This window comes from Populus alba, chromosome 14 (genome assembly GCF_005239225.2).
Source record: "Populus alba chromosome 14, ASM523922v2, whole genome shotgun sequence".
Classification (NCBI taxonomy): domain Eukaryota; kingdom Viridiplantae; phylum Streptophyta; class Magnoliopsida; order Malpighiales; family Salicaceae; genus Populus; species Populus alba.
The window spans coordinates 15,843,246-15,915,076 of NC_133297.1; the positions used below are offsets into that span (position 1 = coordinate 15,843,246).

Here is a 71,831-nt window from a genome sequence, read left to right on the forward strand (position 1 = left end):
CAACTCATTAAGCAACCCAACCATTTCATCCAAATCATTATCTGGGTTTAAGAAAGAATTGATGCCAGATCAACTGATCAAGAACTGCAAGTTCAAAAAAGAGACAGAGAATAAAGAAAAGAGAGAGAGTGAAAGAAAGAGAGTCATGAAGATAAACATGCAACATCAACTTCATCTAACCTTATTTGCAGATTTGAACTGGTATGACTTGCCTTGACGTCTTCTACTCCTCTGCTCTTCTTCGCGAATCACAACTGAAATGGCTTTTTAGATTTATGAGATTAGGTAATTTAGATTTTCTCCTTGTTGTCTTCAATGTTTTGACCTTTTATTGTCAAACTGTTTGACAATAAAAGGTAAAAACAACGTCGTTATGTTCGCAGATTTGAACTGGTATGACTTGCCTTGACGTCTTCTATTCCTTTGCTCTTCGCGAATCACAACTGAAATGGTTTTTTTAGAATTATGAGATTAGGTAATTTAGGTTTTCTCCTTTTTGTCTTCAATGTTTTAACCTTTTATTGTCAAACTGTTTGACAATAAAAGGTAAAAACGACGCAGTTATGTGTGCGTGTAGGGTCTCAGCTTGGTTTATCCAAGTCGATCAGGTTTTGTTAGGCTAAATTTCCGACTGGGTTTTACTTAGACCAAGCCCGATCCCAGGTTCGGGACGACCAGACCGGGATTTTAAACAATGATTTATATGTGCATGTCATCAGCCTTGGGGCATGATAATCCAAATTTTAAACCTAATGTATGCGCATTTATTTTAACAGTAAAACAATAATTTATAGAGTGTAAGGCAACCCTAAATGTCAACTAGTAAATGCAGACCTAATTAACTGCTCAATTAACCAATATTGACTTTGAGTAATTGATCAAGTGATGAAAGAACTGGAATTAGTGGCGTATAAAATGCAGCGTGTAGTTTGTCATTCCATACATGCAAGGTAATAAAGACACATCAGCTATCAGAAAATAGAAAAAGAAGAATCATAACCATAGTTGTGTGTAAAGGTGGTATTTAGCATTTTATGATACATTATTTCTCATCTCTTCAGTTGTTTATGGTTAAATTTCATATAAAGTGTCCTGCAGGTTGTGCTTGTGTTTCCATGGAAGGAACGGGAAAACATGGAGGTGACCAGCTTTCAATTAGGAAGTCAGAACTCGTTCTAATAGAACCTGAAACAAGGACTCATAGTGGGTTTTTTTTCTTATCCAATCTTGATAAAGTGATCACTAATTTCGTGCATATAGTATACTTGTACAAGGCAAAGAAAGGGGGAGGTGGTCTTAACACCCTCAGTGACATATTTAAACAATCTATGGCTAAGATTCTAGTGCATTATTACCCTCTCGCAGGGAGATTAAGATTAGGATCTGATGGGAAGTATAATGTGGAGTGTACCAATGAAGGGGTGTTGTTTGTGGAAGCAAGAGCAAATTATACAGGTGCATTTTTTTGTCACTAAGGGTGTCATGACCACCTCCCCCTTTCTTTGCCTTGTACAAGTACACAAGTCAACAAGCAAGTTTGAGAAATTAAAACAAAATGAGCAGGAGGATAAATATTCTAGGAGACATGGATAGTTACTTCATGTGGAAGAAGTGCAGAATGAAATAAAAATGGTGAATGAGGAGTTTGCTAGGTCATGGATTGATTACTTTGAAGTGAAGAGAGCAAAGGACTTTCGTTTACCCATTTTATAGTTACTTCATGGACTAGACTTCCAATTGAGTGTGCAGACTTTGGATGGGGAGAGCCTGCACAGTTTGGTTGCGCAAACTTGCCTAAAGATTCAGGTTTTCTCCTACCAGATGGAAAAGAAAAAAAGGGCATTAATTTGATTTTGGATTTGCTAGTTACTGCCATGAGCACCTTCCAGGAGCTAATGCTTCTGTAATGCAATCTGATGGAAAATTAATTATAGATTGATTATCCATCTTCGGTACTTAATATAATTTCCTCATCCTTTTCTGTTATTGGAAATAAATATTACTATGGTAATGGAATCAATCTCCAAATAATATTATGTGTTTTTCTCTCTTTTTCGTGTATTTTCAAAAACTTTCTCTCTCATCTCTTTAACATAGAACTTGAAAAATGAACAACATAAATTTTTGATTCACAATAAAAATTATTGTGAATTTAGGGTAAGCCATGTATTTTCTCCTCCTCTTAATTTGGAGCTTAATTTCATATAATCAAAGTGTAAAATGATGTAATTGAAAGCAAAAAAAAAAAAAAAAATAGAATTAAAAAAAAAACTGGGAGGAGGTCCACTATTTTAGGTGACATTTTTTAAAAATAAATATTGAGAAGATGACATATTAGATCGACCTGATTTAACCTGCCAAACCACGATCTGAGTAATGAGATTGTGATAACACTTTAAAAAACAAACTAGAACAAATTAATCCTATAGAAACCAAACCAAAACATATAATGAAGATCAACTCCAAATAATTCAAATGCTTTAAAAAAACAGATAATTCAAGATGGCATCTGTTTTTTTAAAAAATATTGAGATGAAAATATTGAATTAACCTTGGCTATGCAACTTAAATAGCAAAACTCGTGATTTATGCCATAAAATCAACTACTTTAATAACTTTATTTTTTTAAAATTATATGATAACAAAAAGAAAAAAAGAAAAGAAGTTAAAAAGATGTAATTGATATGAAAAAAAATTGAACAAAGTTTACCCAAAAAAAAAACTTGAAACAAACAAAAAAGATAAAAGATAAAAATAAAGTTTGCCAAAAGAATGAACAAAGCAAGATTCGAGACTTGGTGGCAAACCTTAGGAACGCGTATTAGTCACTCCGCCAAGAAAACATTTTATTTACGTCTACCACCACCATTGCACTCTCCTTGTTGAATGGATATCGTTGACATCAAATTCAATTTTTTTTTGTTAGAATTGCGACAACCAACCATTTTCTCTTCTTTTCACAGTTTTTCAACAACTTTTTCTCTTATTTCTCTAACATAAGAATTGAAAAATGAACAAAATAAGCTTTTGAGCCAAAATAAAAATTAACATGAATTTAGGGTGAGCCATGTATTTTTTCCTGATTTTAATTTGGAGTTTAATTTCATATAATCAAAGCGTAAAATAATGCACTTGAAAGAAAAAAAAAGTTTGAGAAATAAAAACAAAATGGGTAGGAGGATAACTATTCTAGGAGACATTTTTAAAAAATAAATATTGAGATGATGATATATTAAATCGACCTGAGTTAACATGCCAAACCACAATCCAGATAATAAGATTATGATAGCACTTTAAAAAAACAAATTAAAACCAATTAATCATACAAAAACCAAACCGAAAAAACAAATTAGAATAAATTAATCATACAGAAACCAAACCGAAACATATTATAAAGATCAACTCCAAATAAATCAAATGCTTTAAAACAAGATAATTCAAGATTGTCTTTTTTAAATATTGAGATGAGAATATTGAATCAACTTGGGTTACACAGCTTAAATTGTAAAACTCGTGATTTATGCCATTAAATCAACTAGTTTAATAACTTTATTTATTAAATTATATAATAACAGAAAAAAAGAAGTTAAAAGGATGTAATCGGTAAGAAAAAAGATATAACAAAGTTTACCCAAAAAAAACTTGAAACAAAAAAAAAAAAATAAAAGATCAAAATAAAGTTTGTTAAAAGAATGAACAAAACCAGGTTGGAAGCTTGGTGGCAAACCTTAGGAACGTGTACTAGCCACTCAGCCAAGAAAACATTTTCCTTACACCAAATTGAGCTCTTTTTAGCATTTCAAAAATGTTTTTTTAAAAAGTTAAATTTTTTAATTATTATAATATAATATCATCAAAAATAATTTTTAAAAAAATAAAAAAAAAATCTTATTTTAATATATTTTAAAACAAAAATACTTTAAAAAATATTTTAAAACTCTTGTTGTGGCCCTTATATTGGCCAACAATTATATCTTCAAGCTGTAGTGGTTTCATTGACCTTAAAACTTTTACCTGAATAAGGCCATACTTATTCAGTTAGTAGATCACAATCAACTCGTAATAATTGCACAAGAAAGATCTCTCAACTCTGAGTAACTTCTCATTCTTAACGTCCTCGGCATCTAAGCTAATAGGCGTTTCCATGGCAAATAGTGCTAGTATTTGCAGAAGATGATTTTGCATTATGTCTCGTATGATGCCATAGTTATCAAAATAACTGATCATAAGAAAGAATACAATTAAGAAAAATTCCATTCTTGAAAGAACAATATTAATAAAGATAGTGCAATCATGATCACATCAGGTAGCATATGTCTCTCACCCTCCACAACTTTGTGTGCCAAAATCTTCAGAAAATATCAATTGCATGTTGCGGATGTAGTCCCTTAATCATTAAGGCTTAAAAATAAGATTTGAGAAATAAAGCACTAATAGATTCTCAACAAGCTCCTTTCCCAAGTAATGATAAATCCTGCCAAACTTAAAACATAAGCAGACTTATCCCTCCAATATTATGGATATTTCTATTTCAAAAGCAATTAATGAACCTGAATATTTGATCTTCAGTTAGAAACTGCTTCAAACATCTGGTTAACTCGCTAGAGGACTCTGAGTCACGGCCAAATGGCTTCTCAACAATGACCCTGTCCACCTATTCAATGAAGAAGCTCTAAGGCTGGTACTTCTTACTTTTGGTGGGAGAAACCATTGGTGGTGGCTTTGGAACACTTAGAGGGGATAAAACACATGGTTTTATTTCAAAACAACAAGCTTATAAAATACAAACAAAAACTCTTAATATACACCCTATCTTTCTCTCTAGTGTATCTCTCTTGTCTTTCCCACACTCAATAGCATAAACTTAGCTGCCTATTTATACACAAATTAAAAGTAAGAAAATTCAAATTTCAAGTGGTGGTTGGGTGGTTGATAGTTGGTAGCTGCAGGTGGTGGTTGGGTGGTTGATAGTTGGTGGTTGGTGGTTGATTGAGTTTACCACAATAAATTCCCCCTTTAAACTCAATCGAGGGATGTCATGCCAAGCATGAACTTCAATCTAATAAATATTTCTCCCTTCAATGGCTTTGTAAAAATATCTGCAACTTGATCATTTGTTTTGCAGGATATCGGTTCAACTTCTTTGTTCTTCACATGCTCTCGGATAAAATGATGATGTGTATCGATGTGTTTACTTCTTTCATGATATACTAGATTCTTGGCTAATGCAATCGCTAATCGATTATCAATATAAATCTTTGTAGGACTTTCTTGAGGAAATCCCAAAAACTTTAACATACTCCTTAACCATATTAAATGACATATAGTTGAGTTGGCAACAACATACTCAGCTTCACAGCTTGATAACGTTACTATCGATTGCTTCTTGGATGACCATGTGAAAGATTTATCTCCCATGAAAAAGACAAATCCAGTTGTGCTTTTCCTTTCATCCAGATCTCTACCCCAATCAGTATCCGAGTAGCCAACAAGATTGAAGTTTTTACTTGAGGTATAAAACATACCTTCATTTATTGTTCCTTTGATGTAGCGAAGAATTTCTCTTAGCTGCATTCAAGTGAGACTAGTCTAGTGTCTCCATATATCCTGCTGATAAGTCCAACTCCATAGAGTATATCCGGTCTGGTACATGTCAAGTAACTTAAACTTCCTACTAAGCTTTTGAAGTTGGATCAACATTTCCAACTTTACTCTTCCTCAATTCTACTCCATTCTCAACTGGAGTTGATATCGGATTGCAGCTTTCCATCTTGAACCTTTTAAGAATATCTTTGGCGTAATCGCTTTGGGATACAAAAATCCCTTCTTCTTTCTGTGTTACTTCCAAGCCAAGAAAATATGCCATTAGACCAATGTCTATCATCTTAAACTCTTGTACCATGCTTTTCTTGAAGTCTTCAAACATGGTAGGATTGTTGCCGATGAATATCAAGTCATCAACATATAAACATGTAAATAATATGTTGTCATTTGCTTATTTCTTCACATATATTGCGTGTTCATATGAACATTTTTCAAATCCATTGTCTTGAAAATACCTGCCAATACTGGTATTCCAAACAGGCGAAGCTTGCTTCAAACCGTAGAGGGCTTTCTTCAACTTGTATACTTTTCCTTCATTTTCAGCTTCAATGTATCCAAGTGGTTGTTCAACATAGATCTCTTCTTTTAGGAAGCTATTTAGAAATGCTGACTTCACATCGAGTTGATAGATCTTCCATCTATGTTGTGCAGCTAGTGAGATCATCAATCCGATTGTTTCTAGCCGGGCTACTGGAGCAAATACTTCTCCATAGTCAATTCCTTCTCTCTGTTTTTAGCCTTTTACCACTAATCTTGCTTTGTATCTTTGTACTTCTCCTTTTGCATTCTTCTTTGTTTTATAGACCCATTTAACACCTCTTGCTTTCTTTTTTTCTAGTGGATTAGTCAACTTCTATGTATCATTCTTCTCAATGGCATGTATTTCTTCATCCATTGCTTTTATCCACTTCTCTTCTATGATAGCTTCATTAAAGCTAAATGGGTCACTATCTGCGAAGAAACAAAATAGAGTTGTATCTTCCATGACTTGAGTGTCATAGTACAACTCTTCTAGATTTCTCATCCTTCTTGGTCCTTCTAATGAGGATGCTGATGGTGGTGTTGATGATGATTCTAGTGTGTTTCTCATATTGAATACAAGGAATCTGTATACCGGACTTTGTGGCTCATCTACTGGTAACATCGAACCTTCTGCAAGTACTGTTGGTACTTCCACTTCGTCTTCAAGGATCAAATCAATACTGATCCATTTTACTTCTTCTTGATCATCATTCCACTAACAAGATTTATCTTCTTCAAAGATAACATCTCTACTCATGATTACCTTCTTTGTGATGGGATTATACAGCTTGTATCCCATCCTTTTATCACTATATCCGATAAAGATGCATTTCTCGCTTTTATCATCGAGTTTAATCCTTCTTGCATCTGGAATCTTTGCATATGCCACACAACCAAAGACTCAAAGATGAGTAACACTTGGTTTGTGTCCGCTCCATGCTTCTTCTAGAGTGACAACTTGTAAACTTCTGGTTGGGCAGCGATTCAATAGATACACTGCACATGATACAACTTTAGCCAAGTATTGTTTGGGCAACTTTTTTGATTTGAGTAGACTTCTTGCCATGTCAAGAATCGTTTAGTTCTTTCTCTCACCTACACCATTTAGCTGTGTGTAAGCTGGTGTTTTCTGATGTCTGATGCCTTGTTGTGTACAAAAGGCTTCAAAGTCATTTACTATATATTCTTCACCTTGATCAGATCTCACGGTTATGATCTTATAGCCACTTTGCTTCTCAACAATTGCTTTAAAATCTTTAAAATAATTGAATACTTCTGACTTCCTCTTCAGAAAGTATACACATGTCTTTCTGCTAAAATCATCAATGAAAGTAAGGAAGTACCTATTTTGTCTAGTTGGCATAGGCTTTATGGGACCACACACATCTATGTGCATTAACTCTAGTGGCTTATTTGCTTTCCAGTTGACTTTTTTGGAAAAACTGGATCTGTGATGTTTGCTGAGGACACAACTCTCACAGACTTCATCTGGATGATCAATGTGGGGCATACCTTTGACCATCTTCTTGCTTGCTAGCATCTTCAAACTTGTGAAATTCAGATATCCAAGCCTTAGGTGCCAGAGTCACTCTTCATTGTTGGTGATGGCACTCAAACACTTTGCGGCATCATATTGGATGTTTAAAGGAAACATCTTATTCTTAGACATCTTCACATAGGCAATTAATCTCCCATTGTAATCTTTGACTATTAGATGACAATTCTTCGTGTAAAGAGTATAACATTTCCCCATAAGTTGACCTATATTCAGCATGTAACAATCTCAAAAAAAATCAATCAATATATATTTATTTAACTCCTACATAAGGGGTAAATGGAGCAATTTTTTTTTTAATTCACCGGAATTTCTAACAAAATTTCGGTAGAGTCTCCCCTATACCGGGAGATCCGAAGTTATCGATAATTTATCCTGCACACAATTATAATCACATCCCACCCATAATCACATCCATGATTGGTACATTCAATCATTTTATTCATTTGAGAATATATTTAGGACAATTCTTCATTCTTCATTAAAAACAACTAAAATACAAACAATTCACGGAAGAAAATTTATATAGCACATCTACCTACTTAAGTCATATGCAATTTCAATACACCACCACCATCCCTTTTTGAGGATTATCCAATCTATTTCCTTTAACTACTTCTCCCCACCTTAGGAAGACTATACCGACACTAACGACTTACATTAGTGTCTTTAGTTGTCCATCCTGGGGTCAACTAATCAGATTCTTGACATCATTAGCTTTCACCTCGAAAAGCTAATCAAGTCTATAAGTTTTGCCGATATCGACGACACCCGCCGATATCATTAACTATTCAGAATCCGAATAGTTAATCAAGTCTATAAATTTTGTCGATATCGACGTCACCCGCCAATATCATTAACTATTCTGAACCTGAATAGTTAATCAAGTCTATAAATTTTACCGATATCGACGTCACCCATCGATATCATTAACTATTCTGAACCCGAATAGTTAATCAAGTTTCATATTTCTCCCCCCATGTACCGGTAATGCCGATGTTAACCAGCTTGGCTAACATCATTAGCCTCCCATATCAGGGACAAGCTAATCAATTTCGAGAAACAATCATTATCGAAATTCGTTGTCACGGTTCATTTCCTCCAAAAGGAACCATAATTTAAATTTAGTCCTCCATTTCTATTTTCCCGTCATTTAACCTTTCCTTTCCCCCCTTTTCTTTTCCTCATCAATATGCACCAAGTTTATATATATACAGTTCAATAATTAGCTACAACAATTATTAACAAGAGGAGATATAGGTACCGAGTACCTACCTGCTGTAGACGCTCAACTTGCGTTTCCCTGTTGTTGTTGTACTCCTCCCGCGGTTCCTCCTGAAACCACAAACACCCATCATTATTCCATATTAGTCCACATATCACAACACAGCAACAAAAATGGCAATAATATTCATTTCTCTTTTATCAATCTTTTCTTTCTCACTTTCATTCCTCATTATTATCCTTTTACATTTTCGACCCATTTGTGTGGACATCATAAATTCAATTTTGATCATAGTTTTATTCTTCTTCTTCTTCTTCTTCTTCTTCTTCTTCTTCTTCTTCTTCTTTTTTGAAGATCAAGACACACTTTATGAAGGAAGAGAAAACAAATTTTACCCTTAATACGGCTAAATTTTGCCGTTTTATCAACTTGGCCGAAACTGCCAACCGGGGTGGCAGCTTGACCTCTCCTCAGATTTTTATTTGTATCCGGAGTTCCAGGACTCCAAATTAGGCGGGGTCGAACTCCTTGGAAAGCTAACACTCCCAGCTACAACTTCTATGATGGACCCTCCCTAAATTCTATCATCTTCAGGTCCAGATTCCCTCAAGAACTAGGGAAATGAACCTGCCATGTTCTGTCAATAGAGAAGGTGCCTACAATTTTTATCTCCAATCCTACTTCCCATCAATTTTAGCCATGTTTTCCTTACCTGGAACGTAGGTTCCTCTCCCTTATAAGTTACAATTTGTAACTACACTACATCAACACACTTAATTAATTAACAGGGGAGTCATACGTTCACCTCCCCTGTTTTGTTTTTCCTTCCCCTCTAGTGACTGGTCCTTAAATCAATTCCTTTTCTCTTTTTTTTTTTGTACACACACACACTCAATCACCACATTTTCTTATTATTCACCTCCTGAAATCTGTTTTAATTTTTGCAATAAGGAAAACAACGCAAATTATCAAAATTTCCTTTCTTTTCTTACAATCCCATGGTCGGCCACTATTTCCCCCATAATCTTTGATTTTGTTGAAATCTTCTTTGCATAATTCCATCCTTTTTAGGCAACCTATGCTGCTCAACTCATTTAATTCCAATCAATTCCACATTTCCCCAAATTTTACTTAAGGACCCTAATCTTTCAAACTTCAAATTAATGCACAATTATTGCATGAATTTAATTTATCTTTCCCAATTGGTTTAGAACTTCATACCTGGAGCAAAATTTAGGTTTGATTTCTGATTTGATTAAAGTTTCATAACCCCTTTCTTCTCTACAAGAAGTCGGCCTCCCAGCCCCTCTTTTCTTAGAAATTATGTCACTTTTCTTCTTGCAAATATCCTGCCCAAGTTTGTCTTCCCACGTAGAAATTCTAAGGTTTGTGTTGGTATAGAAATTTAGGTGTCTTCTTCTAGGCTTGGTGAAGGAAAATCTGAAAAATTTCCCTCCCCTTTTCTTTTTGTTACCTCCCCGGTCATGAATGAGAGAAGAGATGGGTATTTATAGTCCCATCTCTTCTTAATTCATTTTGGTCCCATCTTTCTCCCTTTTTCTTATTTTAGCCCCTTCTATTATATATATATATATAACAACACTTTTAAATTATTATAAACTCCCCCCCTTTTTTGTATACTTTATTCTCAGGCTTCACACAACATGTTGTGCTTTATAGCTGGAACATAGTAAACATCTGCAATGTAGCTATGATCGACATTTCTTCAACTTGAATGGGATGTTGACTTTACCTTTTACTGGAACTTTTGAGGTATCTCCAAATATGACTAAACCTTGTATGGTCTCATCTAGATCACCAAATAGATCTCGTTGGCCATACATGTGATTGTTGGCTCCAGAATCTAGATACCAAATATTCTCATGATTCTCACTTAATCCTTGTTGGACTAATAATGCAGCTGGTCCTTTGATGATGGCATTCTCCTCTGTATAGTTGGCTTGTTCACATACCTCTAATGGAGCTTTCCTTCGACATTCAGTGCTATGGTGCCCAAATTGATTACAACTATAACATTGGATATTTCTCTTGTCACGGTTATTGTAATCGTCTCCTCTTCCTCTAGGAGTAAATGCTTATTGTCCCCGGCCCCCTCTAGTGGTGTTTCTACCTCCTCTTTCACTGAATCCTGTATTCCAAGATCTTCTTCCTTGAAATTGTTGAAATCCTCCTCGTCTTTGTTGACTCCTTCCTTGAGTGGTATATCCATTTGTTGAAATCTCCCTGCCCTCCTTGAGAGACAACTTTGATTGTAAGGATGCTCAATTGCCTTATCTCCATTTCTTTTCATAATTTTTTGCTCATGAGCTTGCAAAGAACTTATAAGCTTATCCACTGTCAACTTGTCCACTTCTTTGGATTCTTCAATAGAAACAATAACAAAATCAAATTTTGGATCTAGGGATCTCAAAATTTTCTTAGTAATTCGAGCATCTGAGACGACTTCTCCATTTCTTCTCATCTGATTGACTATCAGCATAATTCTTGTGTGATAATCAAAAATAGATTTTGATGACTTCATTTGCACTAATTCAAATTCACCTTGCAAAGATTGAAGACGAATCTTCTTGATTCTGTCAGCACCTTTGTAATTTTATTTTAATAGTAAAACAGTAATTTATAGAGTGTAAGGCAACCCTAAATGTCAACTAGTAAATGCAGACCTAATTAACTGCTCAATTAACCAATATTGACTTTGAGTAATTGATCAACTGATGAATGAACTGGAATTAGTGGCGTATAAAATGCAAAGTGTAGTTTGTCATTCCATACATGCAAGGTAATAAAGACACATCAGTTATCAGAAAATAGAAAAAAAGAAGAATCATAACCATAGTTGTGTGTAAAGGTGGTATTTAGCATTTCTATGATACATTCTATCTCCATTATTTCTCATCTCTTCAGTTGTTTATGGTTAAATTTCATATAAAGTGTCCTGCAGGTTGTGCTTGTGTTTCCATAGAAGGAACGGGAAAACATGGAGGTGACCAGCTTTCAATTAAGAAGTCAGAACCCGTTCTAATAGAACCTGAAGCAAGGACTCATAGTGGGTTTTTTTTCTTATCCAATCTTGATCAAGTGCTCACTCATTTCTGGGACACAATGTACTTGTACAAATCAAAGAAAGGGGAAGACAGTCGTGACACCCTCAGTGACATATTTAAACAATCTATGGCCAAGATTCTGGTGCATTATTACCCTCTCATAGGGAGATTAAGAATAGGATTTGATAGGAAGCATATTATGGAGTGTACCAATGAAGGGGTGTTGTTTGTGGAAGCAAGAGCAAATTGTAACATGGATCAAGTTGGCGTTAAAGTAATTCTTGATGATCATTCTGAAATAGCAAGGAAGCTTGTCTACAGATCTCTAACCTGAGAGCATACTGGAAATGCCTCTAATGACTACATAGGTGCATGACACGACCAAAAGCTTGATGTCTTCTCCCAAGTGCAGGAGTATCGAAGTAATAAATAACCCGACAAGAACGGGGTCGAACCACAGAGAGGTTAATTGTATAAATTATAAATAACAAGACAACAACAACAACAATAATAGTAATAATAATAACAATAACAATAACAATAACAATAACAATACTCAGTATGTGGCGTTGTTATATCTGAGAATGATCTAAAAGATCGGGTCACAGGTTTCCAACCTATATACTGAGTTTATGAAAAGATCAAAGAGATATATTATATAATATAAACAGAATGTAAATAATAATAATAATAATAATAATAATAAAAGAAGAAGAAGATGAAGAAATTAATGAGAACTTTGAAATGAAATATTAATGTAAGGATTAAACAACGATAAAAACAAATGTCAAGGTTAGAGGATCCACTAATGGTACTTCAAACAAGTATAATATAAACTCTTATTACTCAATTGGAAACCACACATAAAGGAGGTTCCAATCAGATTATAAATTGTTAACATGATTACATTAGTTATCTTATTCGAATAAAGCTAATACTTGTAAATGTTAGCAGGCGTTCATGATTATAACTTATGTTAACAACAAATCAAGTACCTTTCATAGCTCAGGTGTCGGTTATACCATACAGTATGGGCTATGAAAGTACCAAGTATTTGTTGTACCAAGTGTTATACAACATAAATCTAGATTAACCATTTAACAAGCAAAGTATTAAAAGTGAACAAGATAACAAATATAAAACATGTTAGTATCCAACGTTAAGGTCCATGTTAAGTTTATATTATACTTATTCTTACACCATTAGTGTACCCTTTTCACCTTGACATAATTAACTTAGCTAAACATAATGAAAGAAAGAAACATAAATGAACAAAATAAGAACATAAATGAGAAAGAAGTTAACTAAGTAAAGGAAAGGAAATGAAGTGCATAAACTTGATATTAATGAAAGTAAAACATAAGCAATACAAAGAGAGAAAGCAAGAGCATGATCTTGATCTGGAAACCAAGATGCCTCAATACATGGTAAGTGCCTCCTTTTATAGGCCAAAATTTGGAACTATTGATTTGTTAATTAATTGATGAGTGGGTGGCCACATCTTGACTTGGTGACAATCCTTATCTTCTTGTCTGAACAAGACGTCATTGCTAACATCATAATTTGCCCAGAATCCTTAGGAATGTTCTAGGAAATTGTCTCAGCTTTCCAACAAAAAAAAGATGAGGTCATTTGGACTTCTAGAACTCAAGATATGGGCTGAACACTAAATAGTGTCTGGGCTGCAGGACAGCTTCGGACTTCTTCATTGTTTCTTCAGTTTGGACTTCAAAACGGCCTTTTTAAATCTTGGGCTCCTCATGAAAGTTGTAGACCTTTGTCTTACCTTTCCATCCATATAAAATGGACCTAAATCCGAGATCTAGAGCTCCAGATATGATCCAATTACCGAGCAATGTTCCGGTTTGGACTGCACCGGCATCTCTTTTCTAAGTTTGGTCATCTCTTTGTCCTTTCACTTTTAATACTTAAACTCATCAATCAATCCTTTTATTTATGTGATAGGCCTGCATTTAAGATGAGCATTTACCATAAATTAAGGTATCTTATAGTATCAAACTTGTTATTATAAAACATGCTTTAGTTAAGGAGTTATTGATACTTCAAGTGCAAAATGATGATATAAAACCTTGATAAACATGCACTTTTAAGTACTAATCACCCCCCCAAACAGCTTATTACTAGTCCCTAGTAATCTAAAGCGTTAAAATAGAGAAACAATTTGCAAGTTTCACAAAGCAAGGCATTCATCATTCAACTTCCATTAATCTATCCAGATAAACAAACTCTCATTAAATTTATGTTACTGCTTCATACTTCTTAAACAAGATATTAATAAACCTTCTTTTTATGTGCTCAATATATGAAAACATAAATGATGGGGCTTTTGTTGGAAGAAAACAATATTATGTTCAAATGTTTAAGGTAAACTTCCTTGGGTTTGGATTATTATTATTATTACTTTTTTTTTCTTTTTTTTTTTTATTTATATACACATACAACTTAAAACACAATGTATCTTTAACTCATGTAACGAGTTTTAGGCTAATGACTCCCAGACCAGTTGGTCTTAGGGCATTAGGTGTTGAGACACCCCTACGAGCTTAACAACTCGGGTTGCAGATACTGATATGTAGATAGTGCAATGTTTGATTCCCTTAAGCTTTTCTCCTTAACCCATGTAACAAGCTTTGGGCCAATAGCTCCCAAGTTAGTTGACTTTAGGGTATTAGGTGTTAAAACACCCCTTCGGGCTTAATTGCTTAGGTTAGGGAGGCTACGAAACCAAACTTATCTACGTTTTTATTTTCATCAATATTATCAATAATTTTTTTTTTTTTTGCAAATTATATACTATCCCTTCCCCTTAGTTGTTACCTTCAACAAAAGAATATAAATAATATAATAATCCAATGTGCAACCCACAATCATATGTTAAAGTGTGTGTGTGAAAATGAAGGTTTAATAATACTTGTTAAATGAGTATATGAGCAGAATTAAGTGATAACAATGCGAGAGTTTGTAAACCTGAATATTTCAAGAAGTATTCTAATAGGCCTTGTTATGAATATTGCAAATAACCATTAGAAATTTTTTACTAAGATGCGTCTCAAGAATAATTCCTCTTTACTCTGCCATCCTAGTAATAACAATTTTGCCAAATGGTTTTTTAAAAAAACAAAAACAGTTAGTTGGTTAGTTTTTTTTTTTTTAAACTACTACCCTCTCCCCTCAACCAAAACGAGACATTGTCCTCAATGTCCTAAGGTAGAAAGATAGAGTATAGAAGACATCACCTGAAACACACTTAAACAAATATAAGAAGTAACAAAACAAAATAATATGCTATTAATAAAACCAAAAGACACAAGGTTTCACAGATGAAGGCTCAAATCTAATCTAAGCTTTTTATGACTTTCCTTAGCTGACCAATCTAGGCGACTCATGTAAGGATCAATGACAGGGATGAAAGATTGTAGTTGGTCAATCAATTGTTCAGCAATAGCAACAAAGATTATGATTTGTCGTGCTGAAGATGTTAGAAATTCCTGTTCCACAGCTTGATCAAGGAAAGATAGCAACTTATCATAAAAACCATTAACATTTAACAAACCTATAGGTTTATAGTGAATGTGCAGTTGGGCCCAAGATGAAATATGAAAGATCTCTTCCAATGTGCCCAGACCACCTGGTAAGGCAATGAAGGCATCAGCATGGCTAAACATGGCATTTAGTTAATCAGACATTGTTGGGACCTGTAATTCCTCTCCAATTATTTTTTCAATGATGTCCCCATTTGTCAAAGCTTTGGGGACAACCCCCAAAACTTGACTGCCTTCTAAAAATACAACCATTGAAACACCTCTCATTAACCCAAGGCTGCCTCCCCCATACACTAAATGAATCTTTCTCTCAGCTAGTACTTGACCAAGATGATTTGCTGATTCTAAAAACTCTTTTTCTTTCTCGGGGCTGGATCCACCGAAAACACAAATATTTCTTATGTGATGACTTGAGGAACCTGCCATTTCTACACACTTCTATATTTGATGAATGTATGTGATGAGTAGAAATGAAGGGAAGGAAGAGAAGAATTTATAGATGAAAAAGTGAAAATGCAATCATACCACCTATATGTAGGTCAGCTGTAGTCTCACACTCTCTCTCTTTATTTATTTATTTTGAAAAAGCATGTATGTACAGGTAGTTGTGATTGTGGCTCACATCTTCCCTTCGTTTTACGTCCAAGAACGGCTTAAACGCCCTCTATGGGTCGGGGATAGGCTTCCCATCCAGTTTTCTTAAAAACTGGCAAACAGGGTCTTTTTTAGTCAGATTCCCAAGACTAAGTCGATCATGTTCTTTATGGAATTGTGGCCATAAATCATCAATTACACGATGCACATCTCCACTAGGATGCGTCTCAAGGGTCAACAAAAGATTATCTAAAGACCCCTTACTCAGGCCATCCTTAATGAATTGTATTTTATCTTCACAGTTTACAGATATCATTCCTAAAAAACGACATGTCGCATTACAAGTCCATCTGGCACATCTGTGACAGACTTTCAGTCGTTTTGCACGACGTTTCTTTGCAAAAGTGCTTTTACCTATTCCAGGCATGTGTGAAATGAAAGAATTGGAGGACTCACCTGATAATCGGACCTTTGCTTCAATCAGCCAACGAATATCTTCAGGAATTCCATGGTTCATTAACAACCTCAATCTTTCACACCTAGCACGGTAAATTTTTGTAATCACATTCTGAGGCAGAGCGGGAAAATACTTTTTCAATTTTTCAAGAGTGGTGTCCATTTTCAAATGAGAATTGGATGAGAGATTCAAAGAAAGAAGAAAGAGTAGAGAATTGCACAATTATATACACAGATATCAGTTATCATGGGAAACTGAAAGAACCGACTTAAGAGTCACAGAGTACCGTTATCCGCCATTTAACCGGGGTGAGAGAAACTAGCAAAAGAAAAGATACACCAAAACAAACACAAAACAATGTGAGAAAAAGAATCAATCTTTATATACAGGATCACTCAATTTAGTAGAGTCATTTTCAACTGAAAAATTGTCAAAATAAACTTTCAACCGATGCACATTTACCTTGAAAACATTGTCATTCTTTGGATTCTCGATATCACAGGCCCCATATGGATACACATGTTTCACAATAAAAGGACCGCTCCATCTTGATCTTAGTTTTTCAGGAAATAAATGGAGTCGAGAATTATAAAGCAAGACTTTTTAACCAACATTGAATGTTTTTCTCAGTATTTTCTTGTTATGAAACTCTTTGATTCTTGCTTTATGAATTCTTGAATTGTCATATGCATCATTTCTAATTTCCTCAAGCTCATTTATTTGTAATTTTCGCAGCTAACTAGCATCATCAATGTTTGAATTGAAAGCTTTAATAGCCCAATAAGCTTTATGTTCAATTTCCACAGGCAAGTGACAAGGTTTTCCATAGACTAGTCTATAAGGTGACATACCTAATGATGTTTTATATGCAGTTCGATAAGCCCAAAGTGCATCATTAAGTCTTAAAGACCAGTCTTTCCGATTAGGGTTCACCGTTTTCTCCAAGATATGTTTGATCTCCCTATTAGCAAGCTCTACTTGTCCACTTGTCTGAGGGTGATAAAGGGTGAAAACTTTGTGTGTGATTCCATATTTCTTCATTAAAGAAGCAAATGGCTTGTTGCAGAAATGTGTTCCACCATCACTTATTATGGCTCGAGGGATTCCAAATCAACTCAGAATATTGTCTTTCAAAAACTTTATCACTATTTTGTGATCATTGTTTCGACTTGGAATTGCCTCTATCCATTTTGAAACATAATCTACTGTGACTAATATGTACACGAAACCAAATGATGGAGGAAATGGACCCATGAAATCTATACCCCAACAGTCAAAGATCTCAATGACAAGAATAGGATTTAAAGGCATCATGTGACGTTTTGAAATAGATCCCAACTTTTGACAATTTTCACAAGTCTTGTAGAATGCATGTGAGTCTTTGAACATGGTGGGCCAATAAAATCCACTTTGTAAGATTTTTGCAGTTGTCTTTCTTGATGAGAAATGACCCCCACATGCCTCAGAATGACAAAATTTAATGACACTACTTACCTCATTATCAGGAATGCATCTTCGAAATATTTGATCAGGATAATATTTGAATAAATAAGGGTCATCCCAAGAAAAGTTCTTCACTTCGTTCAAGAACTTTCTTTCTTTTCACAAGTCTTGCAGAATGCATGTGAGTCTTTGAACATGGTGGGCCAATAAAATCCACTTTGTAAGATTTTTACAGTTGTCTTTCTTGATGAGAAATGACCCCCACATGCCTCAGAATGAAAAAATTTAATGACACTACTTACCTCATTGTCAGGAATGCATCTTCGAAATATTTGATCAGGATAATATTTGAATAAATAAGGGTCATCCCAAGAAAAGTTCTTCACTTCGTTCAAGAACTTTCTTTTGTCTTGGGTACTCCAATGAGCTGGCAATTGTCCTGAAACAAGAAAATTAACAATATTAGCAAACCAAGGCATCATACAAACAGAAAGTAAAGATTCATCGGGAAAATAGTCATCGATTGATGTGATGTCAGATTTCGAATCTATTGTCAATCTTGACAAATGATCTGCAACAACATTTTTGGTGCCTTTCTTGTCTTTGATTGTGATATCAAATTCTTGAAGTAACAAAATCCACCGCACCAATCTAGCCTTAGAATCTTCCTTAGAAAGAAGATGTTTCAATGCTGCATGATCACTAAAAACAACAACAGGTGAGCCAACCAGATAAGACCTGAATTTATCACAAGCAAATACTACTGCAAGTAATTCTTTTTCAGTGGTGGTGTAATTCATTTGAGCACTATTTAAAGCTTTACTTGCATAGTAAATCACATAAGGTTTCTTATCTTTTCTTTGTCCTAAGACAGCACCCACGGCATAATCACTAGCATCACACATTATTTCAAAAGGTAATGACCAATCAGGAGGTTGAATGACAGGAGCAGAAGTAAGCAAGTTTTTAAGTTTAACAAAGGCTTCTTCACAATGTTCAGTCCATTCAAAAATATTATCCTTTGTTAGAAGGTTACTCAAGGGCTTAGATATTACACTAAAATCTTTGATGAACCTTCTGTAAAAACCAGCATGTCCTAAGAATGATCTAACATCTTTAACAGATTTTGGTGTTGGTAAGTTGGCAATTAACTCAATTTTAGATTTGTCAACCTCAATTCCTTTCGATGAAACAATGTGACCAAGTACAATGCCATTTTTCCCAATTGAGTACAAGATTCTTTTCTTCACACCTGCTCAAAACCTTTTCTAAGTTAGTCAAACAATCATCAAATGAATCACCAAAAACAGAAAAATCATCCATAAAAATCTCAAGAAAACATTCAACCATATCATTGAATATGCTAAGCATGCATCTTTGAAACGTGGCTGGTGCATTACATAATCCAAAAGGCATCCTTCGATATGCAAAAGTACCAAATGGACATGTGAAAGTAGTCTTCTCTTGATCTTCCAATGCAATTTCAATTTGATTGTAACCTGAATATCCATCTAGGAAACAATAAAATCCATGACCTGCAACTTTTTCTAGGATTTGATCCATGAAAGGTAAAGGGAAATGATCTTTTCTAGTCATAGAATTAAGTTTCCTATAGTCAATGCACATGCGCCAACCAGTAACAGTCCTAGTTGGAATTAACTTATTTTTCTCATTCGTTATCACAGTGACTCCAGACTTTTTGGGTACAACTTGGGTAGGACTTACCCATTTACTGTCAGGAATAGGATAAATGATTCCATTATCTAGAAGCTTAATGACTTCATTTTTCACTACTTCTTTCATATTAGGATTAAGCCTTCGTTGCATTTCTCTAGAGGGTTTAGCATTTTCCTCCAAATAAATCATGTGTGTGCAAATCAAAGGGCCAATTCCTTTTATGTCAGCTATGGTCCATCCTAATACATTTTTGTGCATTTTCAGAGTCTGTAATAACTTACCTTCTTGATATGCATTAAGTTTGGAAGAGATTATTACCGGAAAAGTTTTATTTTCTCCTAAAAATGAGTATTTGAGATTAAATGGTAACGGCTTCAATTCAGGTTTTGGTGGTTGAACACTTGAAGGTATGGGCTCAATTGATCGTGGTGGCAATTCTTCAATTTGTGGTCTCCAATTGCATGCCTTTGATTCCTAAAAGTAGACCATTTGCAAATCATCAGATTCATCAATCTCAGTTTCATTGGAAGTGGTTTGAAATTGATCATGAACTAATTTTTCAATAAAGTCCACTTCCTGTAAATCATTATCATCTTCAGGTTGCTTGTAAATGTTGAAAATATTCATCTCCAATGTCATGTTTCCAAATGATAGCTTTATCAGTCCATTCCTACAATTAATCAATGCATTAGAAGTGGCAAGAAATGGACGTCCTAAAATGACAGGAATTGAATTACATGCTTCAACAGGTTGTGTATCCAAGACAACAAAATCTACAGGGTAAATGAATTTATCAACTTGTACTAACACATCCTCAACTATTCCTCTAGGCACTTTTACAAATCTATCGGCAAGTAAAAGAGTTATAGAGGTTGGTTTTAACTCACCTAGATTGAGACTTTGAAAGACTGAATATGGAAGTAAATTCACACTAACTCCAAGATCAAGTAAGGCTCTTTCAATTTTATGTTCTCCAATAAAGCAAGAAATTGTAGGACAACCAGGGTCTTTATATTTTAAAGCATTATTGTTTTGAAGAATGGCACTTGTTCGGCTAAAAAGGCTTTCTTTTTCACATTCAGTTTTCTCTTCACAGTGCATAGATCTTTCAAATATTTAGCATAGGAAGGAACATGTTTAATAGCATCCAACAAACGTATATTGATCCTTACCTGTTTGAAAGTTTCAAAGATTTCAGAGTTGTGATTGACTTTCCTTTGTTTGGTCATGGCATGAGGAAATGGAAGTACTGGCGGGGAATCAGCCTTTTCTTTACAATGTTCAGGTTCAACCCCTTCCTTACCCTCAGAGATAAACTCATCATCTTTCTCACAAGGTTCAATAATGGGTTTTTCAATAACCTTACCACTACGGAGAGTGATGACTGATTTGACTTGATCCATGTGTTGGCTTCCAGAACTACTCGCATTTGCATTGTATTGCCTTTTTGAATTTTGCTGTGGTTGAGATAGAAACTTACCTTTCTCTTGGAAACTGAGAGCAGATGTTAATTTTGCCAGAGCATCTTTAAAATCCGTCATGCTTTGAGCAAGTTGAGTGTTGATTGTCTCCTGCTTTTCAATGAATGCATTCAATGTTTCCTCAAGATTTCTTCTAGGAGGTGGAGCATAAGGAAGTGCATATCCATGAGAATTTTGAAAATTATGGTGTGCTTGAAACGATGGCTGTGAAGTTTGTGCATTGTTGCTATCACTCTTCCAACTGAAATTTGGGTGATTTCTCCAACTAGGGTTATACGTTTGTGAGTATGGGTTATGGTTGGGTCTTTGGAAACTGTTTAAAGCATGAGCTTGTTCATGGAGGCATTCCCTAAAAGAAGGCAAAGTTGGACAATCATTTGTTGAGTGTTCCTTGGTTTCACAGATTTGACACACAATGTCTTGAACAGATTTTAATTGACCACTCTTTTTCAATTCAAGTGCTTCGACTTTTCTAGCTAAAGATGCAAACTTGGCTTGGAGGTCATGATCTTCCCTAAGGTTGTGCATACCTCCACTAGATGTATGAGGCTGAGTTTTACTTGGTGCCTCATAAGTACCTATGGTGTCCCAATTTTGAGCATTTTCGGCTAGCAAGTCTAGGGACTCCATTGCTTCATTAGGGTATTTATCTTCGAAAGTTCCATTGCACATCAATTCAACCATTTGCCTATCTCTAGGTGTTAAACCTTCATAAAAATGTGAAACCAATCTCCATGTTTCAAAACCATGATGAGGGCAAGTATTAAGCAAATCTCGATACCTATCCCAACATTGGTAAAATGTTTCTCCTGGTTTTTGAGTGAAAGTGATGATTTGTCTTTTGAAAGAGTTTGTTTTGTGAGACGGAAAAAAATTCTTTAAAAATTGTTGTTGCATTTCATCCCAAGCACGAATGGATCCTGGCCTCAAATTTTGTAGCCATGTTTTAGCTTTATCTTTTAATGAAAAAGGAAAAAGCTTTAATCGAATGGTGTTCATGCTACAATTTGAGTCATTATAGGTATTACAGACCTTCTCAAATTCCCTTAAATGCAAGTATGCATTTTCTAGGTCTAAACCATGAAAAGAAGGTAAAAGTTGAATAATGTCTGGCTTAAAATTAAAATGAGATGCATCAGGAGGGAAAACTATGCATGAGGGTGCACTTGTTCTTGTGGGATTCATGTGGTCTCTAAGTGTTCTCATACGGTTATTCTCATTATTCTCATTATGAAGCGATTGATTATCTTCTTCAGCCATATTTTCTAAAAATGATGAGGATACCCTACAAAGTCGACCACTTAATGTACGTGACCAAACTCTCATGCACGTGTAAGAAGACAATAAAAGGAAGAAAAGAGAATAGAAGAAAAAGAAACAAAACAAAACAAAGAAAACAAAAGTTAGATAAAATGAAAAGTGAAAAGAGAAAATAAATTAAATATTATAATTTATACAAGAATTTACCTCCCCGACAACGGCGCCAAAAACTTGACACGACCAAAAGCTTGATGTCTTCTCCCAAGTGCAGGAGTGTCGAAGTAATAAATAACCCGGCAAGACCGGGATCGAACCACAGAGAGGTTAATTGTATAAATTATAAAATAACAAGACAACAACAACAACAACAACAACAACAACAACAACAATAACAACAATAATAGTAATAATAATAATAATATTAATATTAATAATAATAACAACAACAATACTCAGTACGTGGCGTTGTTATACCTGAGAATGATCTAAAAGATCGGGTCACAGGTTTCCAGCCTATATACTGAGTTTATGAAAAGATCAAAGAGATATATTATATAATATAAACAGAATGTAAATAATAATAATAATAATAATAATAATAAAAGAAGATGAAGATGAAGAAATTAATGAGAACTTTGAAATGAAAGATTAATATAATGATTAAACAACGATAAAAACAAATGTCAAGGTTAAAGGATCCACTAATGGTACTTCAAACAAGTATAATATAAACTCTTATTACTCAATTGGAAACCACACATAAAGGAGGTTCCAATCAGATTATAAATTGTTAACATGATTACATTAGTTATCTTATTCGAATAAAGTTAATACTTGTAAATGTTAGCAGGCGTTCATGATTATAACTTATGTTAACAACAAATCAAGTACCTTTCATAGCTCAGGTGTCGGTTATACCATACAGTATGGGCTATGAAAGTACCAAGTATTTGTTGTACCAAGTGTTATACAACATAAATCTAGATTAACCATTTAACAAGCAAAGTATTAAAAGTGAACAAGATAACAAATATAAAACATGTTAGTATCCAACGTTAAGGTCCATGTTAAGTTTATATTATACTTATTCTTACACCATTAGTGTACCCTTTTCACCTTGACATAATTAACTTAGCTAAACATAATGAAAGAAAGAAACATAAATGAACAAAATAAGAACATAAATGAGAAAGAAGTTAACTAAGTAAAGGAAAGGAAATGAAGTGCATAAACTTGATATTAATGAAAGTAAAATATAAGCAATACAAAGAGAGAAAGCAAGAGCATGATCTTGATCTGAAAACCAAGATGCCTCAATACATGGTAAGTGCCTCCTTTTATAGGCCAAAATTTGGAACTATTGATTTGTTAATTAATTGATGAGTGGGTGGCCACATCTTGACTTGGTGACAATCCTTATCTTCTTGTCTGAACAAGACGTCATTGCTAACATCATAATTTGCCCAGAATCCTCAGGAATGTTCTAGGAAATTGTCTCGGCTTTCCAACAAAAAAAAGATGAGGTCATTTGGACTTCTAGAACTCAAGATATGGGCTGAACACTAAATAGTGTCTGGGCTGCAGGACAGCTTCGGACTTCTTCATTGTTCCTTCAGTTTGGACTTCAAAACGGCCTTTTTAAATCTTGGGCTCCCATGAAAGTTGTAGGCCTTTGTCTTACCTTTCCATCCATATAAAATGGACCTAAATCCGAGATCTAGAGCTCCATATATGATCCAATTACCGAGCAATGTTCCGGTTTGGACTGCACCGGCATCTCTTTTCTAAGTTTAGCCATCTCTTTGTCCTTTCACTTTCAATACTTAAACTCATCAATCAATCCTTTTATTTATGTGATAGGCCTGCATTTAAAATGAGCATTTACCATAAATTAAGGTATCTTATAGTATCAAACTTATTATTATAAAACATGCTTTAGTTAAGGAGTTATTGATACTTCAAGTGCAAAATGATGATATAAAACCTTGATAAACATGCACTTTTAAGTACTAATCAGTGCACTTTTTTGTTCTTTTTTTCATTTTTTCTGTCTGAGAATTAATGTGCTAGTTAAATATTTGTCAAGTTCTCCTTTACAAGTTACAAGGTTCAAGTGTGGAGATTTTGCTTTGGGAATGTCAATTAACCACTGCATGGTTGATGGGATATCAGCAATGGAGTTTATCAAATCATGGGCTGAAACAGCCAGAGGGATGCCGTTAATCACCAAACCAGTTCTTGATAGATCAATTTTGAGGTCTAGACAACCTCCTAAAATTGATTTTCCTTTCGGCCAGTACGCTCCCGTAGTAACCAGTAACTTATCAAACATATCAAATCCATTTCAAGGAGAGCAGATTTTGAAGAAATGCTTCCTGTTTGATTCCAACAAGTTTGTAATACTGAAGAACATGGCAATGAAGGACGGAACCATCAAAACCTGCTCAGACTTCACAGCTCTCACAGCTTTTGTGTGGCGTGCTCGCAGCAAGGCACTGCAAATGAATCCTGATCAAACAACTCAACTTCTATTTATGGTCGACGTTCGATCCAAGCTTAATCCACCACTTCCCAAAGGATACTTTAGCAACGAAATTGTCATAAGCACTTGCCTTGGCAGGTCAGGAGAATTGATTAAAAACCCACTATCTTTTGCAGTGGAAGAAGTGCAGAATGGAATAAAAATGGTGAATGAAGAGTTTGTCAGATCGTGGATTGATTGCTTTGAAGAGATGAGAGCAAAGGACGTTCCTTTACTCTCCCATTTTATAGTTTCTTCATGGATTAGACTTCCAACTGAGTGTGCAGACTTTGGATGGGGAGAGCTTACATAGTTTGGTTGCGCAAATTTGCCTAAAGATTCAATTTTTTTTCCTACCAGAGGGAAAAGAAAAAAAAGGGCATTAATTTGATTTTGGATTTGCCAGTTACTACCATGAGCACCTTCCAGGAGCTAATGCTTCTGTAATGTAATCTGATGGAAAATTAATTATAGATTGATTATCCATCATTGGTACTCGGTATAATTTCCTCATCCTTTCCTGTTATCAAAAATAAATATTACTATTATTGCTATGCTAATGGAAGCAATCTCCAGTTAAAAGTTTTTAATTAAGGGAAGGTGAAAGTGCAATAATTTTCATCAGCCAAGTTTTCAAAGTTTTTAATTAAGGGAAGGTAAAGTCCGGGTTTTCAAATAAATCATATAAGGGTTATCTTAATATAACACGGTCAACTTGGCAAATTCAAAAATAAAAAAAATAACATAAAAAACAAAGACAACACACACATGCTTAGAGGCAATTTGGACAAATGTTAAAAAAAGGGTTTGACTTTTAAAAAAATATTTGAAGCTCACATCGTTTTTCTTAACATCAAAATGATGATGTATTGGATCGATTGCGGTTAATCTAGGTTAACTATCGAGGACTTGGGTTACGGATTCAAATGAGTTCGATAATATTTTTTTAATTTTAATTATATGATAAAAAAAAAAAAGACCAATTCAAAATCAAATTAATATTAAAAAAAAACAATAAAAAAATCTTCAAACACTCAATGCTAAAGTTTTTTATACACAAACAAATCAAGCTACACACGCGGACCTGAGTGGCCAAACATATAAGGGCCTTAAAAAAAGCCATCACCATCACACTCCCCTTGTTAAATAGACCTCATCAACATCAAGTTTGACTTTTTTTTGTTGTAAGCATTGTGACGACGAATCATCTTCTCTCTTTCACATATTTTCAACAACTTTCTCTCTCATCTCTCTGACATAGGAATTGAAAAATGAACAAAATAAACTTTAGCGTCATAATAAAAATTATGGTGAATGTAAGGTAAGCCATGTATTTTTTCCTCGTTTTAATTTGGAGCTTAACTTCATATAATCAAAGCATAAAATGATATAATTGAAAGGAAAAAAAAAGTTTGAGAATTAAAAAAAAAAAAAAAAAAACTAGGTAAGAGGTTCACTATTTTAGGTGACATTTTTACAAAATAAATATTGAAATGGTGACATAATAGATCGACCTGAGTTAACCTGCCAAACCACATTTCGGGTAATGAGATTGTGATAACACTTTAAAAAACAAATTAGAACAAATTAATCCTACAAAAACCAAACCGAAACATATTATAAAGATCAACTCCAAATAAATCAAATGCTTTAAAAAACAGATAATTCAAGATGGCATCTTTTTTTTTTTTTTTTTTAATATTGAGATGATAATATTGAATCAATCTGGGTTATGCAACTTAAATAGCAAAACTCGTGATTTATGCCATGAAATCAACTACTTTAATAACTTTATTTTTAAAAAATATATGATAACAAAAGGAAAAAAAAAAAAAGAAGAAGTTAAAAGGATGTAATTGGTAGGATAAAAAAATAGAACAAAGTTTACCCCCAAAAAACTTGAAACAAACAAAAAAGATAAAAATAAAGTTTGCCAAAAGAATGAACAAAGCTAGATTTGAAACTTGGTGGCAAACCTTAGGAACGGGTATTAGCCACTCCGCCAAGAAAACATTTTCTTTACATCTACCACCACCATTACACTCTTCTTATTGAATGGATGTCGTAGACGTCAAATTCTTTTTTTTTTTTTTGTTAGAATCCCGACAACCAACCATTTTCTCTTCTTTTTACAATTTTTCAACAACTTTTTCTCTCATTTCTTTAACATAGAAAAGAAAAATGAGCAAAATAAACTTTTGAGCCAAAATAAAAGTTATCATGAATTTAGGGTGAGCCATGTATGTTCCCCTCATTTTAATTTGGATTTTATTTTTTTATAATCAAAGTTTAAAATGATGCACTTTAAAGAAAAAAAAAGTTTGAGAAATAAAAAGAAAAAATGAGTAGGAGGATAACTATTCTAGGTGACATTTTTAAAAACTAAATATTGAGATGGTGATATATTAGATCGACTTGAGTTAACCTGTCAAACCACCATCCATGTAATAAGATTATGATAACACTTTAAAAAAAACAAATTAGAACAAATTAATCATATAGAAACCAAACCAAAACATATTATGAAGATCAACTCCAAATAAATCAAATGCTTAAAAAAAAAAAATTCAAGATGACATCTGGTTTTTTTAAATATTGAGATGACAATATTGAATCAACCCAGGTTATGCAGCTTAATTTGTAAAACTCATTATTAATGCCATGAAATCAACTAATTTAATAAATTTATTTTTTTAAATTATATGATAACCAAAAAAAAAAAGTTAAAAGGATGTAATCGGTAAGAAAAAAAATAGAACAAAGTTTATCAAAAAAAAACTTGAAACAAACAAAAAAAAAAAAAAAGGATAAAAGATAAAAAATAAAGTTTGCTAGAAGAATGAACAAATTGAGGTTCAAAACTTGGTGGCAAACCTAAGGAATGCGTCCTAGCCACTCAGCAAAGAAAACATTTCCCTTGCACCCAATTAAGCTCTTTTTAGCATTTCAAAAATGTTTTTTTTTTTTAAATTAATATTTTTTAATTATTTTAATATACTATCATCAAACCAAAATTTAAAAAATAAAAAATATATATTCTTTTAATATATTTTTAAATAAAAAAATACTTTAAAAAATATTCATTACTCTCAAAACAACATGCAATATCGCACTACTGACTGCCCTCGCACTGCAGGAGAATTGACTAAGAACCCATTATCGTCTTTTGTGGTCGAGAGGGTGCAAAATGCAATTCAAATAGTCAGTGAGGACTTCATCAATTCATGGATTGACTATTTTGGAGCGAATACAACAAGACCTTGTTTAGATTCCTCGTTCTGTATTCCTTTATTAACTATTTAATTTGTGCTATATCATGGATTATAATTTTTTACAGTCACGTAGATTGATAAAAGCTTATGACCTGAATTTTAATTGTTCTGTCACTCAAAATGCTATCCTTTCATTGTCGATGAATTCACAGAAGCTCACCTGTTACTTTACCATACCATGTTCTTAAGAGAAAAACTTCCAGAGGCTCAGTAAACCTGCCATGAGCATGCAAAATCATCAAATAGAGCTCTTGGCTGCTCATGAGTCATCACTACTGAGATCTCCCCATCGAACATTGTATTTCGCAGCAAGATAATGTGCTCCAACTGGACCTCTGCTTCCATGGGGGTACAGCTCTGGAACTATTTTCTTCTGCTCCAGCTCCTTCAACATCGGTGTGAATAGTGCCCAAGCAGCATCTAGCTCATCACTTCTGATAAACAACCTTCTCTCTCCTGCTATGGCATCTAAAAGTAGCCTCTCATATGCATCTGGTATTTCTCTTGGATACCTTCGAATTGAAACATAAGCCTTAATAATCTCACTGATAAGGTATTCTAAGATGTCACTTTCAATTATTTTCTTGATCTTAACATGTTTTTATTTTTAATCACATTTGTAAGTGGTTGAGTTTTGGTACTATTTCTAATCAAGGAACTCAAACAATGTACCTTGCACTGTAAAGCAAATTAAGATCACTGCGATCCAATCTCATTCCAAGACCAGGAACTTTGTTGTTTATCTTCAGATATATAGCTTCATCAGGCTGTACACGTAGAACTAGCTCGTTTGTAGCCTTATCTAAATCAGTTCCAAAGTTCCGCTTGTACAAGTTACCTGGGACATGTCTGAACTGCACTCGGACCTCTGCTCTGGAATGTCATAGGACATGTTAGAATATTTGGACAGAGAGAGGGGGGAGGGGACAAGTGGTGAGGGCAAGAATATTTTTACTACCGCCTGGTATGAAGAGCTTTGCCTGCTTTCATCAGAAAAGGAACTCCATCCCATCTGGCATTATTGATGAAAAGGGCTGCAGCTGCAAATGTTGGAGTACGGCTATCCTTTGGCACAGTTGGATCATCTGTGTAAGCAGGGTACGATCTACCACTCTTGCTGTGGCCCTTGTATTGGCCAACAATTACATCTTCAAGTTGCAGTGGTTTCATTGACCTTAAAACTTTTACCTGATCAAGACCATGCTTATTCAGTTAGTAGATCACAATCAACTCGTAATTGCACAAGAAAGATCTCTCAACTCTGAGTACCTTCTCGTTCCTAACGTCCTCGGCATCCAAGCTAACAGGCGTTTCCATGGCGAATAGTGCTAGTATTTGCAGAAGATGATTTTGCATTATGTCTCGTATGATGCCATAGTTATCAAAATAGCTGATCACAAGAAAGAATACAGTTAAGAAAAATTCCATTCTTGAAAGAACAACATTAATAAAGATGGTGCAATCATGATTGCATCAGGTAGCATATGTCTCTCACCCTCCACGACCTTCTGTGCCAAAATCTTCAGAAAATATCAACTGCACGTTGCGGATGTAGTCCCTTGACCATAAAGGCTCAAAAACAAGATTTGAGAAACGAAGCACTGACAGATTCTCAACAAGCTCCTTTCCCAAGTAATGATCAATCCTGCCAAGCTTAAAACATAAGCAGAGTTATCTCTCCAATATTATGGATATTTCTATTTCAAAAGCAATTAATGAACCTGAATATTTGATCTTCAGTTAGATACTGCTTCAAACATCTGGTTAACTCGCCAGAGGACTCTGAGTCACGGCCAAATGGCTTCTCAACAATGACCCTTGTCCACCCATTCAATGAAGAAGCTCTAAGGCTGGCACTCCTTACCACATCCACAAATATGTTTGGAGGGATTGACAAGTAAAACAGCCTATTTGATACTTTTCCAGCCTGAAAAGAGCATTTCATTTTTCAAAAAATAGGTACTTAATAATCAACTATCTAACATTCCAAACATAATGTTAAATCAACAGTCGTGCCCACTGTTATTATAAAAAAAAACTGAAAATTCAACAAAGAACAAGTCTGTCAACCATACAATTCCAAGGGGTTCCCATCAAATCAGAAATAATACTAATTTGGATCCTTAAATTGTATTGGAGACTTGCAACAATCATCCTGCTTTAGTTTCAGCGGACATGAAACTTCAGGTAATTGTTATCCTACTAGTAGGTTGAAATGAAGTCGATTTTCATTTCTTGTTCCACAACTGTACATATGCAACACCGTCGCAATTAGCAGCTCGAAGTTCTTGAGATATGATGGGTTCCCAGTGTGAGGGTTGTAATGAGAATTGGACACCTCCTTGCAATTTTCATATGGTGCAGCAGGATTTTAAATACATGGTACTGAGATCATATCACCAACCAGAATAACTAAATAGACTACGTAATAGTTTGTGCAGCATTTTGTACTAGTAAATATATGATGATTTTGCTGTCACATGTCTCAATCCCCATTGCTGGTCATTCAATCTAGTATCAAAGCTTATGACATCATTCTGAATCCTCTAATTGAAACCTATCGCTGGTGTGATGTCCAGAAACACTTTCTGTGCGTAATGCAACAGGTGATGTGAAACATACAAGACACTATCAATTGAGATCCTGCATAAAAGGAAAATAACCTCTTTCTCTTTCAGCTTGCTGTCCAATTCTGAGAAATCTCCCTCTGAGTCATACTGACCCGCGTGGTAAAAGCATCTTTTCAAGAACTGGTCCATTTTGTCTTCACAATTTTCCCTGCAAGTGCTCCTAGGTGTTAACATTTAAATCGAAAAGAATTAGAAAACTAAGGTCTGGCAAGGTAGAAAACCTCTGGTCAATTCTGCAAGTCAATGTTCCGCTAATCATGTTCCTGAGCTCCTCATCAGTCAGTTTTGTACGAGCATAACCAAATACTGTAAAGTTCTTCATAAGAAAAATTAAGTGAAAGATAGATTAGAAATTGCCGACCACCATTCTGCCATTGGAAAAAAAAAAAAAGAGTTCTAATCTGAAAAAAAAAGAGTTCTAATCAAAGCAAAACGTGAAACCTAATAACGAAATGAAAATAGAACCTCGGGAAGCCAATCTTCATAAAAAAGAGCAAAAAGTGCAGGAAAAATCTTCTTCTTTGCAAGGTCCCCTGAAGCTCCAACAACAGTAATGCTGAGAGTAGACTCTTCTTTCTCTGCTTCTGAGATTGGAATGGCCGACTTCTCTTTCCCTTCAGACTTGTCATTTTCTTTGGCTGTAGGACTTCCATCTAAACCTATTCCAAAATCTCTCCTAAGCATCAGAATGAATGATTGAGCAGAGAACAGAAGGGAAATGTAGACATTTGACGTACAATCAACATGCACAACTTTTTGGAAGGTCATAACTATATGATCTCTTAGCTACAATAAGATAGGAACCATATACTTTGCAATGCGCATGATTAGATTAGGTTACTCAATCAATGTCAAAAGCTCTTCAATTTTTTCATGTTGACAGTAAACTAGTTACTTTAGACAATGTGTAGTTTATTTTGACCCTAGTTTTTCACAATCAGTCTTTTCAAACTCTTGCACATACGAAGTTCTTCGCGCACAGCTGAAAGAAATTCTTCAGACAAGCTCATTTCTCCTACAACTAGCAAGATCATTAAAGTCTGTCATAGCTAAAAACTACTCTCATTTCAAAGTGAATTTAAGGTGGGAAATAGCATCCTAACTCTCGCTACTTCAAAAAAAAATGTAACTAACAAGCAAACAATAAGATAGGAGAATCAAAGACAGCTACATTAAGCAGTGGGGATCAACAACTGACCATCATGCAAGGAGACAGCATTCAGAGGATGCCCATTTGAGGATTTGATATGGAAATGATTTCTACCTTGGATTCTTGAATGAATCTGAGTTACCCAGGTGGATTTTCTTGGTACAGTAACAGCAAATCTACTAAACAATACTGTTGTCTCATTCTTGAAACAAGAGGATGGTAAGAAGTTTGTTGAAGAAGATGAACAAGGACTAAAATGTGTTGCCATTCAAGTTTTGATTAGGCCCTTCAAGCAAAATGAAGTTTAGCTTAAGCAAACAATAATGGGAATTATATTTGGTATCCGTCTGAGTATATCCATTTTTTCTTTTGCGTATAAATCATCTCTTGGTTGTTGAAGAGGCCATGAGTTGCAACTACTTTTTGATTCGTTGATCCTGGATATGAGGTCCAGGATTTTCTTTTCTTTTTTTAATTATCTCCTTTGACGACGTGTGTTTCTAAATTAATAATTATTGGGCAAACTCTAAAAATGATCTCGAACTATATCGGTAGTGTCAATTTTATCCTCCAAGAATTTCTTATACCAATTTTACACTAAATTATCTCAATTAAGAACTTGCATCAATTTTTAAAGCTTTTCATCTAAAATATGTTTTTTTATATAATAAAATAAGGAACTTAATATAATTTTTTATCAAGTAATTCTAAAGGAAGTCGGTTATAAGAAATCAAAATATTTTAAGAGTAAAATTGATATAAAATAATTTGAAATAAAATTAATAATATCCAAATAGTTTGAAGATATATATATATATATATATATATATATATAATTTTCTCCTAATTGTTTCTCAAGATCGTTTATGAATGGTAAAAAGGAGGTGTGGTGAAATAAACTAAAAAATAAAAATCCATGTTGAGGTTTGGTGAAGTAAAAAAATAATAATCATATTTCTCTCTCTTCTCTTTAGCAAATAGTAAATTTGTACTTGAAAAATATTTAAAAATAATAGTAAAAGTTGTTTTTTTTAATTTTTTTTGTTTAAAAATATATGAAAAATTAATATTTTTTAAAATTTATTTTTGACATCAAACATATTAATTAATCTAAAAAAATACAAAAAAAATTATAAAAAAAAAAAAACCATCCAATCGTATAGCCAAATACCAAGTGTGTATTGGTAAGATAGGTTGGTGGGTGCCTAAACAATGGTAGAACTATTTGGACGAAATACAAAAGATAAAAGAAAAAAAACATGGAGCCTATTAATTATAACTTAGTCCTTTTAGTTTAGCAAAAATAGTTTATTAACCCTTGAAAAAGTGTATATAGTCCTTACGTTTTTAAATCTATTTTTGAAATTCTTTTGAATGTATTTATTGAAATTTCAAATGCAATTCAAATTATAAAAGATGAATGAAATCAAATCAAGAGGGACCTTTGAATGTGCTATAATAATCAAATAAAAAGTATCAAATCTTAAAAAATAGTTTAATTGATTAAGTTTTAAGTTTGTTTTTTAATAATTATTAATTTAAGTCCTTTCAAGATTATTATAAATTTATCTAGTTATTAATTTTAAGCTCTTGTAAAATTAATGAAGGTGTACGTAAATTAACTCTAATATTTATAGTTATATATAAAAAAATCATTTCAAAAATACTCCTTTTTCTTTCTAGCAAAACTTTTTATGGGCGGCAAAGATGCTAACTTGTGAATTGTTTTTCCTCAACATCACACAGATTGGAATTAATAGGGAAGTAGAACAGTTGATGGCAAACAAGGATCTTTTATCATGTAGCTGTGAAACGAGGCATCGACGGCGTTTCCATTTTCGGTGTCCTTGCAGTTCTTGATCGTATCCATGGCGAAATAACAAGGTCGTGCTGATCAAGAAGGTGTCCAAACGAAGCTATTTTTTTTTTAGTTTAACGTGGGTGTCCGGGCCAGCCTGCGCGCACCTCGACTAATCCCACAGGCCCTGAAGTTAACGACCATGTAAACCTCTAGTGGCCATCATATGAGCAACCTATGGCTCGAACCTGAGACCACAGAGGAAGCAAACCTCTTGATCTCAGGCTCTTACCACTAGGCCACCACCTAGATGGTTAAACGAAGCTATTTTTAGTGTAGTTGGAAGTGTAATAGCGATTGTTTTTTAAAATATTTTTTATTTTAAAATATATTAAAACAATATTTATTTATATTTTTAAAAAATTATTTTTAATATCACCGTATCAAAATAATCTGAAAATATAAAAAAAAATTAATTTAAATTTAAATTAAAATTAAATTTAAAAAAAAAAAACATTTTCAAAACACTTTGTAAGCAGATCATTGCAAAACCACCATGGTTATGAAAAAAGCTTGGAAGATTCCTCTGCGAATATGATGGCCATCATTCCTAGGATGCTTGTATTGATCAACTATGAGCAACATAAGCTAAAAATTGCACACAGAAGGACGTAGGTCCCTCCATCTTCCTCTTTTGGCGAGACGTAAAAATAGCACAGAAGGGTATATATTTCTTTTGACGTGCAAAACTCTACATCCAGGATACTTACCATAGTTTCACTGAAATGATCTTTCATAAAATAATTTACGGATTTTATTTTTATATTAACAAAAGAATGTTTTTTTTGGCTAAAAAAATAATTTCTGAATTAAAAGTAAAATTACTAATTTAATTCAATTTCACAAGTATTACAAACAATATAATTTAATAATAATTGTAATAGGTTATCAATTAAATTAAATCTAAATTATAATCTTAACACCAACTTTAGCTTTTCAGCATCAATTTGAAGCCCATATAGCAACTTGCTGTTTGGGCAATTACCTAAATACTCAAAAATAAACTTGACTTTGTTTTTTAACAATAAATTATCTTAATATATTTTTTAATCATTTTATACTAATACAGGAACATAATTAGAGTGATTAGCATACAAAACAAAACTAACATCACGAGTTTAAATCCTACTAAAAACATGCATATTTGCTAAATTATGATATATGGCCTGTCGCTTATCACTTTTTTATTTGTAATCATAGATATCTAGCCCAGTTTACACGTATCTTGATTAATTCCCTGAATCCTTGAAATTAACAACAATGTAAGTGTTCAGTGACCATAGAAATCGAACTGTTGACTTCTAAAAAGTAAACCTAGAACCTAACTAATTAAGCTATACCCCTCAGAATTACTTGTCATTTATTTTGAAATTAGGGGTGGACATAGAAAAAAAAACAAACAAAAAAAAACAAGGTTAAGAAAAAGGAGTTGGCCTCTAGGCCCACACAACCATGAATTGTTATTGATAGGCCTAGCACTTTGCTTTTTTTTTTTTTCTTTAATTTTTTCAATACTAAAAAAAATACTAGATTTAATTACTCTACAGTTTTAATAAGGTTTTTAAATTATATTATAAATTTTTATTTTTATTTGAATTCTAATATTTGTTTTTAAATAATAATAGTAATAATAAATCTTTCATGAACATTCAATTGAAATCAATGTTTTATTATTAAAATTTCCAAATAAATTTTTAACATGATTTTATCACATTCATGATTTTCTAACTTTCAATAACACGCAATATAGACATGTTATTTTGAGAGTGTTTGTTAACTTGCTTTAACAATCATATTTTTATTTTTAAAAAGAAATAATAATTTCAATTAAAAACATTATGTTGGTTAAGATAAATAAAAGATACGTTAATAAAAAAATTTATCTTGATAGAAATTTTTTCTTAAAATTACTTTATTTTTTAGTTTAATAACAATACTAAAAAAAATTCTTCAAACTAATATTTTTTTTATATTCTAAAAAAATTAGATCCCCTAACACGAACTTACAAACTAATTATTATTATAATGGTAAGGTTAAATAAAAATTAAGACTTTTTATTTTCAGTGGTATCAAATATTTAAAGCCCAATTAACAGGCTCATCATACATTGAATTGCAATGTAGTAATAGTAGCAGCTAGTAACTTGAATTGATAGTTAATCAAGTAGTTTAACATTAGAATCATTAGAACACCCTTTTCTTTTTTACTATTCATGTTTCCTTTTAAAAATGTCTTAGAATATGTTTTCTTCTCTCTTTAAATAAAGCATTTGAAAAAAAAAAGTTTTTTCAAATATCATCCTTAATCATTTAATAAATTACAACCCGTTTTAAAACATATGGGGTTATACAGTTTCTAAACACAAAGATAAATTTGAGATTATACACATCATAAATATACAAAATGATGATACTTTAAAATTTAAAAAACAATCCTAGCCATTTAGGTCAAATGAGCAATTCTCCACTTTTTCATTAAATGTCACACACTCGCCTCTCTAAAAGTTATGTCTCTGCCAAACAAAAATCAAACAACTATGATAGATTTACAAACCCAAGAGAGCACATATATAACCTACAAAACATCTTAGAGCTTGTTAGACAAAATAGTAATATTGTGTGCAAAGTCCTTTAAACAACATTTAATTGAAGTTTGACTCTAACCTTAACTTGAATTATTTTATAGCAAAACTCATTTTCCACTTCAGAATAAGCATATCAGCTAAAAAATAATATCACTAAGCTCTTCACCTTCACATTACAAAAGGATGAAAACACCAACACATATCTTTAAAAGGTTTAATAAGAAGATGCTGAACTTGAAATACTCGAATCCATTGTCACTGAAACCTTGATTAGTGAGGTCTCCAACTATTCTCTATGGAAACTCACCTCAACATGAAATAAGTAATGAAAAATCACATTTGAGTAGAAGAAGTGAGTATGATTGGATAAGACACCCTTATTTTTAGCAACAAAAAGCAAAATCTCTCGAGTACCAATCTCCTTGTAGTCACAAGGCATCTAAAAGGAACATTAAGGGATCCATTCATAACCAATTGAAGTTTCCTAAGCTATCACATGTGCTGAGGTATTGGCTTCCATTAAGAAAAAGAATTTGTGTAAAACTTACCTTCTATGAAGAGCAATATGAACACAAGGAACTTAACAATTTTTTTATTTTTTTTTACCAAGACCATGATCATGATACTAAGGAATGTCATGTTCTAAAAACGGTGATAAAAAAAAATTGATAGTTAGAGGGTCATATTTAAAAATTTACAAGGAAAACGATGCAACTCGAAAAATTAAGAAAAGATCCCCATGAGGCATTATGTAGGATTAGATAATTTCCAAAACTTATATCTCCACTTGTATGGGAATATCTTTTGATTTTTTTAATAAAAGCATTAATATTTCTCCATGTCTCCAGTGAATATCTCTATATCTCAGATGAAATCTCCATGTCTCAAAACAAATTATTCACGTCTTTAAATGGATCTCCATGTCTTATAAAATCTTCATAATGAGATCTCCATGTCTCCAATAATAATCTCTACATCTCCATAAACATCAATACAATGTTTTGACAATGCTTTCATGATTGTAAGGCATTCTTTATTTTTTTAAGCAATAATGTTATTCGTTCTAAGAGGAACAAATGAACGAATTGAACTCTCATCTATCTTGTAGGCACGTTAATAAAAGCTACGATAATGAAAGTTAACAAAAACCACAAGAAGGTAACATAACATGTATAAAACGATAAGTGTTTTCTTTTCCTTCTACTTTTGCTAGTTAAATCTTTCAAATATGATTGTTTAAAATACTTAGGTGCCAAAGGATGGCAAAACAAAGTTACAAAGAAAAAATCCTCGTCATTCAAGACTTGGCCTAAATGAACAGACATTAAAGTCATTTAGGCCAAATGATGGTACAATAATTTTTTTTAAAAAAAATCCTTGTCTTTGAGCTTAGCTTGAATGGCCTTGCCTTCATCACGCTCGAACAACTTCACCCTCGCTAAGACTAAACGGCCTCACAATGCTATTTGGTTCATACCTAGCCCAAAATTGCTTGTCATATTATTAGGATAAACCCAATACCTCAAATGCTCTAGCACGCACCTCAAAATATAATTGTGAACTCCAATAAATTAGTACGATGATGCACTTTACTCTTTTGGCTCATAAAATATCAGTGTGGTTCCACTTTCTTGTTAATGACAACCTTTTACCTATATGTCTACTTAAAAAGGACACACTTCCCTCTTAAATCACCCATGAGGACTAACCTTTCCACTAGTGATATAACAAGACACAACAACCAACAACTTCACTTTTTTGGTACTCTCCATCATTACACCAATCTTCACAAGGTGAGCTGACATGACCAAAGTCTATAAAAACCTTAGTTCACCATGAAAACATTTAATATTGAACATTGAACTTTCACTAGTCTATTCAATAGAACTTTATTAAGAACTGGCCAAATAAGCCATAATATCATTGCTCTTTTCCTATTCTGCTCTTTCTCCATATATTTTTCCAGCCCCTCACATCATTTTATCACTCTACATACTTGTCTTCTTCTACATTTATTAACTTAAACATCGAAGGATCTATTATTCTAATAAAAGACTTGTTTTTGTAGGTGAGTGTGGGAACCAACCCACCCATAAGACTATTGATCAAGTCCAGTCATGGTAATAAATGGCCAAGTTGATCATTCTATTAGCTCATCAACCACGCAACCCACACACAAATGATACAATTCCTGGAAAGCCAAAAAATCAAGTTTGAAAGTGTGACACGGAGATTACCTTGAACCTACACACTAGCATTACTGGAATCCAAAACTCTCATTTAACAAATACAAATTCACGAACGAGAAGTATAGGATGATGCCATTAAGACATCTATTCTTCAATAAGTCAATTTAGTTCGTTAGATAATCAAAATTGGAGAGAAAACTCACCCTCACACACACTTTCAAAGAGAGACATGACAATCTGAATTATTATTAAGCAAAAATATGAAACTAAAACTTAGGTTACATAGGTGTTTTTATATGTGTAACAACCTAAGCTAAACTCTAGAATACCCAAGATATGGACTTGTATAAGACCCATTTATAATTAGACTCAAGCTCTTAATTAAACAAACCTAAATACTGATAATCAAGCCCAAAACACGAAAACAAAAATTAAAATAAAGTTTTGAAGTATGATGCCACAAATAACAAAGTAAATAACATAAAAGAGTCTTATTATTTCTTAGTCTAAATAGTCTTCTTGGCAAAGTAATGATTTTTTTCCTTTTTAGTTGTTGACTTTATTAGTTTCCTTTCTATACTAGGAGAATCATTAAATAATCCTCCTTAACTTAGAGAACAAATTTGCCACCCTTTAGTTTCTTTGCTTGTATTTAATCACATATAGAAAGGTCTTAATAAATTTAACCCATTTGGCATGCCACCTACTCAATTTACCATACCTTTTCAAGTGCTTTAAGGATTTATGATCAGAATGAATAACGATCTCTTTAGGTAAAAAGTGATGATGTCACATCTCTAACATTCTCACCAATGCATAAAGCTTCTCATCATATGTTGGGTAGCTCAATGATGCCCCATTGAGCTTTTCACTTAAATAAATAATGAGCCTCTTATCCTGCATTAACACAATTCCAATACATATACCTAAAGCATCACGTTTAATCTTAAAAACCTTTGTAAACTCTAGCAAAGCTAAAATAAGAGTAATGCATAATTTATCTTTCAATAAGTTAAAAGTCGTATCATGTTCATCACCTCATTTAAAACCATCAGACTATTTCATAATCTCAGTTAATGGTGCAATTATAGTACTAAAGTCATTCACAAGCATCTATAAAATCTAGCTAAACCATGAAAACTCCTCATCTCAGTCACAAGTATAGGTGTAGGCCAATCTTAGATAGCCTTAACCTTGTTTTCATCCATCTTGATACCTTGTGCAATTACAATATATTTAAGAAATATAATTTTTTCCATGTAAAAAGTACATTTTTTTAATATTAGCATACAATTTCTCACTATGCAATATACTAAGTACACTATGCAAATCATCAAGATGTTCATTCAAGTTCTTGCTATGAATCAAGATGTCATAAAAATACACAACCATAAATTTACCTATAAATGCACACAACACATGATTCATTAGCCTTATAAATGTACGAGGTGTATTTGTAAGTTCAAAATATATGATTAACCATTCATACAAACTATGTTTAGTCCTAAATGTAATTTTTCATTAATCCCCTTCTTTCATCCTAATTTAATGGTACCCACTTTTCAAATCAATTTTTGAGAAAACATATAATTTACGTAATTCATCTAGCATGTCATCAAGCCTATGGATAAGATATCTATACTTTACCATTACGTTATTGATGGGTTAATAATCAATACATGTTCTTCATTTTCCATCATTTTTAGTCACAAGTAACACAAGCACAACAAAAAGGCTCACACTCTCATGAATATACCTCTTTATCATTAACTCATCAACTTGCTTTTAGAGCTCTTTTATCTCATCAAGATTGCTTCTATAGGTTGGTCGATTAGAAATTATAGCTCCAAGTACAAGGTCAATATGATGTTTTAATGGTGGTAATATGCTAGGAATGTCTTTAGAAAATACATCATCAAACTCCAGCAATAATGAAACAACCATACCAGCAATAATTCACTTGTAAGCTTGCTTAACAAAATTGCATCTCCATTTGTATACTTCTCAAAAACATCTAAAAGTTCAAAAATGGTGTTTATATATCTATCCATTAGATTGACATCATACTGAAATCGAGGATTCAACCAAAATCCCGCTGTATAAAGCTTCTTGTATAATTGTCCATCCCATCTATTGTTAATGATGTCTATGAAAGGTTACACCTTAGTCCTTTTATTTTAAAATATCCTTAATATTTCTTCCTTTACAGAATGAACAGCCTCATATAAATATCTTATAACAGGTCTATCATCACTATCAATAATTTATATAACTCAAACTAATTGTTCAGTCATTCGTACAATTGATGCACATTTTTCCCAAAATATAGAGTTCAACACACTATCAACAAACCTCTTTCATTTTCTATCTTTAACATAAGTAAAGGAGACCCTTTCTCTAGATGTCACCATAGCTCTTAAATTATCTTTGTGTACTAAAATGTTTTGCATAGTAATGAAATTAGTAGCAAAGCGAGTAAGAGTTGACTGAAGTGTTTCTTTCCCTCTAGTGAAATTCCTCATCAAATTAATATTAGAATCATGATTAATAACAGAAAAAATTGATTCTAGCTTACCAACATCTTGAAGTATGAGGTTGATGCAATGAGCAGCACAAGGAGACCAAAATATTGAAGGAAATTCTTCCACCAATAACTCACCAGCATCAACATAATTAAAAGCATCATCAGTCACCATATGCATAATATTTTTAGGCCTAACAAATAAAACAACCTCTCTAAACAACTTATGCAACAACATAATAGTCTTTGAAGTCGCTGAAGTATTTACTATCCAAAAAAAAAAATAGTTTCTTTAGGATAATATACTAGGAAATTAATTAAAGTTCTTTTTTTTATCTGTCCATCCATTAGCTATCAATGAGCACCCAATCTTCTTCCAAGTTTCTCGATAACTTTCAACAAAAATCTTAACTTCATCAACCGTCTTTGCTAGGTAATAACCACAAAGAGTATGAAAATTTAGTCCTTTATAACTAGGACCCATGATTGTTATACCATTTATAACATGCTGATAGTAAAAAGAGTTAACAGCATTGAATAGCACACATGCGTCAATTATCCATTTTGCTATAGAAAGATCACATCGTTCAATAACTTCTTTGTTTTTCCAACAACTTTGGAGACTTTTGAGCACTATGAGTTGTTCTTAGAATAAAATATGTCCCTAATGTTGCATTTTCTTTTTGTTTTTCATAACTTTTAGTCAATTTTTTAACAATATCAGTGATTTTACTCTTTTTTTTTATTGGCAACCTTTGGTGCTAACATTTGTTTCTTACCATCGACTTCAACATCATCGCCATTATCATCGTCATCACCTTTACAATCATCTTCTAATTGTCTAATCATCCTCTCTTCATACTCTTTTTGTTTAGCACTATATGGATTGAAATTTGCTTTCATTTCTCTAGCTCTTCTTTTCTTTTCAACATTCCCCTAAAGATTCAAAAGCATTTGATGATGAACATCGGAAGAACATTTACATCATTGTTCCACTTCTCTTTTAGTTCCAGCTAAATGTTGCTTGAATCGATTAATGCCTCCACCCATAAAAACTTTGGCACAATATAAGCATACTAACTTGTTTTTCTTACATCCCATACTAAGTTCAAGAGCTTCTCTGCAATGACCCCATGCCAAATCTGTTTTTCCTCTTATACCACTTGATGTTGACATGGAAAATGAAGGTTTAGATGAATGAGTAGTTACAAAATCATTATTTGGAGTGCTACCATGTTGAGAAGACATTTTAAGGACATGTAATAAACCAAATCAAACTTAAGTTAAAAACCATATTGAGAAGATATTTTATGTTTTTCATTTGTAATATGATACTTGGAGGAAATAATTAATTGTCTTGCGATGGAACATAATATGGTGAAGAACTTAATAAAGTCAGAAAAACAATCATAAAATGCTTCTTAAATTAAATAAAATGGAGAAGAAAACTTAGGTAATAAATCTTCAATTCAATTTCAAGCCGACAATAAAGAATAAAAGCATTTTTATTCAATAATACTTATTGGCTCACAAATAAGCTGGCAACAATTATATGAGAATCAAATCTCCCAAATCAAATAGTCGTATAAAATGCTTAGCACTCAGAAAGCAAATTTACATAATAATAAGTCTAGTAAACTTCTTAACTTAGTGCAACAAGATAATGTAAATAAAATGTAACAGTTGAACTCACTTTCTCTCGAAAAGAATCCAGATCCTCTATCACTAATAACTCCTGGATTCCTAGGTCCAGTTACAACTATGTTCAATTGTGCAAGTGGACAACAAATTCACAATCTAAGAAAAATAATTAGAAAGCATCCCTTAAACAAGTTAGAAAAGATACTAGAGACAAGAAGATTGTATACAATGTAACAGAGAATATATAGAGCATTATCCTAACAGAAAAATATGATATAATGACAAGAAAAGCTCATCCTAACTTCCCTAGCTAATATTTATGATGGTAGTTTCAGGTTTAGAAACCATAACTCATCCAAGATAAAATGAATGTTCAGTTCATACTCTTTCAGACACATTTAATAATGAATCTTAACCTTCCTCATTTGATCTCCTCAATGCATACACATGCTACTACTTCATAGAACTCATTTAATAGAGTTTTTCAGTTACTTTCCCAAACCGAGTTGATATAAAATAAATTAGTTTTTGATGAATTAAGCAATGTTATAAAGGTGAAACTTTTAACATGTTTATGATGTTCGTTGTGATTTGGATTGACTAGAATTCAAGAATGTTCAAACATCCACTCCTTCCCGAGCAGCAACTATAAGGTAGAAAGATTACTTTCTACAACTTAATAATTAAGAAAATAAAAGGTACTAGTGATGTGCAAATATTAAGGCAAAATCACCTATTCCACAAAGCAGTCTGCAACTTAACAATGGTCTTTTCCTCTTCTTTGGTTATGTTCCTTATATTTAAGTCAGCTCTTAAGTAATTAATCCATCTTAGTCTACAACTCTTACCATACCTTAATAACCCTTAAAAAAAAAAAAACACTATCAATCATCAATATGGAACAAAAAAGGAGGGAAAAACCATTTGAAATACATGATTCATGTACAAGACAAACATTTCTTACCTGTATTTTTAGGTAGTGATTTCCACAAGCCTTCACCATTGGCTAGAATGTATTTGGTTAAGACTTCATCCTCTTCAACTGTCCATCTCCCTTTCTTTAGCTCTACTTCAAAGAAATTAGGGCAAGGACTCAAAGAAAAAAATTGGGGCAGGGACTCAAAGAAACTGGTTGTTTAACTTTCCTTTTATTGTTTAACTGTGTGTGTGTTGGGTCTCGCTCGGGTTACAGGTCAATCCACCAAGTTGACCGGGTTTTTGCTTATACCGATCTTTCACCTTACCCAGACCGGTTCGGTTATCAAGTTGATCCGTCAGGCCGGTCTGAGTTTAATAACTATGGTAAATATGACTCTAGAAGCAAGAAGATTATGAAAAAAACAAAAAAACAAAACAAAAAAAACTACAATTACAATCTCGAGAATAGTAAACGAATTTGTACAAAATATGGATGACTTAAAGACACGAAAGAAAAAAGAAACATATGCTAAATATATAAAAACAATGTACATATCACCCAAATATGCCAAACATAATGATAGTATACTAAAAGATACAAAATCAATAGAATTAAAACCAGTTTTAAAAGATAATGCAAAATAAACCCGTTACAACAAAGTTGAACCCAAATATGGACCCCAATGAAAATAATGTCCAAATGAACCTAAAATTAATAAATAGTGCAATTAGAACCCTAATAAATATAATATCAAGTTTTAGTTAATTCCAAGTTGTTTTAATATATGGACGTAAAACTAACATGATATAGCCCATTCAATAACCAAATTTAAAATCTTAAGCATACAGTGTCTAAATGAACCCAAATTTAATATATAAAGCGATTAGAAATCTAGTAAATATAATATTAAGTTTGAGCTAATTTTGAGTTAATTTAATCCAATTTACCTTTACTTAGTGTTTTACGGCAAAAATTGAAACTGATCTTTTGAATGACTTTTTTTTATTCTTATTTTTTTACTTTTTTGCTACTAATATGTTAAGAGATAATAATAAATTAAGATAATAGTTTTTTTACTTAGAAGATGCTGCTACTGAATTAAAGAGAAGAAGATTGGAACAAGTTGTTTGACAAGAAATAAAAGAAAAATGAAATTAACAGAAGGATATAACTTGATTAATGGAGCCAAGATTTGATACCAAATTATGCAAATCCCATGCGCATTTGGTCATGTAACCCACACGCAAATGATATAACTCTTGGAAAGTCAATAAACCAGGTTTGAAAATATGACACATAGATTACCTTGAACCTATACACCAGCACTATTAGAATCTGAAACCCTTACCTAATGAATATAAATTCATGAATGAAAAATATAGGATGACACCATGAAGATGATTGTTCTTGATAAGTCGATTCAATTCGTTAGAGAAATAAAATAGGAGACAAAACTCACCTGTACACACTCATAAAGAGAGATGCGACATCTGAATTATTAGTAAGCAAAAACATGAAAGTGAGACTTAGGTTACAAAGGTGTTTTTACATGTGCAAGAACCTAAGTTAAACCCTAGAATACCTAAGATGTGGACTTTTATAAGACCCACTTACAATCAAATCCATACCCTTAATTAAACAAGCCAAAATATTGATAATCAAGCCCAAAACAAGAAAAAACAAATAAAATAAAGGTCTAAAGCATGCTACCATAAGTAATAAAAAAAATATATATAAAAAAAGTTTTATTTCCTAGTATAAATAGTCTTTTTGGTTGAATAATCTTTCCTTATAGCTTTAGGATCAGTTGTTAACTTTAAGATTTCTAAATAGACTGAGAGAATCAATTATGACTTAAAAACCTTTTTTGTCGACTCTAGCTTTTCCTTGTAAAGCTTGGTTTCCTTGCTTTACTTGGATAAAAATGATGATTCTTTCCTTCTTAGTTGTTGACTTTATTAGTTTTCTTCATGGATTAGAAGAATCATTGAATAATCCTCCATAGCTTAAGAAACAAATATACTGCCCCTTAGTTACCTTAGTGAACTGGAAACTTATTTTTATTTTAATGCTAAAAATCATCTCCCATTAAAGATTTGATATAACTGAATTTAGTTGCATAAAAAGAAGAATAATTGCTAACTTTTAATCCTCGTAATGTTAGGAAATCTTTCCCAAACAAAGCTGCAATAGGGCCAGACACATCAGACCCATATTGCACATGGATTGAGCATTTTTTACACTTAGATTAGATGAATCAAAGGCTACTCTTTAAGCTCAATTGGTGTCACTTACTCCTCTAAGTTCATTTTGACCTACACATGTTAAACATGCCCATTAAATGTTTCCTTAAGCTTTTTTGGCCTTAACCTTTCTAATTAGCCCATATGGCACCTCTAAAAGGTCAATGGCTTGTTTAGTTATAGAGCTGGGTCGATCCTCATTATCAAGTCCAGTTACTCTAACAGTCTAAGTGATGCAAACCTTGTGTTAATGTGGTCACGCAACCCAAATGCAAAAAAGACAAATCATGGAAGGCCAAAGAATCAGGATTAATAGGAGTGTGACACAATAAAAACTTGTCCCAAAGCACTTGCACTATTGGAATCTAAAACCCCCACCCAACAAAAAGCAATTCACAAACAAGAAGTATGAAGTAGAATGCCATAAAATCATTTTTTCTTTGATAAGTTCAATTATTTTTTGTTTAACCTAAGAGAAAAGTGTTACATCACACAAAACACAAGTTTATTCAAAACATCATGGCTAAAAAAGAAAAAATCCTAAGTACAATCTAAATAACCCTATTTATAATAGATGGAAAACATCCTAAACAATTCTAAAAAGAATAATAAAAGGTTATAAATAAAATAGGAAAAAGAATCCTTAATCAGCTAGAAAACTAATATAAATCTCGCACAAAGTTTCTAGACCTTATCATAAGGCCTTCTCAATTTAGGATTGATTTGAAATCTTAACATGATATAAAACAAGATCTCTAGAAATACCTAGTCAAATTTCAAACCAATCCAACAACTGAATTGAGAATTATGCTTGTTGGCGTAAAATTGTGAAATAGAAAAAATCATCCCAATAATCCTTGTAAGAAAATGATTTTGAAACATTGATGAAATCCTTGCCACACTTGAAAACTATATTGATGCCAATTAAAGATCCTTGTAGAACTAGAAAAACTCCCAAAATTAGTTGTTAGATATCATTTGATTATTAAGAAAAGAATCTCTTCAAATAGGAAGTCCACTAGTCAAAAGGTAGAAAATAACAAAATCCACATTGCAACTTGTGACCTGTATTAAAATGCCTTATAGAACTTCTATTTACTTGAAATTTTAACCTAATGTAGAAAAATATATTTGAACTGATTAGATTTTAGCTCAATCTAATGGTTGGATTAAGAGTTATGCTCGATAGCATAATACTGGACAATAAGAGATTTTACGCTAAAATCCAAATCTAACCTTACTTGGATTATATCACTAAGATGTAGTTGTGAAAAGCCCAACTCAATTTAAAGTTTTCATGATTTCATTACAAAATAAATGATATTTTGATAAACGGTTAGAAATATATTGGTAGACTTACAATATATATAGTTAGAAACAAGATTTTAATTTCCTGATGATTTTTTTATAGGAAACTAGTGGTATTCTCAAAATCATTTTCCAAACAACCCCTGTTAGAGCATCATTAAAGTTTTGATTAGTGGAAAAAATTACCCCTATAAAAAAATGATTGTCGTCATCATCAACATATTTCCTTTTCAATTAATGTTATTTGACAAATAGATACTCGACAACCAATATTCTTCACTAGATAATTGTTTGAGCTATGCTATGGGTCTGCTTAAATTTTTGTTGAACATAAAAAAATATTCAGGTGTCATTAACATATTTTTTAGCAAAAAAAATTAAATTATGTGGAGGTTGACCCAAAGTGACATAGTTGATTTTGCAAGTCTAAAAACAACCTAAATGACCGGTAAAAATATAGCTTGACTAAAAAAAATCAAAACGATATCATTTTATCAATATTAAAATAATAAGATATTGGATCAACTCGGATTCACTCAGATCAACTCAGTTTAACTTGCCAAATCACCAACCCAAGTCATGAGACCTTGGTAAACCTGTAGAAAGAAAATAAAATAAAAAAATCATTAAACTCAATTCCCAATCAACCTAACATGGAAGGATGAAATTGCAAAAAAAAAAATCAATTAAAAAAATAAGTTGAGTCAACCCAGGTTAATCTGCGAAAACTTAGACATGAAGCTGAGATAACCGCTTAGAAAGAAAAATAAAATATATTATGAAGTTCAATTCTCAATCAACTCAATGTTGAATGATGAAATTAAAAAAAAAAAGACACGAAAAAAGCACCCTAGTCAACTCGAGTTAATCGACTAAACCCATGACCCAAGTTAAGAGACTGAGATGTCTTTATATAAATCAAACCAAAATATATTATAAAGTCTAATTCTCAATCAACTTAAAATTGAAGGATAAAATTGAATAAAAAAAGACAAAAAAAAAAAAACTGAGGCAATCGGGCTAACCTATAACTTGGGTCATGAAACCGTGATAACCCTGTAGAAAATAAATAAAACAAATTATGAAGCATAATTCTCAATCAACCCAATATTGAAGGATTCAATTGAAAAAAAAATCAATTAAAAAAATCCTAAGTCAACCCGAGTTAACTTGTCAAACCCGAATCATGAAACCAAAATAAATCTATAGAAAGAAAATAAAAAAAATTGTGAAGTTAAATTCCCAATCAACTCATTGTTAAAGGATGAAATTGAAAAAAAAAATATTAAATTACAAAATGACAAAAAAAACTCGAAGCAACTTGTGTAACCCATAAAATTTATAATCCAAGTCGTGAGACCGTGATAAATTCATAAAAAGCAAAAAATAAAAATAAAAATTCAAATTCTCAATCAATTCAATGTTAATGGATGAAATTAAAAAAAAATCAATTAAAAAATAAAAAAAAATAAGTCGAGTCAAATCGTGTTAACTTGCCAAACCCGAGTCATAATATTGGGATAACTCAATAGAAAATAAATTAAAATAAATTATAAAGTACAATACTTATTAAACCCAACATTGAAGGATGGATTTGCAGGGGGGAAAAACATTGAGGACCAAATTGTAAAAGGCCAAAGTATTTCACTATTCATCACTATAGTGAAATGCCGAGGCCTTTTAGTAAGCCTAGAGGATCAAACTGTAAATGGCCAAAGTAATTCACTTTTCATCGCTATAGTGAAATGTCAAGGTCTTTGTGTGATGTAAATTTAGTTTTTTTATTGTAAATGAAATTATAACTTAATATCTTTATTTTTATAAACAATACTGCATTAGTGCATTTCATTAACTTTTTATATTGTATGATGCTTTTAGTTTACTAAAACATATCCAAAATGCCTCTGAATTCCTATTTTATCCCTTTGTCTCATCACCAACATAGTTTCATAGTATTGCATTCTCTAATGGTATGAGACAATAGTATCAAATACAAAAAATCATTTTAAATAAAGATATTTTTTTTTCAAAAAACATTGTATACACAAGCTTTTTTTATATGTTTTTGTAGTTAAAAAAAATCTTATAAAAATAAAAACGTTTATGCATACATGTAATCAAATAAATTAAGAACTATGTGTGTATTAATAAATGAAAAAAAGTTATAAACAATAACAAAAAATAAAACATGAAAAATCGAGAGACAGATGTAGATCAAAATATTTAATCTCATAGGACGAAACATTTATTTAGTTGTGTTTGCTAAGTTTGTTAATTAAAATATTTTTTTATTTAATCAAACAATAATAAAAATAGACACGCATATTGAATTGATTGAATAAAATAAAATGAAAAGAAAAACTATGCAATGCTACACATATTAAAAATATCATTTGAAAATAAATATATTTTATTTTTAAAAATTAAGTTCATCTATATAAAATATTAAAAAACAAATTATAGATGAATGGGGAAAACATAAAAAATTAAATACATACAAAAAAAAAACTATCATTTAAAAGAGGCTTTATAAACAAAATAAATGAGAAAATGAATATTAGTCTAAATATAAATAAAAAGTAATTTTGAGAAAAAAAAATATTATTTTAAAAAATAAAAAAAAAATTTACAAAAAAAAAAAAAGGGTCATGTGCTCCTAAGCCTAGTAAGCTAAGCCAGCCAGCTAGGCCCACTTTGTAAGGGCCGATGCTTAGGCCTGTTGGGAGGTTCGCGCACTTAGGCCTTCTTTTTTGTTCCATCAAGTCGTTTGCCCTAATTTTTTTAATATATAAAAAAAATAAGATGACATGCCGTTTGATTTTTTTAGAATTTGGCCACCGTTATGGCTGAAAAATCAGGGCAGAAGGTTTTGAAACCAAAAACCTATTTTCAATCCATTTGTTTTTACTAAAAACACCTTAACAACCGTAAGAAGTTAAAAAATCACCAAATATAAACTCCCCTCATTGAATGGAACCATTTGGCACAAATATTATTTGTTTTGGCGACTAAAATTAGCATCAATGATATTTTTCTTTCTCTGCACCAAAATACGACGATTACTTTCTCTCATCTTTTAAACAAGAGACTAAAAAATAATACGACTAAAATTAGCATCAATGATATTTTTCTTTCTCTACACCAAAATACGATGATTACTTTCTCTCATCTCTTAAACAAGAGACTAGAAAATAATAAAAATGAACTTTTATAATAAAATTAAATTGAGAAAATATTAAGGTACCAAATATTTATTGTTTTTAAAGTATGAGGACTAAATTAAATTTTTTGTGTGAACTTTGAAATTATCATTCTTTTATGGTATCTTTTCTACTTTGATCTTCTATATTTGAATTTCATCTGTAGCCAACAAATTTAATTCAATTGCTTTTGAATTTGGCCTCAAAAGGATACAATCACAAAAAATAATTTGATAATAAAATTAAACAATAAATTCACAGCAAACTATGAGAGAATGAACAATAAATTTACGTTACAGAAAATAACCACGCGTTTTAGTTATAGTTAATTTAAGGGTCTATTTGAGAATACAGTAGAGGTAACGGTTCAAAGTGTTTTTCTCTTAAAATTAAATTAAAAAAAATTATTTTTGATATCAGCATTCAGCATATTAAAATAATCTAAAAAATATAAAAAATTCATTTTTAAACAAAAATAAAATAAAATAAAATATTTATAAACACGGTACGCCCCCGTAATAGCGGCCGCGTATTTTCCTTAACGTACAAGAAGGTGCACTCGAACCAGACTGTGGGAGCTTGATTTACGGGGGAATGGAATTGGTCCAGTGCTTTGAAACATTCGTAGGTAAACTAGTTCCGCTCCAAAGAATTGTCAAGCTTGCTAACTAGAAAAAAAGGATCTTTTACTAGTTATACCTCTGTACTTTTCCTCTTCCAAAAAACAAACATTGCCTCACGTATCTTTTACTAGTTATACCTCTAGCAACCACCACTATGCACCCACCTATTTAAATTAATTATACGGGGAATTTTGATATATTCACATTAAAATTATATAATATTCATTTCCATTTTATTGTAATTATTAATTTGTCCTTATAATTTATTTGATTTTTTATTTTTTTTTATGAAAATAGTTATTCCATTGATGATATAAATTAAAAAAAAAAATGCATTGCCGTCTTTGTGGTGCCATGCTATATTGAAAAAACTGGACGAAACTCTTTTAGAGTAATGATGAACAGTGACTTTCCAGGTAAAAAATAATCTCTTCTCGGACAATGTCAAAACTTTACTGAAATTTTCTGACGAGGACTGTCCAAAAAGTATAAATCATATAAAAGCATTTTGGATATACATATAATATTAAATAATAAGGGCATTTTAGATATAAAATAAGTTTTTGAAGTCTTGTTTTTTTTTTTTTTCCCTCTATAAAGATTGTTATAGTCAAAGGTATAATTTACTTTGAATCTATAGTAAAATATTTATTTATTATTAAATTGAGAGAGAAAAAAGCCTCAAAGTGTTCTGATCTTTTTCACTTACCCATTTATTATTAAAAGAAAGTACTCCTTTATCTCTAAAGTTAATGAAAATTAGAGCTATTAATCAAAGCTTTTTTTTTCTTTTTTTACTTCTCATAAACTTTTAAACAATAAAAATACTTCTTTACCCCTATAGTCAAAAACATTTTGCGTTGTTAGATAAGGGTATTTTTTTATTTTTTTTCATTATTCATGTACAATTAAAGTATGCTTTTGGCCTTGAAAAAGACAAAAAACAATGTTATTATTTGAGGTATTTTTATATTTTCATACCAATTTTTACAATAATTATCATGGTAATAAAAGCGTTTTGGTATTTTCATGTTGATTTTTTAATAAAAAAAATTGTTGTCACATAGGGGTCCCACATCATTCAGGTGGTGCGTGTTACACTACCTAGTAGTCAAACTTGACCTTATACCATCTTTTTGGGTACACCACTATGTTCTCTTACACATAGTGTGGTGTGTGATATCGTATTGTGATTGGATTGTTATCAGCGATTTTTTACCTCTTTTTTTTTTTTTTTTTGCCAAGTAAAGTGCATGATTGTCGTTTTTTTTCTTATTTTTCAATTTCAATCCTTATTATTTTAACTCTTATTTTGTTTTTATTCCTTTTATAGAAGGTTTTTTTTTTTTAATTTAGTCATTCAATTACAATTTTTCATATGTTTTATTTTTCATTTCGGTCCTTATTTTTTTGATTTTTAATTTTTTTCATTGTCTTTTTTGTTAAAATTTTTCTAGATTTTAATTTCATACTTTAATCAGATTTTTTTTCTTGTTTTATTTTTACTAATTTGACTCTCATTCTTTTAATATGTTTTTCTTTTTGTTAAAGCTATTTTTTCAATTTGATTTAACCTTTCAATTGAAATCTTTTGTTTTTCAATCAGATTTTTTTCACTTTGAAAAGATTTATAACTCGGAACACAGGTTAGATAGCTAATAGTATTAACAAATTTTAAAACTTTTAGATGCCTTAATAAAGTCTCTCCATCGTTATTTCTCCTTGGGAAAATAACTAATTGGAATATGGTGTGGTAAATGAAGAGCTTGTTTAATATCGTGGTAAGAATTATTTTTCAAAGTGTTTTTTATTTAAAATGAATGTAAATAATTTTTTTTAAAATTTATTTTTAATACTAGCACATATAAAGATTCTAAATATATAAATAAATTAATTTAAAGCAAAACAATAAAAAAATTATTTTTTTTTCAAAAACATTTCTTAAACATAAAAAATAAATAAGCTCAAAAAAATAGCAGGCAACAAAGTATTCGAACAAAAAATTATCTAATTACCAAAATTGATGAATTTCATGCCTATGAGAGGATAAAAACCAAAGTATTCGAACAAAAAATTATCTAATTACCAAAGTATTCGTTAGTTTTATCTTTTTTATTTTCATGCCTATGAGAGGATAACAAAAAATTATCTAATTACCAAATTGATGAATTTCCTTGTTGAATTATGAGTAGGATTATTAGGAGTGATCATTTTCGGTTCGGTTTGGTTCGATTTTTATAAAAAAAATAACCAAACCAAATTAAAAAAAAAAACCGAAACTAAACTGAAACCGGTTCAAACCAACCGACTTCGGTTCGGTTCGGTTTTTTAAGATAAAACCGGTTTAGCTCGGTTTTTTCCGGTTCGGTTTGGATTTTTCGGTTTAAAGCTTATAAAACCGAAACTGAACCGGTTGATTTTTTTAAAATTTTAATCGGTTTTTTTTCATGATTCGGTTTTTTCTGTTATTTTTTTTTCTAGTTTTATCTGTTTAATCAATTTTTTAATTTTCTTACTCACTTCTAATACCTACCCTGCAATAGTGCCAGGTAGAAGATCTACAATAGAAAATATCAAAGTAAGCCAATTTAATGTGCTAATTTAATTAAAGCATTCTGATGCAGTTACATTTAATTTTCCTAATAAAATCTTCAAAGTTTCACTACGTCAATAGCTGCTGCTCGATCACTATGGAACCAAACAATTTTATATATCCAGCATTAGTAAACTAACCAACCTTAAGACTTTGACCGGCATCTGTCTTTCTTTTGTTTTTTTTTGGATTTTGAAATTAATACATAATATAATTTACTAATATTATTTTTTTCAAAGACACCATACCTCATATTATTTGATATTTATACATGATTATATTTGATGTTAAATATTTATATTTATTTCTTGATGTTTATTTGATATATATTAAAGGGATAATTAAAGAGATAATTGCTTTTACCCGTAAAAAAAAATATTTATCCAAAAAACCCATAAAAATATTTTTGTATGAATTTATCTTTTAAAAAATTCTTCATACAAAAAAAAAACCCCAAATATATAACTCTTACCATAAACTAATTTGATTTTCTTTATATAAAAAAAAAAAACTTATTTTAAGTTTTTAAAATTGAAAAAAATATATTAATAGGTTGTACGTAAAAAATATTTCACAAGCTTATTTCTCTATAATATGATATGACCTATATAGTTATATTTTATAGAATAATCTATGTATAAATATAGGATATAATAAAAAAAATTCATTATTATACTTTTTAGATTTCATTTTTTTTATTGTAAGTGATTAAATATTTTATATATATTAGATAAACTTAAAAAAAATTAATTCATTAATAAATTATTTTTTAGTTTATTTTCCATAATACGACTAAGCACTTTTCAGTTCATTTTTTATAACACTATCAAATATAGAAAAATAATTTTTCAAAATTTATTTTTTAAAAATTTACTGTCCCTGAAATTTATTTTTATAAATGAAATAATTTTTCTGCAAAAACAGAACCTAAGATTATTCTAACAAAAAAACTTAATTTCAATTTCTATTAACTCACAACGGGAGAAGATGCGTGGAAATAGAGCAAGGATTATTCCTAGCCTAATAATGGCAGGTACAGTAAAATTCAAATGCAATGATTACAGTCAAGTCAATAAAAAAGGGTTTGTAAACGTTGCTTTACCGCGTTTTTTAAAAATTAAAAAAATATTTTATTAAAAAATATTTTATATACATATTTTAAATTATTTTAATATATTAACCTTAAAAATAATTTTTTAAAAATAAAAAAATATATCATTTTAATACATTTCTGCATGAAAAACATTTTACAAAAAACAATTGCAACTAAACTCCTAAACAAGCTATATATTTGTTATTCTGTTCTAAAAAGATCGGATAAAATTTATTTATTTTTATTTTAAATGATTTTTGATAAATTTTTTTGACATTAATCAAATTAACCTAGTTATCTGGTCTCCTGCAGCAAGCCAAACTTTTTGACATCTTGTCAATTGAAATCATTTTGGCAGCGAACTAGAAGAGTTGAATATTACCAATTAAAGCGTGCCAATATATAGTTCTCCAGCAAATCACAGCTTCCATGAAAGTGCTTGCCGATCACCTTGAAAATACCGAGACAGGCCACGAGTCTCTTAGAAGAATCGGATGATATCCCAGATGGAGATTTTACCTTCTCGGTTAAAAAAAATTATGGAGCGTGTTGCAGTGATTGTTTTTTATTTTAAAATATATTAAAATAATATATATTTTTTATTTTTTTAAGTCAGAAATAGTACAGTCCAGTGTCTAGATGAGCAGTTACAGACCAAAAGAAATAAGTAGTTGACGGACTTGGTCAGAACCAATAACATCGGCAACCTTTTGAGGTTCTATAAATTGAAGTGCTCACTATCTTCTTTAGCCTGGAGTAGCAGTCCCTCTCATTATCCTCCTCGATCTCCGATCACCAAAACTTTTCTAGTGATTTTCTGTTTCTTTCTTTTATCTCCTTGAATTATTCTACCAGAAATTAAGCTCCCCTTCTCTTCCAAAGAAAATGGGAAGTGTCAACCATCAAAACTTTGAATCCAATTTTAGCCACTTCAGCCATGTCCACCCTCTCAAGCTAGCAACTAAGTTGTTAGCCCCAGTATGTTTCTTTTCTGTCATATTTTCTTATTCTTCTCTGCTTCCTTTCATATCCAACTTCATGCAATTCCCCAGCTTCAATATTGACAAGAGCTACGTGTTCCTCCTCTGCAATGGCATTCTAGTTTTAATTGTGAAGAACTCTGGTCTCAAAATCAGCGATTCTCATCTAGACAGCAGTGCCAACCTCTATGGAGAACAGAACATGAAGAGCGGAGACAGTCCACATAAACTAGATGAAGTATCAGAGATCACGAAACCAGCATTGGTCGCAGAGGAAAAGGTTGTCGTGGAAGTGGAAGAAGTACGAGAAGATGAACAAGGAGGTCATGAGATCATTGTTGTTGATGAAGATGAACAAGGAGGTCATGAGATCATCGTTGTTGATGAAGATGAAGAGGTAGAGGAAGAGGAAGTAATTGGGTTGCTTAGTACAGAGGAATTGAACAAGAAATGTGATGATTTTATAAGAAAGATGAGAGACGGCATCCAATCTGAAGCTCAACAACTTATCATGGTTCGATATTAATCATGGTTAAACATAAAATTAAGAACTAAAGACTTCCTAGCTATATGATGCCTATGACTGGTCTGTTTTTCATTTTCTTTGCATAATTTCTTGTCTCCCCCCTAACTTTGATTTTCCCCGGAAATCTCCTGCTCGGCAGTCTTTAGTTTCCGGTAGGTTAATTTTACTGCTGAGACGTGCTCGATTCAAAAGCACTAGCCTTGGTAGCCATTGTTTACTGCTTTCTTCTTCCAATTTAACAAGTACTATTATTTTTCTTTCTGAAGAAAAAAGGAAAGAATGAAGAATCCAATACCCTCTTCATTTTTTTTACATAATAGCATCAAATATGTGTATGCCTTCTGACAATGTTCAATTAAATTTATTAGCAAAAAAAATAAAATGGAATTTGAGGTATAACAAAAGAACTTCACTTCATGCTATATTCACAATAGAAATATTTAGCTAAATGGTTAAAACCATGTTTTATTTATTGATGAAAGATATCAAATTGATTTTTTTTTTATTAACGTAAATGTTCGAGCCAGTCTATGCGTGCTTCGACTAATCCACAGGTCTTGAAGTTAACGACAATGTAAATTTTTAGTAGATCTGAGGTTTGTGGGACTCGAACTAATGATTTTTAGAGAACAAATTTAAAATCTGACCAGTTAAGCTACATTCTTTAAAATTAATATAATTAAAAGAAACGATATCTTTTAATACAATGAAAAAGAAACGTAGCCAATCAAGTGTTATAATAATCTAGATTATTTACACATTAAATTTAAACCTAGTATTAGTCCCCTAATTATACAAGTTTCTTGATTGAATCATTCGAATACTGATTTTATGAATTGGATCCACCATCTTTATACACACAATCAATCAAATCCTCCTGTATAAATAATTGGAGAGCAAAAACGAGTCATGTATTTTAAATTTCACACCTAAAGCTCGGGGAAATTAGGGTTAGTTGAGGAAAGGTATAATTAAAGATGGGGGACCTAATTGATAAAATCGGTGGTTAGAAGACACAAATCGAAAGTATAGCCAGGGGACTGATGCTTTGCCCTTTCGAGTAGCTTCTTTAACCTTACATCAAGGGGCCCCTCCTTGATGGAGCATATAATAATATTGTTTGTTCATGTAAATTATGAATCATAGGTTTGGTTTTAGATCTTAGCTGGCTATGGCTGTTTGTTTTTGTTTTTTTTTTTTTAATAATATTTTAAAAAAAAATTAATTTTTTTTATTATTTTTACTTTAAATTATTTTTTTATATATAATTTTAGATTATTTTAATGTGCTAATATTAAAAATAATTTTTAAAAAATATAAAAAATATTATTTTAATATATTTTCAAACAAAATACACTTTAAAAAACAATTATAATTATACTCTCAGACACCTCTAAATTTAAAATGATACCTTGATTTATTGGCTTCCAACCGATTATAAACAAGTGAAACAAAATTCAATTACGCTTTAATTAATCATGGGGCTTCCAAGGAAAATGTTTATTTTTATAATTTAAAAATATTTTTTTAAAAAATTAAATTTATTTTGTATTTTTTTAATTTAAATTAATATATTTTTTTAATATTTTTAATTTTCAAATAAAATATATATTTTTAAAAATAATCATTGTCATACTTTTAAATATATTTTTTTAGAGACATTGATCCTATCTTGAAAAATACCTTTTTATTTTAAAAGAATTGAGATGGGGACAAGTCAAAAAAATTGAATGCTTTGGCTATCGGTAAACTTCCATCTTTTTTTTTTGGCTCCATTTGATTTATTTAGTTTGATTTGTGAATGCCTGTATAGCTTTATGCCATGTGCTGACTGTCGTTTTTATTGCATCGGACATGAATCTACCAAGCAATTACTCACTTGACTTCAGGTCGTCGTGGATAAGACAAGGAAGTTGAATGAATCAACTGCGGCATTAGTCATCCATTAGTCTCCCTGTTCATACTCCCAGCCACCTGGCATCCATCATCTCCTGGACGAGCTTTCGACACGTCAAATGTGCGATAGTTTAATATTAATTATCTGTTGGCTGGAAATTGACTGCGTTTACTTGATTTTTTTAATTAGAAATATATTATAATAATATTTTTAAAAACTATTTTTAAATTCTTTTTATATCAATTTATTAAAATGATTTAAAAAATCAAAAATAAATTATCTGTTTGTAAAAACATGTTATAATACAAAAACAAAAACTCATTTCATCTCATTCAATTTTTTTTTTTTTGAAACGATCTCTTATTTTTTTACAGCATTTATTTATATCCTTATTTACACCTGGAGCTTTCAAATCGCCTAATATATCACACTTCAATATATGGATATGTCTGTAACTGGGCATAGCCTGCCTTTTCAATTCTTCAATTCTTTTTATTTATTTATTGCGGTATTCTTAGTTGCATCCTAGTTAAGATTAAATTATTTCTTTAATTGAGAATTTCTTACATCAACATGATGTATCTAGAAATAATTTTTATTTTTAAAATTATTTGATCCAAAGGTTCAAATATAAAAAATCAAGAGAGATATTATTATTATTATTATTATTATTATTATTATGCTACAAATATGAGTGTTAATTGAAATATCGTGTTATTTTTTTTTGGTTTTCTTAGTTTAATTAAGTTTTTAGTTTTTAGTTTTTGTTTTCTCACTCCTAACATATAATTATCTGAAAAGTTGAGATAAAATGGAAAATTAAACTTGGATTAGAACCATTTAATTATATTTGGACCGACTTTGAGTTGAATTCGAGTGCAAGTGTGAACTCATTAGTTGATGCTAGAATATACCAAGAATATTTGGTGGGCTCGTTAGCATCCGTTCCGCAGACACCCACACCACACCAAGCCAATTCAACTTTCAACAATCAGATTCCGATCTCAGAGGAAGGGTACTGTGCTTCTCTCTGCCATTAAAAATACCTTTCTAAGGATATTTTCCTGCGTACACACACATCTATCTAGATATATGATAAATGATACATGTGTATTCACGTCTGGCATCCTAGGATGATAATAATTATTTTTAAGTTTATTTAATAATTTATTTTTTTAAGTTTTTCATGATTTTTTAATATAATATTAGAGTATTATTGATTAAACAGTCAAGAGTTTAATTTTAATTAATAAAAATTAAATATAAAATAATATAAATTTCAAGTTTAAAATTTTTTTTTGTATAGAATATAATTACAGAGTAATATATTATGGGTTATTATGCGCAATGGCCCTTAAGCAATTTAGCTATCAGAAAGGGTTGACTATATTCCAACCAGAGTACCAAAAAATGGGGCAAAACAGGCACACAAACCCCACAAGGTGACCACTAAATAAACAGTCATAATTACCAAGCAAGAAATCCACCTCCATAACGAACATGATCTCTCTTCCCCCATGAAATACTTCACCAAATCTGTGTTCGTTGGGTCCCCTCTACGTGAAGCAGCTGCATATGGTTCTATCTTTTCTCAGCAACGAATCATGCAATGTCTGAGCCTATGCACATGCATGCGCCTCCTTACCTGGGTTAGTCAAGAAGAAATAAGGACGAAAACGAGGTAATTAATCCTGAGGGGTGATTAAGTATGGTGATTAAAGAGCTTTGTTCCGTTTCTTCCAAGTTTTAGAATCAACATACAAGAGAATTTATTCTTTTTGAATGCACAAAATCCACGTGAAAGATGCATTCGTAAGATTATATATATAAAACCTGATTTGAATTGATAAACAAGATAATTGGAAATTAAAATAAAATACAGAGTGAACATAATGACAGGGAGACTGGCTTTTGGCTTGTTTTTCGTGTTCCCTTGCACGCTGAACCCAAGCACACGCGAGGCATCATCAGATCACCAGCCCCAGGAAAAAAAAGAAGAAGAAAAAAGTGGCAGACATGAATTTAACCGTATTTGACCTGCTCCCCAACAAATGATTCACACATTTAGATTTGGTCTTCTCCAGTTAACCAAATACAGAACAGCTTGAACTCCAATGTTCCATTGACATGTCCCATAAGATTATAGGTGTCTTGATGGAGGAGTGCATGAACGCACGCACGCACTGTCAGATCAATAAAATATTAATTTGTCAGACAGAGAAATTGTTTCTTCTTTAGAGTGTGTTACTACACAAAAATCAACGTTTGTTAATGCGGGGCGTAGGTTATTTTCCATTTTCTTAATTTTACTCTCATGCCCATGAATATGTACGTAGTTACTGTGCTGGTGAGCCTGTTCCTCTCTTTGTTGCATGCCTCACTATTCCTTTCCATTCCTTTTTCACTCATGAATGCTTTAGAGCTTGTTTTTACATTATGCTCTAAGTTATTTTTCATTTTCTTAATTCTACTGGGCCCATGAATATGTTTCTTCTTTAGAGCATGTTTTTATACTCTGCTCTAAGTTATATATTCATACCCAGCGGCGGAGCCAAAGTTTTTTTAATGAGGGGGTAAATTATTAACAAATATTATATTATATAGATATATATTAGAAATCAATTCAAAACATATATACTAATTCATATCAAGTAAACTTAATTTAAAAATACTTTTAAACTAAAAAACTTACATTATAGTTGTCGGGGTTGATTTCAATAAGACTTTTCTTTGAACTTGATGGAGTTACATGACTTGAAGTTTTGATTGACTCTTCATCCTCAAGGGATTTACGCTTGAAATACTTGTCTAGTGACATGTTAATTTAATATGAACCTGCTGGATTTTTTTTTTATCATCATTAGTGTCTATATAATAATTAACACAACTACACAATAATTCACTGTTAAATAAAAGTTAGTTGAGATACATAATAATTCTAAATTTTCCATATGAAATTCATAGCAAAATAAACATCAATTCATCAAAATCAAAACCTATTTCAATGCATATCTATATGCATATAATAAGTATGTTGATTAAATTATACTTAATCATTTCTAGATATTTAATTGAGGAACAATGTCTAGTGTATGTGTAAGAGGAACAATTCTTAAAAAACATGATTTCTACTTGATATTTTACTTACAAACAAATCATGTAAAAATATTAAATTTCAATAAACTACTTTGTCAATGCAAGAGATATCAAGAATAGTGGTTTTGCATGAATATTAATTTATTCATTTATAATAAGAGAAGAAATATTTAATTGATTAAATTAGCAGATTTAAACATTTATTTTCAACATATTTGAACATATTCGTATCAAAACCCCTAAATTATCATAAACCCTAATATTTTTAATAACTAATTATAAAAGAATAAAATTAAAATTAAATAATGAAATAAATAGAAAAAATAAAGAAACTTTGCCTAAAATATAAAGCAGGAACAAGAACTCATAAAAAAAAACAAAGTGACACAATAGCTTATGAAAATAGCAAAACAACAAAGGCAGGAATGCGAAATACTCTTCGTTAGTCAGGGGACTCCATTTTTTTAAGCATTTGATATAGAAACAAAAGGGAAATTGAGAAAAATTTGGGGAATGAGCTGTGTGTGTATATTATATTATAATAACAACTTTCCTTCTTCCTTGCAGGAACAATTTACTAACCTAATATATTAATATTTTAATAAAAAAATTATATATAAAAAAAAAAGTTAAGGGGGCAACGAAAAAATCCATTAGATAATGAACTCTTGGTTCTAAGCCATCTCTGGCGATGAATCAACTGCCCCCTTTTATACCTACGTGGCTCCATACCTGTGGATACTGTATGTATTCACCGCGAGTTTGTGATTGTGACTGAGATATTTCAGTGTGTGCTGCTTCTATCATTATCGAAGAAACTTGGTCTACAAGTAACATCTTTGGCATGTTTTGCTCGTGTGGTACCTAAAATATATTTGACTGATCCTACGTGAGAATGGTTGTGATGAAGAACTAATTCTTGGTTAAAGGCTTGAGCCTTGACTGATCCTACGTGAGAATGGCTATTTCGGAATGGTAAAATGTCAGAATATCCTCTGCTATTTCTCTTCATTATATTGTTATAATACCTGGACCACTAGCATTTAATGTTTTTGAACTTCTGATGAGATTCTGAATGTCCCTGATGCGCTTGTGGGCGCCAAGTTTTGAAGCTGTCTAGAAATTATAGTTTTGGTTTCAAAGATACTCAAGAAGGAAAAAAAAATCAAAAAATTAATTAAACTGAAAAAACTGAAAAAAAAAATAATTGTAAAAACTGAATTGTAAAAAAAAATTAATTAAAATTTAAAAAAAACTGACCGGTTTGGTTCTGTTTCGGTTTCATAAACTTGAAACTGAAAAACTGAACCGAACCCAAAACAAAAAAACAAACCGGAAAAAATAAAAAAACCGAGTCAAAACCGAGCTAAACTGAAAAAATCGAGCTGAACTGGAAAAAACCAAGCTAGATCAGAAAAAACCAAGCCAAACCGGTTTGAACTGGATTTTGTCCTAAAAATTTGAACCAAACTAAAACCGGTTGGTTTGAACCAATTTTGCTTTTTTTAAAAAATAAAATTTGGTTTGGTTACTTTTTTATATATATAAAAACTAAACTAAATAAAAAATGATAACCTCTAGATGCTACTTTTCTTTGATTTTAGTCTAGTTTGAACCCTAAAGACCTTACTGGCTGTTTTAAAATTGTCCCTGTTTTGTTTTTATTTTTCTTGAATTTTTGGTTGAGATCCTCAATAAGTTGCATATTATATTTGACATGCTCTTGGTCGTATCCTTACGCAACACTTTATTATTGTTCTTGTGGATTTTAAAACTATCGAAGTTTTTAGTATTTTTAATGATCCCTCTCGGTTTTCCAACAAAAAAATACATTTAAATTACTCACTCATTCATTTCGGGCCTCGTAACTAGTTTGCAAGGCTCTTTGGTTTCAATCTATATTAAAAGGCTTATAGCCAATGTGCAAAATCTTTTAAGGTTGTTTAAAAATACAATACTAATTATAGTTTAAAATGCTTTTCATTTAAAAATATATTAAAATAATATTTTTTTATTATTTTTAAAAAATTATTTTTAATATTAGCTCATCAAAATGATATGAAAACATAAAAAAAATAATTTTTAGCAAAAATAAATTAAAATTATAAAAAACATAGTCTCAAACAAGCTCTAAAAAAATAACTCATCTTTGTTTTCAAAGTTTTGTTTGTAGCTTTTAGTGCTTATGTTACATGGACATGCATGGACCATGTCCTTGAACATTAAAAATAGTAACAACTTTTTTTTTTTGTTTTTAAAGTAATAAGTTTTTTTTTTTAAAGTAATAAAAACACCTAATATTCTCTAAACCCAATATTCATTGAACAATAGGATTATTGGTTTTTTTTTTTTTTTTTAAGAATTCATATATGTATGGCTAAGGATGAATAAATGATTGTTAAAATAGCACATCATAAGACAATGAACCTCAAATAGGTCATTATCATAAATATTATCCAAAAAGGAGCTTTCATATCACTAAGTCTCCCTCTAAGTAGATGAACCCATAATAATCACTGTTTGGATAAAACTAAGGCATATAATCTTTATTCAACAAATATTGCAAATATGAATAAATCTTAGGTACTATATGATAATGAATCTTAAGGTATTATCCATAAACATATCCTAGGATATAGGTTAGGTTCAATAAGTCCAACATAAACCTATTGGTTATTTATTAGCATGACTTGATAGACTATAGGTGACAGGTCATGATCATGAGTCACCAATTATGGATATGTCAATTCACCAAGTATATCCTCTACTATTTCTCTTCATTATACTGTTGTAATATCTGGACCACTAACATTTAATGTTTTGGAACTTCTGATGAGATTATGACTGTCCCTTGATGCGCTTGTGTTCGCCAAGTTCTGAAGCTGTCTAGAAATTGTATTTTTGGTTTTAGGATGCTAAGGGTGAGAAAAAAACTGAAAAAGCGATTAAATTGAGAAAATTGAAAAAAAATAAACAAAACCGAACCGTGAAAAAAAAACTGATTAAACTGATTAAAATTTTAAAAAAACCCGACCAGTTTAGTTCAGTTTTAGTTTTATAAGCTTGAAACCGAAAAACCAAACCGAATCGAAACCAAAAAAAGGGGAAAAAATCGAGCCAAACCCGAGCTAAACTGAAAAATCGAGCCAAATTGGTTTGAACAGGGTTGTGTCCTAAAAAACCGAACCGCGAAAAAAAACCGATTAAAATTTTAGAAAAATCAATCGGAAAAAAACTAGAAAAAGTTATAAGCCTAAAATAAAAAAACTGAACCGAACCAAACCCAAACAAAAATTTTTTTGGAAAAAACCAAGCTAAACCCGAGCCAAAACCAGAAAAACAAGCCAAACCGATTTGAACCAGGTTTTGTCCTAAGAAACTGAACCGAATCGAAACCGGTCAGTTTGAACCGGTTTTTTTTTTTTAAATTTCAGTTTGGTTATTATTTTTTTATATATATAAAAACCGAACGGAACAAAAAATAATCACCCTTAGATACTACTTTTATTTTATTTTAGTCTAGTTTGAACCCCAAAGACCTCACTGGCTGTTTTAAAACTGTCCTTATTCTACTTTAATTTTTCTTTAATTTTTGGCCGAGATCCTCAATAAGTTGCATATTATATTTGACATGCTCTTGGTTGTATCCTTATGCAACACTTTGTTGTTGTTCTTATGGATTTTAAAACCGTCGAAGATTTTAGTGTTTTTAAGGGTTCCTCTCGGTTTTCCAACTAAACAATACATTCAAATTACTACCTCATGCATTTCGGGCCTTGTAACTAGTTCGCAAGGCTCTTTGGTTTCAACCTATATTAAAAGGCCCTGTAGCCAATGTACAAAATCTTTTAAGGTTGTGTAAAAGTACAGTAATAATTACGGTTTAACATATCTTAAATTTAAAAATATATTAAAATAATATTTGTTTTATTTTTAAAAAATTATTTTTGATATCAGCACATTAAAACAATATGAAAACATAAAAAAATAATTTTTAGCAAAATTAAATTAAAATTTAAGAGAACACAGACTCAAACAGGCTCTAAAAAAAATAATCCATCTTTGTTTTCAAAGTTTTGTTTGTCACTTTTAGTGCTTATGTTACATGGACATGCATGGACCATGTCCTTGAACATTAAAAATAGCAACAACTTTTTATTTTATTTTATTTAAAGTAATATCTTTTTTTATTTTTAAAGTAATAAAACACCTAATATTCTATAAACCAAATAATAGGATTATTGGTTTTTTTTTTTTTTAAAGAATTCATATATGTATGGCTAAGTATGAATAAATGATTGTTAAAAAAGCACATCACAAGACAATGAACCTCAAATAGGTCATTGCAGAAACTTTATCTAAAAAAAGAACCTCCATATCACTAAATCTTCCTCTAAGTAGGTGAACCAATAATGATCATTGTTTGGATAAAACTAAGGCATATAATCTTTATTCAACAAATATTGCAAATACAAATAAATCTGAGGTACTATATGATAATGAATCTTAATGTATTATCCATGAACATATCCTAGGATATGGATTAGGTTCAATAAGTCCAACATAAACCTATTGATTATTTATTAGCATGACTTGATAAACTATAGGTCACAAGTCATGATCATAAGTCACCAATTATGGATATGTCAATTCACCAAGCATTATCAAAATGATAATAACTAGGAGTGACATAAATGAACTAAACCTTAGAAGGGTTAGGCTTGAACCAACCATCTATACAGGGTTTAACTAGGGGTGAGCAAAACCGGTTTGGTTTGTTTTTTATCTAAAAAACTAACCAAAATCAAATTTTGAAAAACTTAAAAATTCAAACCGAAACCGAACCGAAACCGGTTCAAACCGACCGTTTTCCGTTCGGTTTTTTAACAGAAAAACCAGAAAACTGGTTTTATTGTTTTTTTGAGCTTTTTTGGGCTTTCTGATGGGCTTTCTGAAGGGTTTTCTGATAGGCTTATAATTAATGTAAATATTATCTAATTTTGTTACAAAATTCTATAATATATTTAATATTTTTTTGTCACTAAATATTAATTTATATTAAATTATTAGTGGTAATATTGTGTTTAATATGTTTCAAGTCTTTCTAATATTTGTGTTTTGGAGTTTGGACTCCTCATACATCAAAGTTTAAATAACACACACACACCAAATTAAAATTAAAATTACAAAACATTGCCTTCAAAAGGGTTTAAGAAAACAAACAACAAATAACATTGCCATAAAAAATAAAACACTTCATGCAAAAAATATAAATCTTCATTGTGCACATCATCACAATAAAAAAGCACATCAAGATGATAAGAACATTGCACTTTGATTCCATGACACCATTGACATCAAAACCTGAAAATCAAGATCTAAGATTATAAAATGATAAAATAAATTAGAATATGTAAAAATAAAAAGTAGTTTTTTACCATCAAACTTTTGGACTAATTATCATCCGTTACTAAATGTACATTTCCATCAAATTCTACAAAATAAAAAATTAAACATGTTAGATGATTGCAAACAATTTAATTAATAAATTACAAAATAAAATGTGCAAGTTTATAAAAAAAAAATTTACCTGACTCAAGGTTTTCATATGTTTTAAGATCATTTATCAAGCTTCTAATATCAGTTGAAATTGATCCATGATGCAACTAATTTTGACAACAAATGAGTGTTTGAACAGTTGCTGGAGATAGAGAACTTCGAAATTGATCAAATACACGACCACCTGTGCTAAATGCTGATTCAGAAGCCACTGTGGATATAGGAATAGCCAGAACATGTTGTGCAACCTTTGAAAGTGTCTTATATTTCAAAGCATTACTTTTCCACCAACCCAAAATATCTAACTTATCATCATTAGGATCCTCACAACCCTCAATCAAATACCTATCAACCTCATTTTTATTTTCCACACTATCCTCCTCCTGCAAATGTCTTTTGAATCGAGCCAAAGTATTAACATCTACCTCCACATCATCAATAGCATTAACATCCTGTTTATGCCTATTATTATCCACCACTTCATCAATTTTCAAATAAAACTCATACAAGCTCACCAAAGTATCTTTCACCTTATTTGTTAGCAATTGTGCTTTGTCATGATCATACAAATCACCAAAACAAAATTTCACATATTTCAACTTCAAACGTGGATCTAAAACATTAGCCACATATAGCAAAAAATTTTGATTTACTTCACAACCCCAATACTTCTTAAACTTTAACATCATATTCATCACCATTCCACTTAAAATACTATCTTTACTTTTACACAATTGCAAAAAGTTTGTATGCATGTAAATCAATTCATTGAAGAAAGAATTTGATGTGACATGCAATGAGCCAGAAAATCTTAATGTAACCATATAAAAGATTTTTAAGAACTTGATCAAAGTTCTTGCATTTTCCCAATCCTCCAAACTAGGTGGCCCTATGTTTTTTTTATTCCCCTTTGAATCAACCTCCAAAAAGTAACTCATATACCTAGGTTCTTTTTCACCTAACCTCACAAACACCTTTTCAAACTTTTCAGCAGCTTCTAGCATAAAATAAGTTGAATTCCATCGAGTTGCAACATCTAAACACAATGATTTCTTACACTCTATATGCAATTTTTCAGCCCACTTCTTAAATGCAAGATGCCTTGATGGTGAAGATCTCACAAACCTAATGGCATTTTGAATCTTAACAACTGAAACATTAATCTCTCTCAAGCCATCACACACAATGAAGTTTACAATGTGTGCACAACATCTAACATGCAAGTGTTCATTTGACAATATATTAGTTGGTCAATCTTTCATCACATTGTTTAAATATGAAATGGTCACATTATTAGAGCTTGCACTGTCTAATGTAATAGTCAACAGTTTATCAATCCCCCACTCCAACAAACAATTCTCAATAACTTGGCCAATTGTCTCACCCATATGATTGGAAACTTGACAAAAATTAAGAATTCTTTTATGCAAATTCCAGTCATTATCAATCCAATGAGCTGTTAAACACATATAATTAATATTCTGGATTGATGTCCATGTATCTGTTGTTAAGCACAATCGTTGACCCCTAAGAGCTATCCTCAATCTATCCTTATCTTCAACATAAAGTTTCAAAAATCTCTCATAATTGTAAAACGAGAAGGAATGTCAAATCTAGGTTGCATAGTCCTAGCAAATAATTTAAATCCCCGACCCTCCACAAAATTAAAAGGCAACTCATCAATTATAACCATCTTTGCTAGTGCTTGTCTGCATTCATCATAATTATAACCTATTACCTTAAGACTTCCCACATTTTGTTCTCCCAATTCACCCTTAGGTTCTAACACCAAAACCTTTTGTTTCTTAGCAACCACAAAAGGAAACTTCTTACACACTTTTAAATGACTTCACATATTACTTGTGCCATTAACAACAGTGTGACATGCATAATGTTTTCCACAATAATTACATTAAGCTCTAGGGGCTTTAGGATTAACATCAAGTTTTGTAAAGTGATCCCAAATTTGTGACTTTTTTCTATCTTCAACATTTCTTTTCCTAGATGCAAGGACTTGAGGTTGTTTACCTTTTGTATCTGTGGTGGATCCTGCATTGGTTGATTCTGTATTAGCTTTTGAAGTTGGAGAAGTAGTTGATGTTGGTGTAGTGCCCGTGGATGAAGCATTTTGAATTTGAGTAGTTTCCATCTGTTATTACATAATGAAGACATGTTAAAAACCCATAATTTATAATAGATTTAAATGTACTAAAATTCAAAGAAATTATCAAACTAATGGAAACTTAAATGTCAGGCCAAAAAAATAAAATGGAAAGTAATATCAGCCTAAACATCTGCCAAGCTTACGTTCACTGCCAATCTAAGTTCACTACCAACCAACCCTAAATTGACTGCCAACCAATCCTAAGTTCACTGCCATCGGCCAACCATCAAATTGTCCTTAAAATTCTAATTGACAGTCTATTTCGAGATGAAATAAGAACATATATACATCCTATATTATAAAAGCAACACATTCTTAGCCATAGAAAATTAGAAACCAGTTTTGAAGATAATCCTAACAATGTTTGTGAACAATGAAATATGATGTCAAACATAACCAATTTCACAACATCTATATCTTTTCCTTCAAACCAACATCAAAACAAAAGAGGAAATCACACAATGTTTTTCCATAACTTGAACTGTAAACAACAGCATGAAGAAAATAACATCTACCTTAAAAAATAACAAAGATGGCAACCAGAAAAATCTAATCGCAGTTTCATTGTTTCAATGTTGTGAAGAGACATATGATGATAAATCAACACATAATCAGGAAACAACAACAAAAGAAAAATGTTATGCAACTCCCAGATCTAATACACCCTAATTTCAAAGAAAAAAAATACACATAAAACAAAGTAACACTGCAACAACAAACTACCCAAAATGATTGACATAGAACAAGGAAACTAAATAAAAAGGAAAAAAAAATAAAAACAGAGATTGACAGAAAAAAGAATTCATACCTATGCGAGTAACGAGTAAGGACACGGTTCAATTTTGGGTGTGAAAGGCAACTTGAGGCAGCAACAGAACGAACTTTATGCCATAAAACACAGAGTTGATGGTCTCAAACCAGCCCGCAGGTTAATCATGTTTTCCCTTCAAACACAGAGTTTGTTTTTTCATCACACAGCAAGAAAAGATGGCAGGGTAGCACAATTTGAAAAAATAATAGGAAAAATGACATAGTTATAAAAATCAACAAAAAATACACATAATGCTCAAACATTGATTTTTTTGTAAGGATATACCAACAAATACACAAAATCACAAAGCATATGTCACAAAAAAAAAAAACAGAGATTGACAGGAAAAAAAATTCATACTTGGTGTGAGTTGGGATGCGATTCAGGTTCGGGTGAGAAAGAGGGAGGGACTGGTTTGCTGGAGGGTGGTGTGTGTCGCGCGACTCGTGGCCGTATGGGAGAGAGATGTGGCTGACTGGCTAGGTTGTTTGTTTTGAAGATGAAGAAGGTATGAGAGAGCCAGAGAGGGATATGGATGAAGAATCGAAGATGGATTAACTTGATTTTGTTACAGAGTGAGTGAGAGTGTGGATTGTGAGGTGCGGCTGCAAGGTGAAGGAGTCGCTGGAGAGGAAGAGCAGAGCATCTAGGGTTAATTAGGTTTTAGAAATTAGGAAGTGTTTTTTTTTTTTCATATTTACAATACCCCTTAAACCGAATCAGTTCGGTTCGGTTGAGGTTTTTCCAGTTTTCAATTTCGTAAACCGAAACCGAACCGAACCGGAAATTTTAATAAAAAAAATAATCGGTTTAATCGGTTTTTTTCGGTTTGGTTTTTTCGGTTGTTTTTTTTCTCGGTTTACTTGGTTTACTCTGTTTTTCGGTTTTTTTGCTCACCCCTAGGTTTAACTCATAACAGTAGATCCACAATCACCCATATAGATAAACCACTAAATGATTAGGCATGAAAAACTATTATGAATAGAAGACAAGAATATCAATGCAACTTACATTAGGTTTAGGGTGATAACATTTTCCCTTTCATATAACCAATCTCTAACCTTAGAACTCTACAACCCAATTAGGGTTTTTAGTGACCATAATACTAGGTGACAACTTTTTTTTTTTTTTTTAACATGAGATATTTCCTCCCCTCAGCATAATAAAAAGCCTTTTCCATTCTAGGAAAGAGAACGGATCATCACGATCTCATATGCAATAAAAATTAAGAGAAAATCCTTGAAGTTGATCCGGCCACCAAATATCACTTGAATTTGTTCGGGTCAATTAAGTCAACTTAGATTTGATCAAGTCACCCTCCAAATTATTTTAAAATGAAAGCTGACCTGAGCCAGACTATAAGTTAAAGAGTAACCGGGTTGACCTAATGGTTGGTTTGAGAATTAAAAAAACCAAAATTTGTTTGAGAATTTACTGTAATATCTCCCATAGATTCCACAATGATTCATTTTCTATTGTTTTGGCCCTTCAGTTTTTTAAATTTAGGTCACTTATTTTTGTTTTGTTTGATCCTTTAATATTGTGTTGATTTGTAATTGATCTTCTTGGTTTTTTTTTATCGTTGCATAGACGGATTTTGTGATGTTATGAAAATATTTTATCAATTGGTTAATGTTGGGTTTGGCACGATAAAATTGAATTTTATTGGTTTAAAACAATTAGAGCATTGGAGATCAACTTTTAAGCTTTAACAAAAACTTAACCATTTTTTTTCTACCATCATGGATTGATTTGCACGGACATGAGAAAAACTCACCTCTTTTTTTTTTCCGGTCACTCAACTTTTATTTTAATTTGATTTTTTCACATTGTATTTATTAAAGGTTGGACCTAATTATTTGTTTTGATTGTCTAGATATGATGATCTCGCAATATTAGGAAAAAATCTCAACACTTGATTAATACTTGGTTTGAAAAAATAAAGAAATTTTTTGTTGATCTAACATAATACACCTTAAGTGGCCAAATTTGAAAATAAAACAAAT

General features: G+C 31.6%; 4 protein-coding genes across 5 annotated transcripts; 2 read left to right on the plus strand and 2 right to left on the minus strand.

Annotated features, from left to right (window-relative positions):
• Positions 1-24,620: 24,620 nt before the first annotated feature.
• Positions 24,621-25,280, plus strand: LOC118049163 (omega-hydroxypalmitate O-feruloyl transferase-like). The gene has a single exon (XM_035059121.1). The coding sequence runs from the start codon at positions 24,621-24,623 to the stop codon at positions 25,278-25,280; it is 660 nt and encodes a 219-aa protein (XP_034915012.1).
• Positions 25,281-28,227: 2,947 nt separating this feature from the next.
• LOC118046894 (glucose-6-phosphate 1-dehydrogenase 1, chloroplastic) lies at positions 28,228-32,460 on the minus strand. Of its 2 annotated transcripts, none has more exons than XM_073404222.1 (10): positions 32,068-32,460; positions 31,335-31,522; positions 31,091-31,185; positions 30,903-31,017; positions 29,961-30,166; positions 29,735-29,884; positions 29,509-29,629; positions 29,198-29,427; positions 28,912-29,112; positions 28,228-28,751 (listed from the first exon to the last, which is right to left on the minus strand). In XM_073404222.1, exons 1-10 carry the CDS (start codon positions 32,285-32,287, stop codon positions 28,499-28,501), a joined length of 1,779 nt encoding a protein of 592 aa, XP_073260323.1. In that variant the 5' UTR covers positions 32,288-32,460; the 3' UTR covers positions 28,228-28,498. The 2 variants fall into 2 exon arrangements, with proteins under 2 accessions (XP_073260323.1, XP_034911906.1); XM_035056015.2 differs by having other exon boundaries at positions 31,335-31,528; positions 32,068-32,459.
• A 23,217-nt stretch (positions 32,461-55,677) lies between these two features.
• LOC118046818 (uncharacterized) lies at positions 55,678-56,298 on the plus strand. The gene has a single exon (XM_035055901.2). The coding sequence runs from the start codon at positions 55,678-55,680 to the stop codon at positions 56,296-56,298; it is 621 nt and encodes a 206-aa protein (XP_034911792.1).
• Positions 56,299-66,957: 10,659 nt separating this feature from the next.
• LOC140954545 (zinc finger BED domain-containing protein DAYSLEEPER-like) lies at positions 66,958-68,999 on the minus strand. The gene is made up of 2 exons (XM_073404603.1): positions 68,879-68,999; positions 66,958-67,463 (listed from the first exon to the last, which is right to left on the minus strand). Exons 1-2 carry the CDS (start codon positions 68,997-68,999, stop codon positions 66,958-66,960), a joined length of 627 nt encoding a protein of 208 aa, XP_073260704.1.
• Positions 69,000-71,831: the final 2,832 nt, after the last annotated feature.

What these genes read in the sequence shown, in the direction of transcription:
- LOC118049163 (XM_035059121.1), top strand. Translation starts at nt 24,621, where the DNA reads ATGGAGTTTATCAAATCATGGGCTGAAACAGCCAGAGGGATGCCGTTA.
- LOC118046894 (XM_035056015.2), bottom strand. Translation starts at nt 32,287, where the DNA reads ATGGCAACACATTTTAGTCCTTGTTCATCTTCTTCAACAAACTTCTTA. An exon ending in GGCACAGAAGGTCGTGGAGG is followed by an intron (nt 29,630 to 29,734) that starts GTGAGAGACATA and finishes TCTTGTGATCAG; the next exon opens with CTATTTTGATAACTATGGCA. An exon ending in AATTTGCTTTACAGTGCAAG is followed by an intron (nt 28,752 to 28,911) that starts GTACATTGTTTG and finishes TTCAATTCGAAG; the next exon opens with GTATCCAAGAGAAATACCAG.
- LOC118046818 (XM_035055901.2), top strand. Translation starts at nt 55,678, where the DNA reads ATGGGAAGTGTCAACCATCAAAACTTTGAATCCAATTTTAGCCACTTC.
- LOC140954545 (XM_073404603.1), bottom strand. Translation starts at nt 68,999, where the DNA reads ATGGAAACTACTCAAATTCAAAATGCTTCATCCACGGGCACTACACCA. An exon ending in ATCCACCACAGATACAAAAG is followed by an intron (nt 67,464 to 68,878) that starts GTAAACAACCTC and finishes CTAATGTTTTAG; the next exon opens with ATCCACGTTTGAAGTTGAAA.